At 24.1% G+C, this 72089-nt stretch overlaps 3 protein-coding genes across 3 annotated transcripts; all 3 read left to right on the top strand.

Moving 5' to 3' along the window:
- Positions 1-29543: 29543 nt before the first annotated feature.
- Positions 29544-32526, top strand: LOC145845258 (uncharacterized). Its single transcript, XM_082952686.1, has 6 exons — positions 29544-29608; positions 30271-30350; positions 30679-30777; positions 30962-31198; positions 31560-31676; positions 32002-32526. Exons 1-6 carry the CDS (start codon positions 29563-29565, stop codon positions 32098-32100), a joined length of 678 nt encoding a protein of 225 aa, XP_082808812.1. The 5' UTR covers positions 29544-29562; the 3' UTR covers positions 32101-32526.
- A 5269-nt stretch (positions 32527-37795) lies between these two features.
- On the top strand, positions 37796-40741 carry LOC145848190 (uncharacterized). Its single transcript, XM_082953839.1, has 6 exons — positions 37796-37860; positions 38528-38607; positions 39013-39111; positions 39413-39601; positions 40054-40167; positions 40501-40741. The coding sequence occupies exons 1-6, from the start codon at positions 37815-37817 to the stop codon at positions 40597-40599; spliced, it is 627 nt and encodes a 208-aa protein (XP_082809965.1). The 5' UTR covers positions 37796-37814; the 3' UTR covers positions 40600-40741.
- A 7936-nt stretch (positions 40742-48677) lies between these two features.
- Positions 48678-51879, top strand: LOC145845494 (uncharacterized). Its single transcript, XM_082952730.1, has 6 exons — positions 48678-48742; positions 49424-49503; positions 49760-49858; positions 50153-50377; positions 50824-50937; positions 51278-51879. The coding sequence occupies exons 1-6, from the start codon at positions 48697-48699 to the stop codon at positions 51374-51376; spliced, it is 663 nt and encodes a 220-aa protein (XP_082808856.1). The 5' UTR covers positions 48678-48696; the 3' UTR covers positions 51377-51879.
- The last annotated feature ends 20210 nt before the right edge of the window (positions 51880-72089 follow it).

Consider the following 72089-nt stretch of genomic DNA (forward strand, 5'->3'; position numbering starts at 1 on the left):
TACTAACATGTTTTTAAGTACTCGCTAATAACCATTTAAAATACTTTTTCTTTATAATTAAAAAAGTTAAGTTTTTATAAAAGTCTTGGAAATTTTTCTTGATAAAACTTCTTGTTATTTGTAAGTTTTCCATTCATGCTTCATAAAAGAAGTTGCTGAACTCTTTTGAACTACTTTAAACTTGTTGTTTTTCGTAGATTATATTGGTTCTTACGTATACTTAAATGTACAACATGAAAACTTTTCTAAAGATTTTATTTACAATTAATAAAATTTAGTATTTTAAAACGGTCTGTTGAAAGAAGTTAAAATTCAAGTCTATTAAGTTATTGATTTAATATTTCATCTAAAATAGTTTATAACTTCTATAAAATAATTTCAGGTTTGTAAGTAAACAAGATAAACAGTATGAAACTAGTAATAAAATTGGCTCTTGTAGCTTTGTTTTTTGCCAGTTGTAGTGCTATTAAAGATAATGCCAAACTCTGGGAAATACGACCTGGTGAATTTTACATAATTCAACCAGACTCACCAATCTATGATAAAATTGATGATCCATCTGCGAAAGTGTTGAAAAAAGCAACGGATGTTGCTTCTGACGAACACGAAAGTTCTCAACAAGTAGCAGCTGACTTCGTCAATGAAGTCAAGGATGTTGCTTCAGGAACCGTGAAACAAGAATCAAAGTTCGCCGGTGAAGTCCGTGGTCGTGGTGGAAAAATTACACAAATGGGAAGATTGTAAATGCGGAGACAAAAAAAAAACAATTTGTAAAAACCGTTTCGTGTTGTTTTGTTTACTTTCACTATTTGTCGATTTTTTATTAAAATGCACGGGGCTGTAAACTTAGTTGTGAGGTTTTTTGAAATAGCTTCTAAAAAACAAGTAAACGTTTTTAACAATTAACCATGAAATAAATAGTAATAAACTAAATTGTTAATCTTCTCTTAGTTTTAAATCTACGTGAAAATAAGATGAAGAACGAGCACTGGGCAGATATCTTTCTTTTGTTCAAATGCAGCTACAACTCTCGTAATTTTAAGATTTTTTTTTATCAAAACAACGTTTCATTCAAAAAAAAGATTTTCAGTTTATGTAAAAATCTGAAAAAAGGTATGGTAAACAATAAACATGTATGAAGACATTATACTTGAATTAAAACTGTCAATAGGTATGAGAAAAGAAAACGAAAATACCTAGTAACTTTGCGAAAATTTTTAAACTCAACTTAAATAATAAAATGAATTTATGTTAAGTTTAGGAAACTGCAGTCTACAATTTTGTGCGAAGATTTATTAAACCTTAAGCAAAAATATATAGAAAGATAAAAAATAGTTTACTTTTTTACCTTTTTTTATAATTACTTACAAGTATAAAGTTCCAAAGGTAATTGAAAATTTTAAAAGCTTAATTGAATTTTTTTCAATTATCAAACAACAGTACACTGGTCAAAGATTATAATACAATAGATTAAATTAAAGACTAACAAAAGTGCACTAGTAGAACTTAATTTTTAAACTAACTCTTCCTGTTTAAGTAATTTAAAAAATTCATAAAATACATGTTTTTAAGTATTTATTTTATTTACAAGTTACCAACAAAATTATATATCAGCTTTAACAAAAAAAAAACAAATTATACGTTTTTTTTGTAAATTAAATTAGTAGTCAGCTTGTTAAGTTTAAGATTGTTAAGTTAGGTTTTTTTTAAAAAAGTAAACGAGTAAAGTTACATTTAAAGTAATAAGAACTATGTTTAAAAAAATTAGCATCTACAATTCTGAAGTATCCAATATGTAACTGTATGATAACAGATAAACAAAATAATTGATTTTTTCTAAATTAATTCACTTCTTTTCTTGAGGCTGACTAGTTGTTTTATATCTTCTTAGATACCTTCTGATAGCCCGTCGTTCGTTCTCAAACTTTTTTTTAAAATTTAGCATTATTAACAAAATTTTCATGTTGTACTTTTTTATTTAACTTGATTACGTTTTGTTACATTTTGTTTTCAGTTAGTCGAATTCTGTTGGCTTGCAAGCTTGTAATACATGCCAAGTAAGAGCTACTTATAATCAATGTAAAAAAAAACAAAACATGCTTTTGAGCATTTTTTAGGTTATGCAGTTAATAAGAGTATTGGCTTAAGTTACAACCAGTGCAGATGAGTGGTATTTTTTCTGTTTTTTGCGAAAATTTACAAATATTAAAGAAACCCTTGGCTTAGTACTTTTTAAAACTAATTGAGTGAGATAGAAGTATCGCATTTATCGTTTGTAAACAAAAGTTTATCTTAAAATAATAATTTAATCAGTTTTATGATACTGAAATATTTTTTTTGACTGTGTAAGTGGATCATCTACTCAAGTACAAGCAGTGTTTGGCTCATTTGGTAACTTTAAAATATCTGCTTAACCTTGATGAAAGGAATTTCCAACAAAAACGACTCACTTTTATGAAGCGTTTACTGAGCCTCGTCTTAAGCACCAGTTCGCCCAGGGTTGATGGAGTTAAGTATTGGTTCTTCTGGAATGCTTCTTCGATGATGGCCTTTTGCCTCCACGAAAGTGTTCTCCGAAGTCTTTTCGTTGTTGTCAGATTCTCCGCTGAAACTTCAGATTAAAAATGTCAAGTTAAGTAGCTTGTGTTAATTGAACTAAGATGTTTTTTTTTGTTTCAATTTTGATCAAAGTGGTCACATACCAACAAAAGTCTTTTGGATTATTGAAGTTTTTTTGGCTTTTCTTTCATTAGCTGACTTACTGTTCTTCTTTCATTAGCTGTTTATTTTGTATTATAATTTTGATAATAAGGTAAACATCAAAAAACATTTCAGTACTGCTAACTTGAGGTTGTTTGTTTAAAATTATTTAAACAAGTAAAATTTTCTCAAAGTTCCTGATCACAGCTTCGTAAGACAAAAACAAGATTTCAAAATTTTTTTAATCAAGTGGTGTCATAATACTTTTAAATAAATTTCAAACTAAAATTTTTTTAACTTTTGACTAATTAAAAGTTACTTTTTTTAAGAAAATAATTTTTTTTTATTAAGCTTTTTAAATGCTTAAAAACATCACTTCAGTATTTAAAGATAAACTTACGTTGAAAAGTTTTCTTACAAAAACTTGAATGATTCTCTCCCAATTTTCAATAATATTTTCAAATTCGAGTGTTTTTAGCTGGTGTGTTAATTTCACTCTCTTATTAATTTCAGCTGTTATTTTTAAAGCTAGATTTGTTTTCGTCAGTAAGGTTTTTTAAAACTTAAGTACTTTTTCATTTTAATTTTAATGAAAGTATAGTTTGTAAAACATGTTTTTAGAAACCAGCCACGACAGAACTCTTGTTTTAGACAAACAAGTTTTTATGATAATACTTATAACTTTGATGAGATTTTAAACTACAGAAATCATAAAATCTTTACTTGATGCAGTAGTAATTTGATTGTTGAGCTTTAGAATTTGAAAAGCTTTATTAAGCTTGTTTTAAAAACTCAATATTAACTTTCATACAAATTTTATTTTAAACCTTAAAGAAGCAAACTGAAATTTTGTGCTTTATTTTATATATAAGGTAATGTTAGTTTACTTAACATTGTTTTTTTTTGTTTAATTTTTTTTTTTTTTTCAAACCTACTAAAAATACAAATCAAATAATGTAGTAACTTATTTTTTTTCTTTATCATGTGTTTTGAATGTTGAAGTTTTAAACTTTAAATCAAAATTAAATTTTTCTAGCTCGTGAAAGAATGTGGTGTACGACTCAATTACCAAAATGCTCTTTTGTACAGCAAGCCTTTAGACCAAAATTTTCTTATGTCGTTCAACAAAAAACTTACACACATAAATATTATAAATAAAATAATAAACAAATGTCCATTAAAAAAACATGCTTGCATTTTCTAAAAAGTCCATATTTTTACTATCCTAATGCAGTTTTTTTTTTAAATCAAGTTTGTTTTATTCTTTTACAAATTCTAACAAGCATGACTTAATTACTTTTACTAATACTGTTTAAGTTAATTCAGATAAATATGATTAGACATAAATACTTTATACCTTAATAGTTTCCGACCAGTTGAAATTTCTGTCTCGCCTCTTCAAAATTTGCTGGCATTTTGTTTAACAAGTTTGGCGAATCAATCCTATTCGGAATCGGCATTTGAGCTGCTTATAAAAATAAAATCAACTGAAATACATAAATTACAAAAGTTTTATATGATATTAAATTCAAAACAGTATGATAGTTATTATATTATGTTTAAATTGCTTTTGTAAAATTGGATATAATAAAAAACTTAAAAATATTTTTTTGAAGTACTAAAGAATATTTTCCTTAATGGTAGTTGAAAATTCGTGTTGGTTTTTTTAGAATGAAATTAAGAATTAATGTTGGATTTTTTCATTTCGTTTAGCTGAATCACGTAAATAAAATAAAAAAAAGTGCATATTTACATGCCTTTTTTTAAAAAGTAACAAAACTTCAAAAAAAAAACTTGTTCAGCTTATTCTAGAATCTAGCGTAACTTTTGCTAAAATTTGTGATAACTTTAATTTAAAAAGCATTTCAAAACTTATAACTTTTAGTTAGTAGTATTTTTAAATCATATAAATTACTAAAATACTTTGAATTTTTATTAAATAAAACGTGCTTCATGGTACAATTTGTAAGCAAAGTAAACATATTTTTTACAGTAGAACGGTAGAAAATTAAAAATGTTTTGTTCTAAAGGTTCTAAAATTTGTATGTTTTACATTTAAATTGTTAAAGCTAAGCCTACGACGATATAAAAGTAAGCAACCACAATGTTTTTAAGCACTACAACTATAAAAACTCAAACTATAGCAACTACGCTTCAGATTTTTCAATACTATTAGTTCCTAGTATATTAATTAAATGTAATTATACCTGTGAAATGTTGACTTGATGCAACATTTGTTTGAGTTGAATCTAATTTTTATTTTTCCATCAAAGATCCAATTCCTTAAGCTGAGTTTTTAAACATAAAGTATAGTAAAAACAGTTTCATGTTAGTTCTATTACGTATTAATAGTTGTACTTATTCTGTTTACAAATACTAATATTTTGGTGGGGTTCAGCACATAACATCAAAAAATAAAGTTTAAACTAAGTAGTGTGCTTCTAAACTTTAAAAAATCGATAATTTTAATATACGCTGATAGTTGGTAATGTAGTTTTTTACATTGGAATTCTATTGATGGGTAAATATTTTTTTTATCTTTATACAAAGAGTTATATTTATTATTTTATTTTATCAAAGTAGAAAAGTTTAAAATATAAAACTTTTAGAAGGCTGTAAGAATTCGAACGGTAGTAGTAAAAATCAATCGGAAAAATATAAAATGTTTTTTTTTCTTGAGTTATAAAATAAATTTAAAAGCTTGTTAGCGGTTTAAAAAAAATTTAAATCAATCAAGAATTGTCTTAATATATTTTAAAACATTAATAACTAAAAATCCGTCCAGATGAATTTCAAAACAAAATTTAAGAGACTTTGTATTAATTTTAACTTTTACATCTATATAATGTTCAAAAATTCAATAAAGAAAGATCAAATATAAATTATTTCCATGCTACAAACATTTTTAAATTTTATAAAGAGATAAATTACTACGAACACTACAGTAGTGTTTAAGTTAAGTTTTTTTTTTATTGTGATAAACATCAAGTATTTTAACATAACAATTTTTGAAAGCTGGTTGTTATGAAGCTTATCAAATCTAAATTCTTTGTAATTATTTTAACTCGCACTTGTTTGGAGGTATTATTCTGTAGCTGTTACAAATTAAGTAAGAACCAGCTGGTATAACTAAATTGATGTCAAACAATTGTTTTATCTGAAGCACGGTAGAATGCAGCTTTTCATTAAAATTATGCACATACCCTTGCAAACTAATTCACACTTGCATCTTCATAAATTTTTTGATGCTGTAATGGATAACTTTTATTGGCACATATGTAAACTTTGGAGAATGGTTTGGTTTCGATTTATTTAAAAAAAGCCTTTGTACTGTTTACTATAGTTTTAACACTTATTTGTCTGAGTCTTGCCAAATTTAAGGTAGACTAACTATTAGATAAATTACCTTTTATCAAGCAGATAATTGAATTAATTTTTTATTTTGTACCTTCACTTAAAGCCTACCTCATATTTTTTTTTATTATCAAAATTGTTTATATAATATTTCAATATGGTGTTATCGTAACATTCATTTAGCAACTAAAGTTTTCATTTACAAACTTATAAATTAAAAACAGTTACAATGTTTTTTAATTTTTATGCATAGACTATTACTTTGAAGAGTACCTTTACTTTAATCCAAAGTTGTTTAACGTGTTAAATTTTTTATAAATAACTTGTTATTTAGTTCAAAATATATTTGAAAACAATTTGTTTTTTACGAGACTAAACTTTTTCTTATATGCAAGAAAACTATTGTGATATACCTGTATAATGAAATCTACTTCGTTACAAAAGCAATTAACAACTGTGTAAGAATTAGGTATAAAACATGAAATTTTTAAGTGCTGTTGTTGACTACTTTAATGATATTCATTAAATAAATAAAGGTATAAAAAATGGTTGCATTTAAAAATTTTTTGAACTAGTATATACTAATGCAAAGCATGTTATTTTTTAACAATGTATTTTCAACGATATGTTCTTAAATAATAATATTTTTTCGTTTAATAGAAAGTACTTATTGTCCTACATTAACAACAATATGCTTTTTTATAACTATAACTTTTAACATTTTTATATTATAAAAAAACAAAAAAATTATTTGATTAATATAGATATTAGTAGTTATAATTTGAATCAAACAAAATACAAACAAAAATATACGAAAAAAGCATTAATTAAAAAAAGCAACATTGTAATCATATTCTTAATACCTACAAACAAGCCTAAAAACTTAAGACTCTATCACAAAAAAACTTACAATAATTTTTAGTATAGAAACAAAAAAGTTTTGTAAAAAGCAGATTCTTATTTATTAAAAACAAGAGTTTTTGTCTTAGATAGAAAGTCATTCATTGTAATTTAAAAATTTTTTTAAAGTATTTTGACAAAATTAAAGTAATTTTAAAAAATAATAATATGTTCATGATAGTTAAAATGTTTTGATTATTTTAAATTTTCCAATTATTGAATGAAACTTTTAGTTGCAGGTTGTAGGAACACCATAATAAATTATCAAGAAACTATTTTAGAATTAAAAAAAACAGATTTTAAGTGTAGGTATACAGTTAAAAATAAGTTCAAGTTGTTACTTTGTAAATTTCAGTGTCTAAAATCATCTAGTATTTAGTGCATTTTAAATTTGACAACACTCGAAAAACTGAAAAAGAAGTTTTAAAACCACTTTTTAATGTACGATGAAATATGATAATTTCTTACCAAACAAAAACCAAACGAATTTCCTAAGTTTACATTTATATAAATAATTAGTTTTTATTTTACAGCACTAAAAAGTTAATAAAAATGCGAGTTTACATAAGTTTTCAAGAACATGAGCATGATTTTGTTGTCGTGCTGCCTGCTACAGTGCTCAAGATACAACAATTGATTAATAAAAAGTTTGGCATACCTGTTGAAGACCAGAACCTGTTTCATTATCCTTTTAAAGCTAATGATAGAGTTCAATTAGGGGCGTTTGCAGATGATTACATTTTTCAAAAGGATACAATCAAACACAATATGCTCAATTGTGTGCTCACTTTTGGGCAGATGGAACCTTTGATGAACCCTTGGGCACACTTTTACTTCAAACTCATCCTATTAAATACTTAAGATGTTATCATCGGCACGCCTCTCACAAGTTTCGAACAGTGGCTGATCTCAAAAAAGACCTGAAAGATATTATAGGGCTGTCATTCGACAAATTGCAATTGAAAAATGGGAACACTTAATTGGAAGACGATATGTAGCTCTACCAGTGTGAAATTCAAAACGGATCAGTTGTGAATTGCAAAAACCAACCTAAGGATGAGGGTTTTGCTGAAAAGGATCTTTCCAATAATGACCTTTCCGATTAAATGTTTCCCGATTGGCTTGACAAATATTAATTGTTTTGTTGAACTGATTATTGTTGAAAGGCTTGTAAAGTGAACAATTAAAATATCTAAAATGAATGTAAGTTTGTTTACGTGTTTAGATAACTTTTTTAAAATAAATAAGTCATTTATGTTATTTGTTTAATGACTAAAATACTTATCTGATTTTTTTGTAGTCCGAATTCGTTTTATATGGTTTGCTTGATTTTTTTTATCTAATGCTTCACGCAAACTTAATGTATTTCTATGCTGGAATTAAAATGAACATTCTCCATTTGTATAAACAAAACATTTTAGCATTTTATTCTAATGAAAGCTAGCATTATTGTCTGTAATATCAAAACGATTAAAATGCTGAAGAAATAAAGAGTTGTTTTCATATAAAACCAAAATTAAAAATTAAATTGTAAAGTTATTTTGCTACTAGAAACTTTATATAAATGAAACATTCTACATAAGACGAAAAATTTAGAAGAATATTTGTATAAATGGTTTCTTTAGATAAAATTTTTAAACAACGTACAACAAATCCATAATCTTCCACAAAGATAGATTTGTTTGTTCTTTGTGCTCTTTTCACATTTCGAAAGCGAAGTTGCATGATATACTGCATTCTCTTAAAACTTTTATCTTAAATCCAAGCTAAAAAACTTTTAAAGTAACAACAAATTAGTATTTTTTAAACATAGTTAAAAACCTTTATTTTAAAAACTTATAGGCAAGGCTTAACAAAATTTATAAAAATAAAAACTCACGCAATCTTTTTAAAGAAATTTTATAAAATAAAATTTATTGCAATAAAAAGCTTCTACAAGATTTTACTCGTATAACAATAGATTTTATCTTGAAAAAAAAAAAATAAATTTTCACTGTTGATGCCCAAATATCTAAGTTAAATTAATACTCAAATAATATTTTATGTATTTACCTATAGATATTTTATTTGAATAAAAATTTCCACCATTTAGCCCGTCGACTATAGAGGTTACTAAATGCCTACTCTTAGACTAATAAATTTTATATCAAATACTTATTTGAGTTAAAATGACAAATTTAACTAATGAAAGCTTATGATTTTTAAAAAGTTGTAAAATTTTATACTCTGTGTATAATTTTTTAGATTAAAACTAAATAATTCTAATAATGGACTATCTAAACTTGAAAACTTTTAAATCACCGGAATTTCATAACTAAATAAAGTTAAATTGAATACTTAAATTACTAGTATGCGTTTATTGTTGTTAAACGATAAAAAAAGCGCTCAATATTTTGTCATTGGACCTGGTGCACGAAAAACCTTTCAGTTATCGAGTCGCAAATATTTTGTATACAGTTTGACGTCATTGTCCAGGGAGTTTTAATTATAATTTTTTGTATTTAAAATATAAACTTTTATTTTGATACTTATATTAAAGTAAGAAAATAAAAAGTTTTAAATTTAAAGACTTTTGTAGTAGTTTTTGTGAGAGAAAATTTTAATGATTATACAAGTTTAAGTAGCTCGTTTGATATCAGTTTAGTTGTACCAATTGGTTCCCATCTAATTTAAAACAACTTCAAAACAATACCACAAAACAGGTATAAATTGATTTAGCTACAAAAATATTGATTTGATAATCTTCAAGGCAAACAGCTTTCAAAAATTATAACTTTAAATTTTTCCCAAAATAAAAAATTGGACTAAATTTTAACCCTACTACTGTTTTTGTAATAAATCTCTTTCTATGTTATTAAAAAGACTTTTGTAGTATAGAAATATTTTAAAATCGATCTCTTTGTATTTCATTTTATAATTTCATATAGCTGTAAAACTTTAAAACTAATTAATATTAAATTATCAATTAATTAAATTAAAAACAAGTCTGTTAAGTTTGGTAGTAAAATCCATCTGAATGGATTTTTTGATATAAATCTTTTCAGAAAAGTTGTTAATTCAGTTTCATTTTTCTAGACCGCTGATAGAGTTTTTATCTTTATAACCGCTTCAGTAGCTTTCTACTGCCGTTTAAGTTACTACTGCTTTCTAAAAATTTTCTTTTAAATTTTTTTTTATTTCAGTAAAAAATATATTTAAAATATGCAAACAAAATTAATTAATAAAAATTTTACTATTAACACTTACATCACAAAGTATCAACGCATTGATTTTTTAAATACATAAAATTCTACGTGATAAAATAGACTACTACTATGTTGTGAAACAATAATAAAAAGCTTAAAATAATGAAAATTATATTTTCGTAAAAACAACAAAAAATGTTTGAACTTTGATTAATTATTTTGCGTTTCTACATTGTAATGGCATATAAAATCGTTTTACTTTATATTGGATAAGTATTTAAATTGATTTACACCTGCAGTCGATTTTGCATCACAAAACATCATAGTTATTGCATACTACGAATAAAGATCTGCCAAACAGTTTAAATCTCTAAACAACACCGTTATAGTTAAACTTCATAATTTTAGCGGTCTAACATTTTGGTTTTTATTATTTGTTTTTATTAATTGTTTGTCTCAGTAAATGTTAGAAAGCATTTAATTAATATCACTAGTTTTTAGATGTAAGATTAGAAGTTATTGTAAACTATATAAATAATAAATAAAAACCAATTCTTTATTTTTTCAGCGTTTCAACTGTTTTATTTATTACAGAAGAGAAAATTAAGTTTTTAGAAGAATAGAGTGCTAAAATTATTGTTTATATAAATAAAGACTGTGCGTTTTAAATAGAGTATAGAAATTTCATTAAGTTTACGTAACGCATTAGATGAAGATAAATTAAACAAAATTTACAAAACGCCTACAGACTTATAGAAATTTATGATAAGTAACTTATTCATTAAACATATAACGTAAAACACATATTTAGATTATTAAAAAGAAAATTATTTAAACTTAATTCATTATAGATAATTTTACGCATTTACATTACAAGTATTTCAACAATAATCAGTACAACAAAACACTAATTAATTATTACAATGTCAATTGGAAAACATTCAATAGAAAAGATCCTTATCAAACAGTTCCTATTTAGTAAGATCGTCATTCAAAGATTTATCATTGTCAGAAATAAGATTGCAATCCAAAATCGATCCATTTTGAATTTCACACTGTAGAGATTCATATCGTCTGCCAAGATGGTATGCCCGTTTTTCAGTTGAACTTTATCCAATGATAGCTCTAATACATCCTTAATGTCATTTTTAAGATCAGCCACTGTTCGAAACTCGTGAGAGGTGTGCCGATAACAACAATCTAAATGTTTAATGTTATCGGTTTTGAAGTAAAAGTTTGCCCAAGGATTCAACATTGGTTCCATTTGCCCAACTATGAGTACACAATCAATAATGTTGTGTTTAACCCTGTCCGCTTTAAAAGTGAAACCATCTGCAAACGAACTTAAACAACTTCTATTATTAGGAAGAGGAGGATAATGAAACAGGTTCTGGATATCAACAGAAATGCCGAACTTGTCATTAATCAATTGTTTTATCTTGAGCACTGTAGCAGGCAGCTCGACATCAAATTCGTGCTCATGACCTTGAAAACTTATAAACGCTCGCATTTTCACAAACTTTTTAATGCTGTAAACAAAGACTGACTACTAATACAAATTTTAACTTAAGAAATTGGTTTGGTTTCTGTTTAATTTTAAATATTTCCACTTCATAGTACTACGAAATGTGATTTTAACCTATTTATGAACTATTTATCTAATAGTTTACCAAACTTATGATAAACTAACTTTTTTATGATTTAAGACACTTTGTTATATGAAGTATATAATATTTTTTTGTTTATATATGCTTAAAGCTTATTTGAATTTTTTTTATTCTAAACTTGTTTTTCTGAAAGTTTGTTATGGTCTTCTTAAAACCTACATAAATCACAACTTAAAGTTTCATATAATAGTTTAAATGTTTGAATTGTCATGCATTTAATTTAATTTTGAAGGATACACTTGTTTTTGTCAAATTTATTGTTATAGGTTATCAAAAGTGCTAAAATGTTTTGAATAACTTGTTATACAAGATAAAAATTTCCATTCATATTTAATAAAAACCTTAATTACAAAAATAAATATTTTTTTTTATTCAAGAAAATTGCTGTAATATTTGTTGTAACATCAATTTTTATTTTTGTATGATATTTATTTTATATTTAATAAGTATGCACTGTAGTACTATGTTAGAAAATTTACAAAAATAGTTAGAATTCTATAAGATTGATTTAAAAGATAAGAAATCTTCAAGAAATGTAGTTGACTATTTTGATGTTGGTTTAACTAGATAAAAAGTATTTTTTTTTCCAATAAGTGTTTTAGTACATTATTTATTGCTAAAGCTTAGCAAATACTGATTAAATATTTAAAGTTAACTTGTCAACTCATTGATGGTACTATTTTCTAATTCATTAGAAAAAAGTTATACTGACCCCTGTTTAAAAACAAAAGGCTTGGTTACTAATTACTGCTTTTAATCTTTTTGTATTATAAATGCTCTGTTATTGCATTTGTGTTATTTTCAAAAGAAAATGAAAGTTATTTATGGTTTATAAAAATTTATTTTAAAGACTGTTTGTGTTTTAATGACAATGTGTAGGTCAGGGTTTTTTTAAAGTGAAACAGTTGATTAAAAAAAGCTTCAATTATAACTGCACTGCTTTTAAAACAAACTTGATTGATAAACATCATATATATATAAATAACATGAGTTTTGAAAGTTTGAGAAACAAGACCTAATTCAAATGCATTCTATATATAAAATATAAAAAAACATGTTTTCACAATGCAGAAATGATAAGCCTAAATTATGAAAGTTTAACCAGCTTTTGTTGATTTTGCAAATCTTATGTGCATTAGACTGTACAATTAAAACTGATATTGACATGAAATTTTTATTACAAAAGTATATTAGTAAACTCCAGAGTATTGAATTACTATATTAAACATAAAAGCAACTAAATAAAAAATTAAATACCATTATCTTTATTGCAACAACTAAGTGAAAAGTATTCTTTAATTGAATTACCAAATATTAAATATAAAACTTACACAAAATTTTTTTCTTGACAAGTTGAAATCCATTTAAGCTGTAAACAACTTTAAAAAAAATTCAGATACACTACATCAGATATAGACGCTACTTCAGATACATGAACATCATTCAAACGTCATAACAAAAGTTTCGAAACACAGTTTTCATTTATATAAACAAAACTTTTTGTGCTTTATTCTTATGAAAAGTTGTACTATTGGCTGTAATAAACAAAGCAAATAAAATACTGAACAAATAGAGAGTTGTTTTCATTTTATAATTAAGTAGTTTACTATAATTAATTCAAATAATAGGTATAGTAGTTGAAGGTTTTCTAACATTTATATCGTCATATAATTAACATTTATAAATAATAAAAACCGAAGTTTTAATCCGCTAGGTTCAGAGAAATTTTAAGTATACTTAGAGTGGTAGTTTGTTTGGCAATCCTTTATTCGTAAGTATACAACAACTAAGATGTTTTGTGATACTAAAATGACTGAAGGTGTTATTTGTACTTAAAATATTTATTTACTTTTGTTATAATTTATATTCATTTGCAATGCAAGAACGATGGAAATAAACCATTTTTTGTTGCTTTTTTTTCTGCATTGTCTTAATGCCCGAGTTTGTACTATAAAAGGTCTCTAGACGCACAAACTCTATAAAATAAGTGTTGAATAATCTCAGAAGATTTAACAAAGTTTAAACATGCATACTAACAACTTTAGTATAAATACTATCTCATCACTAATTATAATTTTATTGCTTTGTTGAAACAAGTTAAAGCTTTGTCGAAACAAGTTGAAATTATTAATTTAGTATTGAAGTAACTATTTAAAAAGCACTAGAAATAATTTTGAAATCACGTTCCAAACTATTTCTATTAAATAATATTTTTTTAATTAAAACCAGATACTAATAAGCTTAAATTACGTCTTAAGACGAATAATGCCGGCAAGATGTAAGTTACTAACTTTTAGTTTAAAAAAATCTAATTTAGTTGTTGTCTATTTAAAACGAACAACAATTAAATTGGTTGCTAACTTATAAATAAATTATCAACAGGACTTTAATTTTAAAAACTCAATACTTAAAAGCAAGCTTTCGAGAAGTTTTAGTAAGTAATTTGTTTTGTTTTGTTTTTTTTTGTGTCCAAACCTATGTTATCTGTTTTCAAAAAATTTATTATTTTGTCTTTTAATATACAGTTTAATTTCGGTTATCGAGTCACAAACCACGGACACCTTTTAGCGTATTTTCGAAGACAGCGTCTTATAAGTTTACGTTAGATATTTAAAAACATTTTTATTTTACGTGATAAAAATTAATGATGTTAAGCTTACTACTTTTAAAAATTATATCTTTTTAAATGCTCCATCCCCGATACAAATAAGTTTTAAAGCTTCTGAAAGATATTTAATACTTTTTAAACATAAACTATATAAAGTTAATAAACATTTATATACTAAAAAAATATTTAATTTTTTTTAAACAAATACACAACTAAAGGAAAAACAATGACTAATGAAAAACTATTGTTGTAAACTTTTAGTCTTTTGAAATAGTAAATTTCCCATTTTAAAAGCTGGTTACTGATATACTTTTCGAATCATGTTGAAATCATATTGTGATAATATTATTAAGCAATTATTTTGAGGTACTGAAGTTAGTTATTACTTTGTAATATTTCAAAACTGAATCGAACTAGTTATGACAACTAAACTGATGTCAAAAAATATATTTGAATTCATTTTTTAATTTTATTTAAATTAAAGGCTGACATTGCTTTCAGTCGGCTTGCCAAAGATTGAAAAATGTATTTCAATTTTGTTTAATTCACAAAAATAACTCAATTATCAAATTCATTTTAGCAAAGTACTAATTCTATATGACTTGTTTACTATATCTTGTGTAAGGTGGAAATACTCCGTAAACTTGTACCTAAAATCTTGTGTTATTTTCAAATTTTTGTTTAGTTTGCCAGACTTACTTGCTTGCAGGCCGCAATTTTACTTTTCGATTTCAATTGACTAGTTTTCATTTTCCTTTGCGACGAAAAAAGGTTGAAAAAGGAAGTTAAAGTTATTCAAAAAATAGAATAAATATTTTTAAGCAAATATATTTACTTACTTTTATTAGGTTGACTTGTGCTTTCTGTACAGAAATTAAATTAAAAAAAAAAGACTGTTAAAATTCAATATTTAATAACCAAATGCTACTAAAACGTGCAAACTTTTCATTTAACCTTTTTTTTTTGTGCTTTTCGCTACTTAAAAACATGCGTTATTATTCGCATTTTGAAACATAAAATTTTCATAGTTAAGAAAAAATTTATGAATAAAATATCTTAGAGAAAGGCACAGAAAAATATTATATTAAATAAATTGTAATCGTTTGTAGTAAAAACTTTCGAAAATTTCAACCTATTTTGAGTATTGGAGGTACTTTTAGAACTTCAATGAAGTCAATTTCTAAAATCTCATAATTGTTGTGTTTTACTTTTTTTTGAGAAGGTATTAATGTTATAAAAATAAAAACTGGTTGTTAAGCTTAATATAAAACAAATCCATCAAACGATTTCAATTAGTTATTTAAAAGCGGATTCAGTTGCTATACTTTGTTTAAGCTTTTCAAAACTCTTTTTTATCTAATTTTGTTATGTAATTTTTCACATTGAAATTTTATTGATGTATTTTTATTATCATATTTTATTTATTTTTATATTAACTATTGTTCTTTGGTCGAAAAAAAAAATTAATTAGGAAGTTTTTAGAAAGTTGTAGTATACCAAACGGTAGTAGAATACGATAAATAATAAAATTCAATTGGAAAAATTTAAATGGTTTTTGTTTGGAGTTTTTACTTAAATCGAAAAATTTATCAGTGGTTTAAATATATTTAAATTCAATTAAGAACTGCCTTAACTTGTCTAATAGTATTAGTAGTTAAAAAACGTTAAAAATAAATTTACAACCAAATTTTAACAGACTTATTAATAACTTAAAGTTTAACAGCTAAAAAAAATAAATTTCAATAAAGAAAAGCATAGTTGAATATTCAATATGAAATATACAATATTATTAATTATTTAATACAATAAAGATAAAATTGTATAGAAAAAAATGCTTAGAACTTAATTATTGTAGAACAATTTACTATTATAATTAAAAATTTATTTAAAAATAGTCACATATATAAAATTATTCTTAAAACTTAGAACCTACTTGTAAAGAAAAACTATGTTTCGAAAAATATAACCTAAACAGAAACAAAATTAAAAAAGATTTACATTAAGGCTTCAATTTTTCAGTATACTTTTAAACTTTTAAATAAAGATCAACAATTTATATTTTAAGCGGCTAAAAAAGTATATTCATTTTCAAATCGATCATTTTAATCTCATAGTTTATTAGAACTTCAAAATATATTAAAATCTATGGTATGTTTCTCAAGCTAGTATTTTTTTATTATCCGTTGAAGCTTAAAATACCCTTATTTATCTCGAGTTTTTGTTGAAGCATTTTAAATAAGTACTTTTACTAAAAATAAGTAGTAGAAGATATATTATTTAAAGCAGGCTAGTATAAACATTTTTACTTAAAATTAGGTTCAAACCTAGTATTAAAAGAAAAACAAAACTAATAAAAGTCACTGATGTTAAACATATTAAAAGATTTTACCAATAAAATCTCAAGTTACTACGATTGCTTAAGCTACATGTTTGTTAAAAATATAAGCGTTTATACTTTAATATAAGAATTGATGTAGAATCTTTATAGTATGCAATGGAGTTTTCTAAAAAAAAATTCAAAACTCTGTTTATACAATAAAATTCATGTTTCATTAAGGCTTGTAAAAATTTATACAAGTACTGATTTTATTTAATAAAAATTACAATATTTAAAAAAAAACATTTTATTAATTCTATTAATATCTTAATTATTTTATACAACGTAAGTATATATACCTATGTAACTAAAAAAATTATCTTAAATTTATAACAGAATAATAAAGCTAAAAATTACATTACAATGTTTTTCATAAGGTGCAAACACGTATACATATTGCACAAAGTTTGTTTGGGGTGAAGGAGACATTTGATACTCGTGAAACTCAAACAAGGGCGAACAAAATTCACTTTCAAATTTATATTAGATATTGCAGACTTTATGATGAAGAGCAAAACTAAACTCTTAGGCATATTTGACGGATGTTCGAATCTTACAATAGACTTTTCGGAAAGTTTTAAAATTACACTAGATGTTACGGAGTTTACGATGAAGAGCATAAGACTTGAGCATACGTAAGGAGTGGTTCAAAACTTATACAACACATTCTTGAATTAAATAGAATATTACTAGATGTTACGAAGTTTATGATTAAGAGCATAAGAGGTTACAAGCACATTTCAGAGCAGTTTTATAACTTACATTACTTATCAAAGGAAATTTGAGCTTGGATGCAAAGAAACGTTCTTTTCTTTTAGCCAAGTGAACACAGATGTCAATTACCGTGAAGAACACTTATTTAAATAACTAAAAGAAGGGTTTCAATAAATCATCAGGATTATAAAAATTGAAAACTTAATATCAATAAAACTTGAATGATTTTATATTTTGAAAGCTACAAAACTAATATAAACTCTTTGAATGTCCTCACTGCTATAGTTTAAAGTTACAAAAACAGTTTTAGTTTAAGTGATCATTTTATTTTACCACAACTTTTCAACAAACGATACTCAACGTAAATAATGCATTGCAAACTAAAAAAACGATAAAAAAACTTAAATAAAGTAATAAAATGAAATTAATATTTAAAAAAAATATGTACGGCAACAAAGGACTTTGTAAAAATAACATTTGAAAAATGAACCTTTGATATAAAAAAATCTATGAAACTAACAGGTTTCTATAACTCATCTTTTCCAACTTTCTCGCTCGCACCATAGTTACATTTTTTTACGTCGAAACCATCTTTGAAAGGACAGTTATCTACTTCAGGTGAGACGTTCTTTAGCCAAGCGTGGCCTTTCATACAATTTATCAAAAGTCTGTTTTGCGGATTTTTTTCCAGACTTTGCTTGATGAAGTCCTTACCTATACTTGAAAGTTTTGAGTCTCTTTTGAAGGTAACCGCCAATTCTTCAATATCTTCAACTTTTTCAAATGCTTTTCGTCCTTCTATGGCAAAATAAATTATTTGTCCGACGCCCCATGAGTCTACATCTTTCACATACGCACTTTGCTTTTTGCTTTGCTGGGGTGTCTGGAATATTGGTGTGCCGCATTGTAAGTCTTTAATATCATAATCTGGTTGTTTCTCAGATACAGAATGAGTAAAGTCTAATAACATAATGTCCAATTTTTTATTCACGAGTAAATTCGCTGGTTTCAGATCCAAATGGTAAAACTTATTTTTATTCAGATGATGCATTAAACATATCAAATTGATCGATAGCACTTTTGCTTCGCTTTCAGATATTGTAATTTTTTTTTTGTTTATGAACTTCTCTAGACTAAAGAAATTTTTATCAAAACTGGTGACAATTACATCCGAACTTTCTGTGCAGAAGTGGTCAATTGTTTCCACAACTCTGGCTTTATCATTATTTAACTTACGAGCTAAACTCATAGCTATATCATGGTGATCAACTTCTCCTGATGTTAAAAATTGAGAACAAGGTACACCTTGTATGAAATTTAAGTCAGAATTTTTAAGTACTAGTTTGATTGCAACTGACCTCATGTCTTTTCCTCGTACTGCCTCTGTCACGAACCTTTTGTGAAGCATGTTAACATAGATAAACTGTTCGAAAAAGTAACCCATTCTTTGATAATATTCCTCCAAAATATTTCCAAATTTTTTAAAGTTTTGACGTAGTTTTTTAGTAATCTCTGAAGAATCGGGTACAACAATAACATTCCAGCTGCTAGGTTCCACATCAAGGCTCAAATGGAACTCTTGAAGATTTTGTGTTGTTGAATGAACCGAGAATTCATCTTTACCGACGGTCTGTATGTAAGCCACCAAGACGAAAAAAACTCCAACTAAATACATATCCTGACTAAGATAAAATAAATAAATTTAATTAGTACTGTTTTTATAAATATAACAATTTTTTAAAATTTGGATCATTAGAAATTTTTGCTTGCTTATTTAATAATTGCATTTACTTGGTTAGTTTCTTGGCTGTGAAAAAAGTTATAGTATTGTTTGCAAAGTTTGCTTATCCCACTTACACCAGATAATAAAATTAAGTGTCGATTTGTGTTATTTAGTTTAATGATTTAAAACTCAGTTATGAGTGACTACCTGTTTTTAATGCTTAGTATTCTATTTTACCTTTTATTAATATTTAAAAAGTTGTTGAATATTTTACCTAGCATTTATATTAGAATATTAAGGTGGATAGCTGCTTGAATTTTCAAATATAATTCACTTGATATTTTAAAATTTACTTTTAGAATCATATCAGAAAAGTTTTAGAAAAAGTTTATGATATAAAATTAAAATATCAGATAATAACGGTCTGTCTACAATACAACTATAGTTTTCATTAAAAAATCCATGTTTCTGTGAATACTAACAAAATTTTTTTAAAGTTTTAGCCTATACTTTTAATTTAACCTATTTTATTCATCAAAGTTACTATAAGTTTTGTCTACATCACTGATTTATTAAACCACATGTCTTAAAGGTGTTGTTTTAATCAGTAGTGATTATATTGATAAAAACAAATTGTAGTATTGTGAAACATGATTTTTAATTGATATTATGTTTTTTTCAACTTGAAATAGCTAATTACGACACATACTAAAAGTTCTAAACTTGGTGAATTAAATCATAAGAAAAATAGTATTTTTCAATAAAACATTATATTTTTTATAATGCGATGTGCCTATAATTTGTTTATACTTTTCTACTGTGCACAACTTTTAAGATCACTGTATCATGTAACTAGCCATATATCATACATAAGAATCATGTAAGAAAATATCTAAAAAATGTCAATACTTAGGGATCTATAAAATAAGATTTTTAAGTCTTGGCATCTAATTGAAGTTATTTATTCACTACCTGTTATTTGTATAAACTCTACACTAAATATTATTAATACTATTCTTATTTTGTTAATTAAACTGTTTAAATTAGTTTCTACAGCTTTACTACTTTTATTTTTAATTATAAAGATGTATACTTGATTTCATCTCACCATTATTATTATTGCAACTATTTTATTAAATTTTAACTATGCTGTATTTAAATTTTTATATTTCGATATGACACTCGCAAACCGAACAAAGTTCACATTTTCTAAAAAACAGTATTTACTTGTTGCAAGTAGTTTTTAAACAATAAAATTACAACTAGCGAAAACAATCGAGCTAAAACTATGCTAGTTACTATAACATATTACTTGTGTTATGATATTATTAATCAATTTCATTGCAATTGAAATGCAACAATATTGCAAGGACATAAGCTTTTTTTTATCCGGATCTTCCTGCTACAGTGCTCAAGATAAAACAATTGATTAATGCCAAGCTCGGTATACCTGTAGATATCCAGAACCTGTATGATTTTCCTCGTGTACTTAATGATGTTGGTTTTTGCCGTTTGCAGATGATTTCATTTTTAAAGCGGAAACGGTTGCACACATCAGACTTTGTTGTGTGCTCACAGTTGGACTTGTGGAACCTTTGGTGAACCCTTGAGCATATTTATACTTCAAAATCTCGGTCACTAATGATAGAAGTTATTTTAGAACCGCCCCTCACAAGTTCCGAACACTGGCTGATATCAAAGAAGACCTCAGCGGTATTTTGCGTGTTGGGGAGAAGCTCAGCGTTATTAAGGGATTTCCAGCAGATAGGTTGAAATACAGGGGTCGTATCTTAGTAGACAACTCAAACCTCCATCTGTTTAAATTCGAAGTAGATCGATTGTGGATTACATTTATAAACATTAAAAAGAGTGTCTTATCAACTAATTCAGTAAATAATAATAAATAGTTGGTGCTTGTTGAATTAAAGTTATTATTGCTGTAATAATATGTAATGTAAATGTGTAAAATTATTTACAGTGAATATAATATTTTGAGTTTTGTATTTTTTTATAAATAAATTTCTAATTAATTTTTGAATTAAATAATTTACATTCTATTTTTAATGAGTGTTGCTATAAGTTTGTTGCAAAGTCGGAGAATATTTTATAAGTTTTAGTTGAGTTATGTTTATTAATAGTATACTCAAACTTAAACGATTTTTTTTAGTTTACACTAAAAGTTCTAAATAAAAAAAATTTCAGCATTCTGATACTTGTGGAAGATTTATACTATTGTCTGTATTAAACAAAGCTGTTGAACTGTTAAGAGTTGTTTTTAATTTGTTTGTTTTAATGTTATTAAGTTTTATTAAAATAAATTGGGTTATCAAAGAACTTAAATTGTCATAAGTTTAAATGAAACTAAAAAAAAAAGAATAAGATTGAGAACTATCAGATTCAGAAAACCACCAACTAAGACAGCGCTGCTTAGAAAATTATTTTGTTTGGGAACCCAAAGATAACAAAAACTTTGATGTATTGAGATACATTCCTACTGCAGGTGTTATTTTTAACGTAAATTCTGTTTGCAGAAACGGTGAAAGAAAAACATTTCTTTTTGTTTTTCATAAAATTACATTATCTTTAAAGAGCTGCCTCAGTGAGCAAACTAAATAAAATAATTGTAACACATATAAAAAGTCTCGGAAGTCAAACTTTTTAAAGCTCGTTAGTTAAAGACAAACTGTTTGGGCAAATTAAATTTTAAACATTGTTAGTTAGTTTATTTGAATGCATAACAGGAATATAAAACGAAATTTGCTAGTTTTGTTTTGAGTTCATAAAAGTTTGTTGATTTTTACTTTACTGGTATTTTTTTGAATGTTTCAACGAGAAGACTAGAATAACGAAGAAAATTCAGTTTCACAGTTCTAAATTTTTATTTAGTAGTATGATTTTTAAACTGATTTCTGTGCATAAGTTATACACTAGTTGTTTCATTACTGTCTCTGGAATATAGCAGTCTTTTAGAAATCAATACGCTGATAATTGGTAATGTAATTTTTAATTTGAATTATATAGTTGAACTAGGTTAAATATTTTCATTATCTTTATACAAACATTTTATCTATTATCATTTTCTTTAACATAAAAGATAAGTTTTAAATAGAAAATCTATAAAAAGCTGTAGTAATTCAAACGCTAGAAAAAAATCTATTAAAAAGTATAAAATGTCTTTTTATGTTATTACATAAGTTCAAAATCTTGTTAGCGGTACAAACAGAATTAAACTTAGTTAAGAACTGCCTAACTATCTTTAAAAATGTTAACGACTAAAAAGTCCTCCAGATGAATTTTAAAACAAAATTTTAACAGACTTACAACTACTTTTAAGAACTTCTACAGCTATATAACGAGATAAAACTCAATTGTTATATACGTAAGATCTTGAAGCAACTTTATTTAATCTTATAAGATTTCTTCAAAAAAAAGTTTGCTTGAATTTTTAGTTTTTTTAATTTAGTTAAATTTTTCTCAGTAGTTTTCAAATAAAGTTTTTTGGCTTTGTTTAATATATAATACTATGTTGTTACTTTTAAAGTTGTGAAACCTTCAGGATTTTATTTTTACAATTTTATCGAAGCAAAAAATGAAAATTAAAGATAAAAGAATAAAAAAATAAAAATATTTTTTAATTATAAAGCAAAAAAATCCTTATTTTTGTTAAATAATAATTTCTAATCCTTTTCTATACAAAAAGCCTAAGTTTTAAACACATTTGTTTAATACATTTTCGTATATTATAAACTTTAATAGAATAGTTTTTTTTCACTTTTTTTTAAAAACAATGTTTTCAATTGTTATGTATTATATTGATTATTACCCCTCTATTCAAGCTAAAGTTAATTTTGAAAAGTTTAACTACTAAAACAAAATGAACTTTTTTTTAAGCAGTTTACAAAACATTAAATATCAGTTTTGAAAATCCCTATTTCATTACAACCATTGCAGCTAGATATTGATATATTAAAAACTTTCAGTATGCTTTTATAATCAATAGAAATTTAGTCTTGTAGGTAAACTTGATTTCAAAATTGTAGTAAAATTCAAACAGGCATTAAATAGATTTTATGTTTTTAGGATTAGAAACCTAAAAATTAAATATACAATCAAAATTATTTTTGTTAATTAATACTGAAAAGTATGTATTTAGTGAAATTCTTTTTTTAGTTCTTATTGTTTTACTTCAATATCGAAAATAAACTAATAGCAGTTCAAAAATTTTTAAGTAATCATTTTCTGAGATAAAATATTAAACTATTTCTTTAAGTAACTTGTTATACAATTAAATTGATTTATATCATTTTTTCAGGTCTGTAAGTTGTTTTAGCATGGATGTATTTGAAACCATTAGGTTTATAGAACTTTTAAAAACTGCAAGAGGCTTGCAGCATATGATGCTATTTCACTTTCGAAAATTAAAGAGAGCACAAAGAACACACAAATCTCTCTTTGTAGAAGATTATGAATTTCTTGTACGTTGCTTTTAGCTAAAGTAACCATTTTTCCAAATATTGTTTTAAGTTTTTTTCTTAATGTATTATGTAGTATTTATATAAAGTTTCGTTTAACAAAATGACTTTACTATTTTTATTTTTGGTTTTACATGAAAAAATTTCCGATATTAAGGTTAGAAAATTTGGAAATATCTATGCACACTTGGATGAATATCAATTCCAATATATCAGATGTCCGATTTCTAACTTAAGTGAAAACAGTCGAGATTTGTTTAAAGAAGAACTGGACTTAAAATTACATAGTTTGTCCAACTATATAAGTGATATACTTGGTAAGATAAAGTTTATAATTTTAAATTACTATCAATTAATTTTTTCACACAACATTGTTTTTTTTAACTAGTTGTTTAAACTAAATAATTTAATTAAAACTAACAGCTTTTTTTCAAATTCAAACTTATATTTATATTAAAAATTAAAGAAGAAGTCTAATTTTTAAATGGTAGCCTAAAAAAGTATATGTCTTAGTAGTTTAATAGAAAACGTATATTATTTTTGGTTGAAGCTTAATAAGCTTAAAAAAGCAATCAAAATCTTAAGCCATATTCTAGAACAAAAGCAACATTTTATATATTTACTAACAGAAAACTCACAGAATCTTTACATTCAGTATTTTTTACTACTTTCGATGTATCTCAAAAGCTTTTTGTAATAAGTGTCCAACTACTACTTGTATTTGTTTAATTTGTCTTTGAGTAACTTTTTTTCTGAAAAAATGTAGTCAGGTTTGAACACAATGAAAATGAAGACGAAGAAGTCGCTATTTTACTGTTGAAACAATGGATTGAAGACGTCTCAAAATTTATCAAATCTTTTAAAAGTTTTAGACGGATACTTTTTACTTCAATAAAATCGTAAGTTAGACTACTTTAAAAATAACTTAAAAAAATTTTAATAATTTTTCTTGTTTTATAAAGTAAAATAAACTTTGACAGCAAATAGCAGCCCTTTTTGGTTGTATAAGAACATTTTTTTATGTAAATTTTGTTAAGTTGACCTTTGTTAGCTATTAATTGGTTTTTAATAAACAAATTAAATAATAATGTTATTTCATATTTAACTAATTAGCTTGTTCTCTAAAGTTACTTTTTATTTGTGAGTATTTTATCTTATAAACGTTTTAAAACAACTTTGTCTTTTGAAAAAAATAAGTAATTTATGTGGGTTATTGTTTCTTGAAGTTAAACTTAATAAAGATTAAGCATAATAAATTTTTAATAACTTTCAGTGAAATAACTGAGGATAGTGATACTGATGAAGATGTGTATTTCTCTTGTGAAGAAAATAAGGTAAACATTTAAAAACATAAATTTTATATGTGTGAAATAATCCAGTAAAAGTTTAATATGAGTTTAATGTAGTTTTTATTATTTAAACTGAAAACTAGATTTAGATAAATTTTATAAACTTTACTGTCTTATAATTTAAGAAAAATACTAAACCAGACGCTGACTAGTAGTTAGTGATAAACACACAGTTTATTAAAAAACATTTAAATTAAATTTACAGCTTTTTTAAACAAAAAATTGGTATTTATTTTTTACTTTAGTCAAGGTAAAATACTTTTCTAAAATAAATTATGTATACCATGCCCCATATAGTTTTTAAAACATTAATAACAAAAAATGAGCATATGAAAGTTTTACCTACAAATCATTTACCAGTTTAAACTAGAAGATGAGGAAATTGTAGTTGGAGAAACAATGTCAGATGAAATAGCAAGAGTAAAACAAAAACTCGCTGATATTAAATGTAAACAAGCATTTATAAGCGAACGTGTGAGTTTATTGTATAAAGTGTATTAGCTTTTATTACAACATAGGTTATATAAAATAAAGTTTAAATATAAGTTAGTTTGAGTTGTAAAACTATAAAAGAACATTTAACTTCACACGTTATATAAAATAACACTTTTATAGAGTTTTAAATGAGTATTTATTACAAAGTTAACAGAGTATCACTACGAATTAACTAACTTTATATAACAAAACTGTATTTGTGTTAGCTATGAACTTTTATTTTTAATTTAAAATTTTTGAAGATTTATCGACAAAGTTCAGAAGTTCGTTATGTTCTTGATAAAATAGTTGAAACTACAAACAACACAAAGGTTAGAAATGAAAAATTAAGAGAGGTTTGTACAAATTTCTAAACTAATATTTACAAGCTTATTACAAAACTTAAATCAAAATAGAAATATCAAACTATACAAAAATACATTAAGATTTTTAAAGTAGTTTATACGCTTAAAAATTTTTTCTATACGTAGTTATATATAATTTTTTCAACAAATTTATTCTTAAGATTTATTCTCGTCCAAATCCTACATTTAAATTTCTAATTTTTAAATTAATACAAAATTGTAACAACTATAATTTCAATTAGTCGCTTACGCTACCTTGTCAAAACTTTTTTATAATTTTAACAGACCAATCGTGTTAAAAGAATATAATTTTATTATTTTTTTTTTATTTGCAGGAAATGAGGATAGGTGCGAATAATTTAGTATTTAAAACTATCAGTTTGCTGATGTGTAGTGGTTCCTTGTTGTTTTTACATTGGCTATTTTGAGTGAAAATTGTAGAAACGAGTAGATATGTTTATAAGTAGATAGTTTAGAACTTAATAGTGTTAAAATTACTAAATTTAAATTTTCGATTGGAAATTTTTAGAAAAAATTTTGCATGATTTGTGTAGTTTATAAATTTGTTAGCCCCGTTTTTTTGTATATGATTAGATATAAAATCAATTAATACTTATTTAAATCACTGAATAAATTAAATAATGATGTTAATATTCCTTGCATCCATTTTAGTATACGTCTAAATTGTAAAGTCCTATTATTGTGGCTTTTTTATTACTTAAAAAGCTTTTTTGTACGTCACTATTATCATTAAATTTGAAAGTTGTTATAAATAAACACAATAACTTTTGAAATTGTGATTTATGACTAAAAGATAGTTTTATTTCTGAATTTAGTTAATTAACAAATGTGTATGTCTACTTAAGTGCATACTAGAATGAAAAAGCTTAAACAACATAACATTGAAGGAAATATTCTGTTTTCACTAGGTTTATACATTTAAATTACATCGAATATAAAAAAAAATATTTTTCAACAAAACTCAATAAATTAGTTAAAATATTCTCTATTAACTTTGTCTTTGTTTTTAATTTTAAACTTTAAATAAAACACTGCGGCTGTTCTGTATTTCTTTTATAAAAGAACTCTAGCAAGAGTTTTCCAGTTTAGTAAGCGCTTAGCCTAATCAAAAATTTTCAACTGAAATATTTTTGTTTTTTTCTCCAGCAAAAATATTTCGTTATTTTTTATGAAATTTCTGGATCAATAACTTATTTTTGTCCAACAGATTAAAACGCACTTTATCAAGTCGACCTAACCAAAATTGTGTGAGTTTAAATAATGCATTTTGTTACAATATTTACAAATGAATATCGAGTATTTTCCAAAAGAATTTCGTTTGGTTTATATGTACACAGTTACAAATAAAACTCAGAAATTAAAAGAATTAGTTAAAGAGTAGTAACTAATGACTTTTTTACTACAAACACTATGAATTAATTAATTTAACGTGTTCTAGTAGTTTAAGAAAAAATTAAAAACATTTTTTTTATCTAGCAGTTATAAATTTAATCTTCATAAGAAACACTTATACCAGTTTTTGTACCAAGCAAATTGCGTTTTCTTTTTTGTACAGAAAAAATTTGAATTGTCAATGCGTATGTTAAAAACGTAAATATATATAAGAAAAGCATTTCTAGTATTTTGAATATTTTGCTTGGTTTTTGTTGTTCCATTTTATCAGTTTTAATCTTTGTATTAAAAAAATAGTAGAAAGTAAATCAGTGTTCTTTCAATTTATTATTAAAGTTAATGGTCGTTTAAGGTTAACTTTTTACCATTATATGTTTGGTTATAAAATAATTATAAAATTAAAAACAAAAATATTTTTGCGCCTTAGTACTGAAGTAAAACAATGTATAATAAAGATTAAAAAAACTAGAATTGTTTTTTATAAATACAACTAATGTATACTTGTGACAATAAAAGTACTTTTAAAAGACTTTTCAAATTAGATTATTCAACTATAAACTTGTCATCAGTTTGTAATAAACCATGATGCCTTTTTTTTAGAATTTTATAGATAATCTGTTAAATTTAATTATCACGCTTATTTTGCGGCAATCAGTAATCGCATTAAAGCTGTTACAAAATTTATGCTACCGCAAATGTAGTTGTATAAACTTTTGTGGTACTTTAAACAATTTTAAGACAAATATTGCATATCAATTAAACATCTAAATTAGTATTCAGTATCAATTTAATTTATAATTAATTTAATAAATAATTTACTTATGTATTATAAAGAAAACGTCTGCAAAAGACATTAAAAACGTACGTAAAACAGCTTAACTTACACATAAAGTTTTTACTTTAAAAAATACCAAATAATAGTGTATCAAAACTATAAAATTCTTGTCAATTCTAAATTTTTGTAGTTTTTTATTTAAGTTTACGAACGAGAAATTGTAAAGGTTGCATAAAAATTTAAATAACTTTAAAACATGATTTTCAATCAGCTATTTTGTTGTAGACAATTCTTTTTATAATTTATAGAAACACTTTGTATATATTTAAATAAGTTTTTTGAATCAAAATGCAGATAACTTCATAAAAAAAAGTAATTGGTGTTAATTAGTCTTATTTTTTAAGTATTTGGTTTTTGTAATACATTGTGTTTGTTTTCAGTATTATTTTTATAATTTAGTTTTACCATGAAATTTTAATTTGCCATTTTACGTAAACTTTTTTCAAATCACTTCAAAACTTAAATTAACTAAACTAAAATAAATATATATAAAATTAGCCTTAAAAGATAAATATTTCTTTGTTTTTTATACTTTTTTTAGAAGACAAATCATAGAAAAAAAACTTAAACATTGAATTAAGCAAACTATAAGTACTCTTAAAATTTTTTAACATAGTATATAAAAGTAAGTGCAAAAAAATAGTTCAATGTAAAGGCATCAAAAAATGAACTTAAGTTTAAATATAAAATAAAACCATTTGATTTTTGTATGAATACGAAAACTATAAGTTTATTATAAGAGTAAATTTTTCTAGAAAGCATTAAGATTTTTTTTAGATAACACAGTTTATTGTTATAACTCAGAAACTAGAGTTCGTTTGCAAAGTTTTTTAGTTTAAAATATAATTTTAATTTTCAACTGTATCGTAAGACTACATTGCGTAAGACTTGAATAATGTAATGAACAACAAACTTTTGTTTGTTTTCCAAACTGCCGTAATCCTGTTAGCAAAGTTATCATACACGTTTTATCATACCAATTCGATCATCAGACTACAAGCCTTCGGATCACAGACCTTTCAAGACTAAAGTTATTTGTTAGTCTACCGAAGGCTTGTGGTCTGATGATCGATTTGCAATGATCAAACTTATGTAAAGTTGTTTACCTATAAATTTGAATACAACTGCCTTCTTTTCAATACAACGTTCTGCCCTTAGGTTTTTTTTATTATGTTATATATATTGCAGGTGTTTTTATTTTTATACAATACGAAAAAAAAATAGACTTTAATAGTTTGGTAGACTTTGAGAAATATTTTTTTTTATTATTTTAAAATTATTTTATTTCTTTTATTCTTTACACTTTGTTGTTGTGAAACAAATTAAAAATAAAGTATTAAAAGCTTAAAAGCGTCAAAAATGTGAAAAATATACTTGGTTAGAAATTTAAAAGCTTTGTATTATTGCAGCTGTTTAATAAAACAACATGAAAATTTGTTTGATGTTTTGCAGTTTTGCACTGCTTCTGAAAGGTTAGTTTATTTATCAACTTTATAGTTTTAAAGTAAAAATTCACAAAATTTATTGAATTATTTCTTACAATAAATTACATAAATCCGTTACTAATTTTAAATTATACTTAGTCAATAATAGTTAAAATTATTTTTATTTGTGCATTTTTTGATTTTTAAGTTAGTAATGCTTGTAAAATAAATGACGATGTTAAACATGTAAAGTATGTTTAAAGTTGCTTAAATAATGTTGTCGAATTTTAACTTTAAGCTTATATAACGACCGCTTAACTACGATTGCAAGTTTTATAAAAGTTGATGAAATTTATTGACAGATAATGTTTTTATTTTCAAGCAGGAAATTTAAATATGTATTTATTGTTTGAATACTTACTTTCAGAAAAACAATATTGTTGTAATGACTAATTTTTATAGATAAAAAATGGCTAAGACTAAGGAATTTAAAAATAAATAAATCTAATCGGTGTAAGTAGTTAACTGTACGATCTGAAAATAATAATATAAACATAAATATAATATTACGTTGAGTATACGTTTTAACAACTTATTATTGGTATGGGCACTTTTCATTGTCCGTAAAATAACTACTTAAGCTACTTTAAAAAGTGAATTCATCGTGAACTGAATATATTTTAAAATAAGCCTACATTTCTGTTTTTAAGCTTCTGAATGTCTGAGTATCACTGGTGGTTTTAGTGCAGTGCAAGTAGCAGACGATTATATTCAAAAAATCGCTGATGAGGTGAAAAATAAATTATATTTTGCTAATTGAACTTTTAAACTTACTTATTGTCAAAAATATTTATTTTATTCTAATTTATAGTTTTGAGGTAGCTATATCCAAAGTATTATAAAGATCACAACATGTTTCCATTGAAAAATTCAATAGTTACGTATTTAACTTTTTCAAATATGTCTTTTAAAACAAAAAAAAATGAACATGCTGATAACTACATAAAAGTTTATTGATATTTATTCTATAAGGATAAAAAAAAATAAAATCATTTTTTGCAGTTTATTAGACACGTAACGGCTTATATTGTATGATTAATTTTAAACTTTTACTCAAGGTCAAGTGCAGAGTGCAAAAGAGGTACAAAGACAGGAAAATGTACAAAGCAATTGAATTTGAAGAACAAGTTGTTGCCGGTACTAACTACAGAATTAAAGTGATTTTTTCTTCTAGTTTAAATAAATTTTATAGATTATAACATTTTCGGTTTAAACTTTTAACTTACAACTTAAAAAACTTTTTACAGTTCTATAAGTATGTTTTGTATTATAGAGTAACTCTATGTCAAGCATGAATAAAATCTTAACGAAAATATCGATAAAAATTGTTCAAAATTTTAGTTGCAAGTAGACGATGATGAGTTTGTGACGATCAAAGTTTTCAAGCCGCTGATGGAAGGGCAAGCGAGGTTCATGGGTTTCATGGGGAGCAGAAATAATCCGCACAATCCGAAGAAAATGACCATTTGGATACCGAAACCACCGAAAATGGAGAAACTGTATAATATGTTTAACCCGTACGACAACTTTAGCGAGAATAAGAAGGCTAACAAGAAAGTCCAAATGATGTTAGAAGAGGTCAGAGTTTTTAAGTTTGTGTTAAAACTGCACATGCTATTAGTTTGATTAGTTAACTTAGTCGAAAGTAGATAAAGAGTTGCCACGTATAAGAGGTATAACAGATCTAAGTATTAGCGCTATAAATTTTAAATATCTTAGCATAAAAAAACATATCTTTTTTTATTATTTCATCATAAAGTTTTATAAAAAAATAATGCTTTATTAATTTTAGCATTAGATATAGAATAAATTTTTAATTATAAATAACTATCAACAAACATAAGTAAGAAAATCGTAATCTTTGGAATAATAAGTTGTTTTTATAAGTTAAATTTTGTACTAAAAGACTATTTTAAACTAGATAATAATTTAAATACAGTTCAAAGATGAAATTTTCAAAGATTTAGATTTGCATGAAAGTTATAAAGGTCATGTATTTGAAGCAGATGAATATCGAACACAGAAAGCCGAAAACGGAATTTTTTATGAAATAAGCGTTAGTGAGATTAGTTTTGAACAAAAAGATTAATTCCTTTATACGTAATATAAAAACAAGTAAAGAAAAATAAACAATATAATGAAAATAAAAAAAAACTTAATTTGTATATAACAAAAAAAGCAATTCAGATATATGCATGTATTTGTTCAATGGAGTAATTTTCTTAATATTTTCCAGCTTGAAACTACAATTTTTACTGAACCGATAATATTAACTTAAATAACTAATGCTAAGGTAAAACTTTTTTAAACTACGAAATTTATTAGATAGAAAAATTAAAAACTTATAAAGTTCTAAAACAAATAACAAATAAATAAAACAGTTTTGGGAAAACAGCTACGATTACAGCAAAGCTCTTATATTCAAAGGCAAGGGCGGAAAGTTAGAATTCAGAAGTGCTTACGGCTATGTCTCAATTTAACGTCAACATATTAAGAATGTTTTTCAATGCGCTTAAACTTTAATCGTTTTGATCTGCAGTACACTATTTTGATTAAAATTCCCATGAACTTAAAATAAAGTGTTAGTTTTTTAAACAAAATATTACAAATTAAGTGAACTGCACTTGCTAATTAATGTACACGTTTAAATTTATCAATATAATTTGCAATCCAAAAATAACTCGTTTTATAACGTTTATTTTATTGTTTTAATATAATTTTTTGTTAGTACTATTATTCTTCTTTCGCATTAAAACCTAGTTATAACACTTAAAAGGTTAATATTGTGAAATATATTAAAAATTAGGTATCTTTGTGCTTAAAATATAACCTTCATTTAGCAGTTTTACATATTTCAAATTTTTAAAAGCTTTTAAAATATGTTTTTACTAAAAAAAAAAAATTAAAATGAAAAATAATAAAACCCAAAAAACGATTTACTTTTTTTTGTAATCGTGTACAGTATGTTAATTTTTTGAGCTATATTTTAGCTACGTTCTTATAAAAGTATTTAAATGTTAGAAAATTTAAACTTTTTATATAAATATTTAAGAACATTTGTATTTAAGAATAAAAATAATTTTATAACATAAATTAAAACAAGTTTTTGCTTGAGTTTCAGATTATAATAAAACAAGTCAAACAAATTTTAAACTTTTTGATGTACAATAGTATAATTTAAAAACTTAAATTTTAAAATTATTGAGGAGCTATCTAAAAATTACATTATAACTTAAGTACATCAAAAAATAAAGTGTCAAACTTTTTGTTTTAAATTGCAAAGTTTACAATTAGGATTTTTGTAGAAAATACAAATTATCAATCAAGTTTAGATTTTAATGAACCATTGTAATGAGTGATTGCAAAAAATGTCTCTGTAAAATATTATTAGTATTTAATAAATCAAACTAATATCAAAATGTTTTTTACAAATTGAGGCAGTTACTAAATCACACTACTGAACGGATTATCAAAATTAAATTTTAATATATTTTTTTGATAAATAAACAAACTACGCAAAAATTAATAAAAAATATTGTTATATTTAGAACTGTCTGATTTTAAAATAAATATTTTTTAGTAATGGATCTTTAGCTTGAATTTATTCTTTATTAAATCTGTTTTAACCATGTTAAAAACCAAACTTATTTACTTTGACTATAGAGTTGTTTTGCAGAAAACTGTTTGTAATAAATGTGTATGATTTTTATATATTTTTGAAAAGTTGTAAGTGTATTTAAAACAGTTTTTAAATTTTTTTAACTAGTCAAAACTAAGCAATTTAATTAAAAAATATACAAAACTATAATCAAACATCTTAAAACTAAAATATTCAACTATGAAATTTTTAAATTAAAAAAGTAAATGTAATTACATAGTTTGATAAACTCTCATTAATTTAAATAAACAACTTTAAGTAAGCCTAAAAATGACTACCATTTGAGTTATTGTAAGTTTGCCGATTTTGTTCAATAAACCTCCACCGTATAACTGTATATAATTTTTTCAAAAAATATACATTCAAGTTATCTACACAATTATTATAGCAAAAAATCGTCGAGTTTATGAAGAAACGTAATAAGTTACAAACTCTTTGAATAAGTTCCAATGCGTAATCAAGATATTTCATTAAGAAAATGATGTTTTGTGTTATTTTTATTAATAAAATATCTTTTGTGTGATATTTCTGAATTGTTGTGTAGAAAGAAATTGTTATTCCTTAATAAAACATAAATTTTGTGCAAATTGTGTGAACTTTTAACTACTGCAGTTGATTTTAATATATTAAAAAGTAAACAAATAAATTAATATGTTTAGTACTCTTTTTAATATAAAAACCGAGTTTGGTGCGATAACAGCTGGCTTTTATATGATAAAAAACTTAGCATTGTTTAAAAGATGCAATTAGCAAGTATGAATTCAAAATATTTAAAAAAAATATATAGCTGCATTTAAAACTTTAAAATTAGTTTGACGGATTTTTCAAAGTTTGAACTTTTATTTAATTTCAATAAACCATAAAACCAAATCTTTAAATTATTACTGTAATTTATAACTTGTTTATATGTTATGTAAAAAACTGTAAACTTATTAACTCGTTCAAATGTTGCGTTACAGCGTTTATATGCATATATTACATTTTAAAATTGATAGTGAAGATGTTTACCATAAGGGTTTAATTATGTTGAGCATTAAACTATTTTAAACTTATTTATTGACTAAAACTAAATATGTACTGTTTTATAAATTAAAATTGTCATTAAAATTGAAAAATTATAAAAATTAACATAGTAATTTATGATATTATGGTATATAGTTTTATAAAATTATTTTATTTTTAAACATAGATAACTATAAAATACAAAATTCTTCTTCAGTGCATTCTAAACTTAAAAACCCTTGAACAGTAAATAAAGTATTCTGTTCACAAATTAACAAGTATATTTTACAATGAGTATAAAAGACTTCTAAAAGTTTTTAACCAAAATCTTCTGTCTAATTGCAAAGAATCTCTACTAACATTGTTTTATTCTTTTTTAAACTGTAAAATGAGCTAAAAGCTCTTTGTTGATATATAAACAACCTGGTTTACTAGTTAAACATTGGGGTTTTAAATAAAACATTGCAACTTAACATTGGGGGCCGCGATCAAATTTTTCTAGAAACATTGGCCCGTTACATATAAAATGCAGTAAAAATGCTTTAATTATCTAAAAATCAACTATTTTATATAGTAACTTTCAACACTAAAAAGTTTATTTTTTAAATGTTTTCTTTGTTATTATAAAAATAGTTAAGTTTAGCATCCAATAGACTAGCAGGGCTTAAACATGAAAAAAAATCTTTATAATAATTTATTATTTAAAGTAAACTGTTTAAATAATTGTATATACTTTATTTTATATATTAAGAAAATCTAATTTAATATTTTTTATAACATCAACAGATCTTTTTCGCAATACAGTTAAAAAATTCATGTGAGGAAATTGTAAAACTTAAAAAGGTTTTTTTTTTTTATATCTTTATTGTACAATATAGTAATACTTTAGTTAAAGTGTTTAATGATTTTGTAAATATTATAATTTGAATTATAAATTCGTTACATACCAGGTTTTAACCTTATACTTAGAAAGAGTAATGACCAAATAATTGTACTAGAACTTAAGTTTATCACAAATTATGTTCATTTCACTTACAATACTATACAAATATTTCTGTGTAGATTTTGCATACATAGCATATCACTCTTTATTGTAGTAGCAACATATCAATTATTTCAAAAACCTTCAATTGTTTTACTATATATTTATGAGGTAATTTGAGTTCTAAAAAAAAAACTTAAATCAAATAATATTTTGAAAACTCTGATTATATAAAATAATAAAAATATTAAAATTTTATTACTAATTGTATAGTGCTTACGACTTAACAAAAGCAAACTAACTAAACGCTTAATTCTTATATCTTACTTTGTTTAGTGATATATCAAAACTTATAATAACTTTAAGAAGTTCGTACGCTTAAATCAAAAGAAAAAAACTTCATCGATTCCAGTAAAATTAAGCAAAAGCTAATAAAAATCTAAGTATTTAAAAAACGATAATCAAAACAGTCTCAGAAGGTACAAAAATAGTTTATTAACTTTTTTTGATAAAAAACATAAATAAGACAATTCTTTATCAGTTTTATAGTTTATCAGTAATTTAAGCTTATCATTTAAATTTAAAACACAGTGTTAATGCTTATGTTACTGATGTAAATGTACGGAAATAAAACATATCAAACAAACTGTCTATTTTAAACAGTTGTCGTTATTACATCTAAAGAGTTTAATTCCTTAGGGTAATTTCAAACAAAAACATATTCATGATATAAATTAGTTTTCTCATCTTAGTTAATGTTTTATAATAACTTTTGAGTAAATATATACCCGCTAAAAAATAAATAAAAACTAATTACTAAAAAGTAAAAAAAAGTAAACAGTTTTTGATAAAACAAAAGTAAAATAATAGCTTATATATATAAAACTATTTAATAAGAAAAAAAATTTAAATTTGTTTTTATAAAGTATGATTACTGTATAGTTTTAGCATAAAACGATATCAAATAAACATTTTAATAATATTATTCATCTTTAAAACTTTTCATTAGATTTGCTAAAAACCACAAACCAATTTTTACTAGAACATTGTAAAATATTTGTTGAATTTAACTGTTTCGCTTGTTTCACAGAAACCCGTAACCTTATTAAAAAGATTATAAAGTATGAGCTGCCGCTAAAGTAAATATATAAACTTTTGTGATACTTTTACACAATTTTAAGACAATGATTGCATAGTGATGTGACATATTAATTTGTATTATTTAATAGTTTCGTTTATAATAGTTCACTTATGTAATATAAAGAGAATTTTTTGCGAAAGACATTATAAACATATTTTAAAAAAGCTTAATTTACGGATAGAGTTTTGTACTTAAAAAATAGTAAATATTATTAATTTCAAAACTTGAAAAACTCTTGTTATTTTTAAATTTTTTCAAATTGTTTATTTGATTTTTTTAAAGAGATGGTAAAAAATATATCGAAAATCCGCTTTTCTTAAAACATACTTTTTATTTTTATAGTTAATTAGTAATTATCAAATCTTATGTTTGTTTCAAGTCATGTTTACTCAAATTTTTTTTTAATTTTTTACTTTAGTAAACTTTATTTAAACCATTTTAAGTTAAACATAATCAAATTAAAATAACTATATTTAAAAAAAGGCATTATACCATAAGCATTAAATGTTGTTTCTCAGTATTTTTATCAAAAAAAATAAGTTACAGAAGGACATTTTAAATATTAAACTATAAAAATTGTATGTATAATATACACATATAATAAAAGCTTATTAACCTAGTAATATAAAAGTAGTAACAAAAATATTTTTAACGTAAAGACATAAAGAATTTAACTTTAAAACGTTTATACTTTTAAACGCTAATGTAAAATAATTTTTTTTTTTTATCATAACAAAAAATATTTTTTTTAAGAAATAGAATTTTTATAAAAAAAATATTAGTTTGTTTTTTAAACTTCAACAAAATAGCTTTAAAAATAAAGCCTTGCTTAACTTAAAAGATTAAATTAACTTAGATTAACCGTAAAACTTTATTGCGTAAAATTCATTATGCTGAATACACGAGTTTGTTTGTTTTGCTAACCGCCGTTATTCTATCAGGTATAACCTTTAAAACCCTTACATAAAGGTTTGATCATACCATTTCGATTATCAGACCACAAGCCTTTGGTAGACTAAATAATGAAGTCAATAATTTGTCTACTGAAGACTTGTGGTCTGATAAAATGTTTTGTAATCCTTATGTAAAATCAGTTACCTACAAATTTACATACAATTGCTTTTTTTCTCATTACAACGATCTGCCCTTAGGATTTTTATTAAAAAAATATATATTGCAGCTGTTTTAATTTCTATACAATACAAACAAAAAATAGACTTTAATTGTATGGAAAACTTTTATTTTTCTTCGTTGTTTAAAAAAAGCTTTTCTCTTTAATTCTTTACAATTATAAGTTGTAAAACAAATTTAAATAAATTATTAAAAACTAAAAGATTTAAAAATGCAGATAAAAATTTTCGAGCAAGAAATTTTAAAACTTTATTTTATTGCAGCTGTTTAAAAAAACAACATGAAAATTTGTTTAATGTTTTGCAGTTTTGCACTGCTTCTAAAAGGTTAGTTAACTTATTAACTTATTAGCTCTTAAGTAATAATTCAGAGAATCTATTTAATCTTTTCTTAAAAATTTGTACAAACAAGTAACAAAATTCAATTTATATTTTTTTAATAACATTTTAAACTTTATATAAAAAAGCACTTTTTCACTTTTAGACTACTACTTGTAAAACAAATTATGCTGTTTAATATATATAAAAAATTTAAACTTCTGCTTATTTGATGTGGGCGAAATAAATTCAATAAACGATTAGCTACGAATGCAAGTTTTATAACAGTTAATGAAATTCGTCTAAAATCAAGTTTTTAACTTTTAATTAAGTAAGTAAAACATGTTTAGTTTGTCTGATTATTTTCTTTTAGAGAAAAGATATTATCGTAATTTATCTTACTTTTTTTATAAATAAACGACCAAATAAAAATAAGATTTAAAAAAAGCTAGTCAAAACTGACGTAAGTAGTTAAATGTATATTACTTACGTTTAAGCATTCTTAAGAATAAACAAAAGTAAGAATATAAAGTTACGTTGAGTATACTTTTTAACAAAATGTTATTTGTACGCATTTAGTTATTGCCTTTAAAATAACCACTTAAGCTATCTAAAAAATTAAACTCACACAAGAACTGAATGTATTTAAAATTAAACCTGCATTTATGTTTTTAAGCTTCTGAGTGTCTGAGTATCACTGGCGGCTTTAGTGAAGTGAAAGCAGCAAACGAATATATTCAAACAATTGCTGATGAGGTTGTAAAAATATATAATAAATTGCTAATAAAACTTATAAACTTACTTATTGTGAATCTGAGAATACATCGGAGCTATTTGTTTTTTCCTAATTTAAATTTTCGAGGTAGCTAGAAACTATAAAACGAGAAAATATTTTTAAAAATTTTCACAATTAGTAAAAGGTTGCATCGAAAAGTTTAGGCATAGTAATTTTTAAACTTGATAAAAAGTTTCCTCTATAACACAGAAACTAGTGAACATACAAAGTACACAAAAAAGTTATTGATTTTAAGTTTACTTTCTATAAAGATGTAAAAAATTTTAATTACCTACGGTTTTTTTACTTTTTTTTAGAAATTTAACACCTTAGATTCTTTAAACTAGTTTTGAAAAACAGTTATTTTTATCTAATTTTTACTCAAGGTCAAATCCAGAGTGCAAAAGAGGTATAAAGGCAGGACAATGTACAAAGCAATTGAATTTGAAGAACAAGTTGTTGCCGGTACTAACTACAGAATTAAAGTGATTTTTTTTCTAATTAAAATCAGTTTTATGGTTTATTACAATTTTGAATTAAACTATAACTTACAACTTGAAAAAAACTTCTCCTGTTTTAATTCACTTCGTAATTCAAAGCAACTTTTTTTTCGTGTTTTTTTGTCGAGTTTGACGGTTTAGAATTTAAGTAATACTTTCACTAAACAAAAACCACTTTCAACAGCTCATAAAACGTTTTACTGTTTTTAAGCTACGTTATTTAGAAACTTATTTTATTTAAAAATGTTCATTAAAAAGCTAATAACAAAAAAAAAATTAATTTTAGCTGCAAGTTGACGACGATGAGTTTGTGACGATCAAAGTTTTCAAGCCACTGATGGAAGAGCAAGCAAAGTTCACTGGTTTCATGAGGAGTAGAAATTTGCCATTTTTCAAAGAAAGCATGTTTTTCAATCCAAACAATTTCGGTGTAGTTAAGACGCCCAATAAGAAAGTCCAAAACATGTTGGACCAGGTGATGGTTTTTAAATTTGTAACTAAACTTACAAATACTCTATATTTAACAGTTTTATTTCTGCAAAATAGGTAAATACTTGTCACATTAGAATTATAAACAGTTTTATTTGACAAGTGTAAGTTTTTGTGCTATAAAAATTCAAAAAAAACTTTAGTATTAAAAACATAATCCTTTTTATTCCATCTTAAAACTTAAACACTTTGATTTGGAGAAATAGTTTTAGTAGTTTTTGCAAAAAACCTTGATAACATTGCATTTTTGTTTTAAGAAAGGAAAATAATAGACTTAATACTTTTTATTATCTTAGAGTTATCAGAAAATATTAAACTACATGTAAATGTCCACGAACATAAAAATAAGTTGGTAACCTTTTAAAAGATAAACTATTTTTATACGTTAAGGCTTGTACTGCTAAATTATATTATAATAAAATGATAATCTCAATACAGTTCAAAGATAAAATTAAGCAACATTTGGGATATGAAATTTATGAAAGAATTGCATTTGAAGCACATGAATATCGAACACAGAAAGCCGAAAAAGGAATGTTCTTTGAAATAGGAGTTAGTACGATAAACATTTAAATATACAAAAAATATTTTTTGCTAAATTTATTTAATATTTAATACAACATATAAAAGGGGTAAAAAGTATCAAAAATCTAAATAAAAATAACTTTTAATCGTTTCAAATCAAATGCAGTTTAATTTTAAGTATTTAAGTATAAAATATAGATTTTTTTTTAAGTTTACAAGTATTAAATTTAGATATTTACCCAACTTATAATACTAACTTTAACAAATATAGCTAAAGTAAAAACTTGTTACACTACAACAATTTAATTTAAATATTTAAACTTATAAATTTCTTATACACAAAATTAAACAAAAAAACAGTTTGCGGAAGGTGAATATGATTACAGCCACGCCCTCATGTTCAGAGGCAGGGACGGAAAGTTAGAACTCAGAGATGTTTATGGCTATTTGTCAATTTAACTTCATAATATTATAGTTTAATTCAATTGCACTAAAACTTTAAACGTTTAAACATGCTATAAAATTGTTTTCAATCAACTTATTATAAACTTTAATTAAAGTGTCTGTTTTGTTTATAAAATAATCGCATACAAACTTTAATAAAACGGAAGGATTACTTATAGTTTTTTAACATTGAGACTTTAGTATTTTAGAAATACAAACTCACGTTGTAACAAGCTTTGAATAATTTTTTTAAAAGGATAAATAAACAAACAGCGGTTCAACAATAGTTTTGTGAACTCTGTTTAATAAAAGTACCTTATTTTATAACTTTACAGATAAACTAATTAACTTAACTTTAACTATTTAAAAGTTAAATAATTTAATCACCACAACGTCTTGATCATTTAATTTATTTGAGAAAATAGGTTATTTAGAACCAACAAGCTTATTTTTTTGCTCTTAAACATCATTATTCTTCAGAAAGCTTGTATACTCTTAGATTCTTTATTTTCATAAAAAAAAAACTTTAACTGTATTACATAAACAGTTTTTATTTTACATATCTTAATATACTTCTAAAATCAAAAAAAGTGTTTTAAGATGTTTGGTTTGTTGTTGTAAAACAACTTAACTAAAAAACGTGTAAATATAACCACATTTTAGTAAATAAAACATTTAACTGCTCTAAGTAGTAAAGTATGTTTTGAATTTATTATCTTTGTAGTAAAAATTTTTTCTACTTTTTTAACTTTTACCTTTGTAAACTTTGAATTTTTTAGTTACTTTCTAATTAGAAATTTAGTTTGTATGAAAAAATAATAATTTGAAAAATATATTTAAACCAAAATTTTTTTGTTTTTTAATTTTTTTATGTTTTTGCGTTTGCTATATGTAAGACTTTGGACATAGGCTTTAGTTTGACAACTAAGTTTTAAAAATACGGAAATGTCACAATCTAAAACCTCTCCTTGGAATTGTTAAACAAATTTAGCTTTTAAAGGGAATAAATTTTTAATCAGTTATCTTATATGATGTAGAATTTTATTTTAAGGTTCTGTTAGTAGGTTGTAATGAAACAAAGCTATATAAAGTCTTCAAGTATCACGTTATATAAAAAAATACCGATGAAACTTTAAATTGTAATTAATTTTTTAAATAAATCCGTAACTGTCTTAGAGCATTTTTTAATATTTTCTACGGTATTTTTTTTGTAAGTTTCTTTAAAATGGTAGCATTATTTTTTAATTAAAAAAATAGTTTATTGCTTTAATATGTTGTTTTGATTTATAATATATTAATTTTAAATTAACTTCAGGATTTATTTTTTATTTAACATATTTAAAAAATACACGTAACTAATGTTAAAGTTTTAAAAATTTTAACAATCTTAAAGATTCTTTGTCAGAACGATTTTTTTACTATACTACTTTAAACAAAAATTTCACTTATCTAAGATTAAAAGCAATTACGCTTGTAATACATTTAAGTTGTGATTTACATGTTTAAAAAATATATTGTTGAATTTTAATTACATATGGTTCTAGATAATGTTTTTTTTCATATTGGGATTAGAATAAATGTATTAAAACTTTATTATCTGAAAAATTTTATTCAAAATCTTAGGCTTAAAAAAAAAGTTTAAGTAATAGCTGTCATTTGAAACTCTGAAAGTTGTTTAACGAATCTTTTAATCTTAAAATTTTTCTTTATATCAAATAAGTCGTAAAACCAAACCTTTAAATGAATACTGTATTTTATAATTTGTTTTTTATTTGTTATGCAAAAAACCGTAAAAGTTGTGCTACCGCTTATATGAACACATTAAAAATAATATTCACTTTATAAGATGTACAAGGATTTATATCTATTAAAGCGTCAAGTTTTTTTTTATTTTACTTGATTAATTACTCTCATACTTTAGAAATTTAAAATTTTATTGTATTATATTTGCTTAACAGTTTAATAAATAAAATTAATTTCAACTCATTTTGAAAGTTGTTTTTTAGTCCTTTTTTGTCACTCTTCTACTTAAACTTAAAATATTTTTGACATAATAAAACTGTTTTTGTTTAGATAGGTTGTTGTTGTATTAGTAATTTCATCTAAGTGTTCTTTACTCAAATCTAAAACGTTATTATCACACTCTAGTATTTTTTGTTCCATTATATATAATATAAAAATAACTATTGAGAAACTAACATTTGATCAGTAAATCTTTTAAATTATAGATTTAATAGATTACATTAGTAAAATTTAGAATAAAATTTATAACTTGATCAAATAATCAATATAATCCGTGAATGTAATTTATTTTTCTTTAAACTATTGTACTTTTACCATTATAATTTTTTTAAGATGAATTTGGTATTACTATTAATAATATAATAATAGTAAGGTATGTTACCAATAAAAATAAACTTATTTTATTTTCGATTAAGAAAGAATTCAATAGTTTTGTATAAAAAGTCATAATTGTCTTATAATGTGTTTGTTTACTTGAATTACTTTAAATAGTGCTTATACTTAAGTTAAAAGAAAAATTCTTTAAAAATGGTTATCCAAAGAAATTTGTTGATGACATAATTAAAAGGTCTCTTAATATTAATAAAGACTGCACTAAACAAAACTAAGTAACTCAGACTTCAAAAATGTTGTAAAGGTACCTTATATTGGAAAACCTAGTATCGAGTATAAAAAGAAACTAGAAAAGCTTCTAAACAATCACATCGAAGAATTCAAAGTAATTTTTACCACAACAAAAGAAAGCAATTACTTCAGTAATAAAGATAAGACACCCCATGAATTAAAATCAAACGTGGTCTATGAGTATAAATGCTCTTATGATAAGAGTATACAATATATTGGATTCACTTCACGACCATTAGTAGAAAGAATTAAAGAACATTTAAAAGGCAAAACATCGGTATCGGACCATATTAGCAATTGTAATGTTTGTAAAAATGAAAAAATAACTGTTAACAATTTTGGAATTTTGAAAGAATGTAGAAATAAATTTGAGACCCTGATAAGTGAAGCTCTACTAATTAAACGCTATAATCCAATTTTAAATAAACAATTAATTAAACCGGGTATTACCCATACATTAAGAATTTTTGATTATACTTAAGTATTCAAGAATATAAATTATTAAATAAACGGTTTGAGAAAAAATAAACAAATTTTAAAAATTGTTTGATACTTTGTGTTTTGTTTTTAACGAAGTTAAGATTAATAATTCTACATATAAGCAGCTTAATTTTATAGTTATTAGACCTTTTTTAAGCTATTAGATTAATAGTAACCAATTTACTTTAATCTAGACTTTATAAAAGTAACCACTTAGCTTTTTATGATAATTTTTATATGCAAAAAAAAATTATGTATAAACATTTTAAATGCATTAGTGTAAAAACTTGCCATATATATTTTAAAATATTTTTAAAGTTGTAAAAGTTAATGTACCAGTGATTGGTTTTTATTAAAATCATCTTTTTTTTTTCAAAATTGTTCAGATTCGTTTCTTTTTAAAACTTATAGTAATAATCAAATCTATAATTTTACAAGTATAATTATATTTTAATTGGATTAATTTATCTTAAAGTTTATCAAAAGTTTTGCATAAACCATAAAACCATATTTAGTAGGTTTTGTAAATTATGAATCATTTTTTTTGTTTTGTAAAACGCAGTATTCGTATTAAAAAAGTCTTTTAAATATCATACTACCGGGAATAATAATTAGCTTCTGCTAATTTATTTTTGGTGTGTGTTTCGATAATTAAAAATCGTTTACACTTAAACCGTGAAACAATGTTACGTACGGTTTTTATTAAAGTTGTGTAATATTTTTTTGTTTATAACAAACTAAATCGTATTAAAACCATTGCTGAAGTTACTACTGATAATTTAAACTTATTAGCTTCAAAAAAAAAACAAAGTTCTACCCTAAGCACTTTTTATAAACATAAGATTTTTTAGATTTAGTTGAACAGAAAACATAAGTTATTATAAAAAGATATTGTTAAGTTAAAGTTTTAAAATAGCTAAAATTTTAAAAATCCTTTGTATACAAATTTTCAATTAAGATTTGAAATTGTTTAACAAACTAAAGTATTTTTTAAACTATATGATATACAATAAAACATCTTAAAAACTTAAATATAGAACTAATTGAAGAGCTATTACAAAAATTACCATTTAATTAAGTACATCAACAAATGAAGTCTAAAACTTTATTAATTAAAATCGAAAATTTTACAATTAGGAATTTTATAGATAAAACAAATTACCAATAAAGTTTTAATTTTCATAAACCATTGTAATAAATGAATCCAAGATTTTCTTTTGTAAGATATTATTTATTTTTTAAAGATCAAGCTATTTTTTTGATTTGACAGTTACTAAGTTTCGACGCTAAACGGATTATCGAACTGCTATAATAATTATTTTGTAAATTTTTTTTATTTCATAAAAACATAAACTACACAAAACTTAAAAAACATACACTAATGAACTTTTTAACTTGTAATAGATACTTTTCAGTATATGAATCTTTAGTTTGAATTTATTTCTTCATTAAATCTGTTTTAACCATGTTAATAATTACACTAATTTACTTTAAATGTAGAATCGTATTGTATAGAACTGTTTGTTATAAATGTATGTAATTTCACTTCGCTTAAAAATGTTGTAATTGTATTTATAACAGTTTCCTAGATTCTTTTTAAACGAGTCAAAACTAAGCAATCTGCTGTACAAAATAAAAAAAAATATAACTAAACATCTTAAAACTAAAAATTTCAATATTGAAACTCTTATATTTTAAAATCAATTTAGAAACATAATTTGATAAATTCTCGTAAAAGAAAATACAAAATTTAAACAAACCTAAAATTAATTATTGTTAATTATCATTTTAAATTATTGAAGGTTTAAAGAGTTCACTCAGTAAGACCAACGTATTGCTCAATAAAATATTTCAAAAATAAAATATTTAAGTCACCCAACTTAAACATAACTAAATGTAAGCACATTAAAATACTTATTTAAATATAATTCATTATGTTTATAACAAACAAATCGTAGTCGTTATGCTGAAAACATACAAATTCAAAAAGTATTTAAATAAGTTTCAATGCGTAGTCAATATATTTAGTAAGAAAATATTGTTTTATGTTATTTTCAAGAGGAAAATACTTTTTCTGTGATAGGTCTGAGTTTTTGTGTACGAAAAGTTTATTATTTCTTACTATAACATACAATTTGTGCAAATTGTGTAAACTTTTAAGTTTAACTACTGTGCAGTTGTAAAGTTGACTTTGAAATATTAATAAGTAAGCAATTATATTGATAAGTTAGTAGTTTTTCTCAAAATAAAAACTTAGTTTAGCACGATAAAAGCTATTTAATATGTGATAAAAAAATAATTGTCGTTTAAAAGAACAATTAGCAAAAATTTTATCCAAGTTATTTACAATTACAATAAAGTTTACAAAACAGCTGCAGTTAAAACTCTAAGAACAATTTAATGGTTTTTTCAGTGTTTTTGACTTTTATGTAATTTCAATAAACCGTAAAACCAAATCTTTAAATGAGTACTGTATTTATATTTAGTTTATATGTTATGCAAGAAATCGTAATAGTATTAACTAATTGTATTTAATTTATCAAAAATTATCTTCACTTCACTTACGGTACTATACAAATTATTAAGTGAAACGTTTGCATACATAGCTTGTCATTCTTTATTATAGTAGCAATACATCAATTGTTTCAAAAACCTTTAATTTTTTACTATATATTGATGAGGTAATTTGAGTTCTAAATAAAAAAAATAAATTAAATAATATTATGAAAATACTGATTACATAAACTATTGAAAATATAAAACATTTATTTAGTGCTTACTTCTTTACAAAAACAAACTAACTAAATCTGTTAACTCTTATATTTTACTTATATTAATACTTATAATAACTAAAACAAGTTTTTATGCTTAAATCAACTAAAAACTTCAACAAATCGATTCCAGTAAAATTAAGCAAAAGCTGATAAAAATTTAAGTATTTAAAAAACGATAATCAAAACAGGCACAGAAAGTTATAAAATAGTTTGTTAACTTTCTTCGGTAATAAAACATATATGAGACAATTCTTTATCAGTTTTATAGTTTATCAGTAATTTAAGCTTATCTTTTAAATAGTAAAACACAGTGTTAATGCTTATGTTAGTAATGTAAATATACAAAAGTAAAACATATTAAAGAAACTGTATATATTAAATGGTTGTCGTTATTACATCTAACGAGTTTAATTTTTTAAGGTAATTTTAAACAAAAACATATTAATGATTTAAATAAGTTTTTTCATTTTAATTAATGTTTTTTATTAACTTTTGAGCAAATATATACGCGCTAAATAATAAATAAAAACTAATTACTAAAAAGTAAATAGTTTTTAATAAAACAAAAGTAAAACAATAGTTTATACATATAAAACTACATAATAAGAAACAAAATTTAAAATTTGTTCTTATAAACTATGATTACTGCATAGTTTTAGCATAAAACATTTTAATTATATTATTCATCTTTTATATTTTTATTAGATTTGCTAAAACCACAAACCCATTTTTACTAGAACTTTGTAAAATACTTGTTGAATTTAATTGTCTTGCTTGTTTTACAGAAACCAGTAATCTTATTAAAAAGATTATAAAGTTTGTGCTGCCGCTAAAGTAAATATATAAACTTTTGTTATACTTTTATACAATTTTAAGACAATGCTTGTATAGTGAATTAAAGTATTGATTTGTACTCTTTATTTGTGTTTTTATAATAGTCTACTTATGTGATATAAAGAGCATTTTTTGCAAATAACATTAGAAATATATGTTAAAAAACCTTAAATTACGGATAGAGTTTTGTACTCAAAAAAACAATAATGTTTTTAATGGAAATTCAAAAAACACTTGTTTATTTTAAAATGTTGTTAAGTTCTTTGTTTGATTTTTTGAAAAAGAAATGGTAAAACTAATGTCAAAAGATCACTTTTCTTAAAAAAATATTTTTTAATTAACTCCATCGACTAGAGATTTCTGAAAATAAAATTTTAAAGCAAATAGCATATAATTTCGTAAATAAAAAGTTAACGAAGTTGATTAGTCTTATTTTTAAGAATTTGTTTTTTGTCAAATGTTATGAATGTTTTTAGTCATTTTGGTATAAAATTTTAAAAAGTCATCTTACGTAGACTTTCTTAAAACCACTTAACATTTAAACATATTCAAATTAAAATAATTATATTGAAAAATAGCCTTATACCATAAATGTTAAATATTCTTTATTGTTCTTTTTTTTAAGCTACAGAAAGACATTTTAAATACTAAACTATTAAAGTTTTATATATAATATATACATGTGTTAAAAGTTTAGAAACCTGTTAGTATAAAAGTATTTAAAAAAGCATTTTTAGCGTGTAGACTGAAAAGATAAACTTTAATACTTTTATACTTTAAACACTCATGTGAAATCGTTTGACTTTTTTATGAGTACAAAAATGTTATATTTTTATAAAAACTTAAATTCTAGTAGAGATTTTTTGGTATATTTCTTTTAACTTTAACGTAACAACTTTAAAAATGAAGTCTGTCTTAACTCAAAACATTATATCAACTTCGATTAACTGTAAGACTCTATTGCGTAATATTTGTTATAATAAATACACGAATTTGTTTGTTTTGCAAATTTCCGTAATCCTATCGGGTTTAACCTTAAAAACCATCCACCTATAAATTTGGATACAATTACCTTCTTCTTTATGTAACGTTCTGCCCTTAGGATTTTTATTTTAAATATATATCACTGATGCTTTTATTCTTTTAAAACTAAAACAACAACTAAACAAAACATAAATTAGACTTGAATGGTTTGAAAACTTTGAATTTTTTTCGTTGTTTTAAAAAATGTTTTTCACATTTTTTCTTTACGCTTCGTAGTTGTGAGAATAACTTTAAATGAAACATTAAAATCCTAAAAGCGTTTGAAATGTTGATAAACATTTTCGAGCAAGAAAATTAAAAACTTTTTTTTATTGCAGCTGTTTCATAAAACGACATGAAAATTTGTTTGATGTTATGCAGTTTTGGACTGCTTCTGAAAGGTAAGTTAATTTGTAAACTTTATAGATTAAAGGTAACAACTTAAAGAAAATATTGAATTATTTCTTACAAATAAATACATAAATAATTTACAAAGTTTGAATTATATTTAGTCAATAATAATTAAAATTATTAAAAAATTTGCATTTTTTTGTTTTTAAATTTGTACTTCTTGTTAAACAAATGAATTGGTGCATCTTTTAAAATGTGTTTAAAACTTATCATTCGATGTAGTCGAATTAAAAATTCAAGCTTTTATAACGATTGGTTAACTACGATTGCAAGTTTTATAAAAATTGAAAAAATTTATTGGTAGATAATATTTTTAATCTTAATTTAGGAATTAAATATGTCTTTTTTGCCTGAATACTTTCTTTCATGGAAAGTATATTAACGTAATGTATCTTACTTTTTTTTATAAAAAAAATTAAACTACACTTTAGAATTTAAAAAAAGCTAGCCAAAAGCGATGTAAGTAGTTAAACGTATATCACTTACGTTTAAAAATTCTAAAGAATAAACAAAAAGTATAAACATAAAGTTACGCTAAGTATACTTTTAATAACCTAATATTGGTAAGCGTATTATTTATTGTCTTAAAATAACCACTTAAGCTACTTTAAAAATTGATATTACATACACTGTAAATATTTAAAAATTAAACCTACATTTATGTTTTCAAGCTTCTGAATGTCTGAGTATCACTGGCGGATTTAGTGAGGTGAAAGTTGCGGACGGTTATATTCAAAAAATCGCTGATGAGGTAAAAAATAAATCATATTTTGTTTAATCTTATTATGTTACTTATTGTGATTTTAATACGTCGAAACTAGTTAAATTATTTTAGCTTATAGTTTTGAGGTAGCAAAAAACTTTAATAAACAACAGTAATAGAATAATCTATTGATTTAAATAAAGTTGTAAAAACGTTTAATCAATAACAGTTTTTTTTATGAAATTTAACAGCATAGACTCAATTATTAATTAAAACATTGATTAATTTCAAACGTGTACACAAGGTCAAGTGCAGAGTGCAAAAGAGGTACGGAGGTAGGACAATGTACAAAGCTATTGAATTTGAAGAACAAGTTGTTGCCGGGACTAACTACAGAATTAAAGTGATTTTGCTTTTTCTTATTTAAATCAATTTCAAAAATTATTACAATTTTGAATAAAACTATAACTTACAACTTGAAAAAAAAATTCTCCTGTTTCATTCACTTCGTAATTCAAAGCAACTTCTTTTTTGTGTTTTTTTGTCAAGATTGGCGATTTAGAATTAAAGTAATATTTTTACTAAACAAAAACCGCATTTAACAGCTCAAAAAAACGTTCGATTGATTTTTTTAGCTGCTTTATTTAGAGCAACTTTTTTTTTCATGAAAATACCAAAAAAATGTTTAAAATTTTAGCTGCAAGTTGACGACGATGAGTTTGTGACGATCAAAGTTTTCAAGCCGCTGATGGAAGGGCAAGCGAGGTTCATGGGCTTCATGGGGAGCAGAAATGATCTAGTTGTACTGAAACCACCTAAGGTAAAGAGGTTGCCGGTTTTTAAAGAAAGCATGTTTTTCAATCCAAACAATTTCGGTGTGTATAAGAAGCCCAACAAGAAAGTCCAAAACATGTTGGACCAGGTGATGGTTTTTAATAAAAATTGCACATACTTTATATTTAGAGATTAGTTTTTATAAAAATAGAAAAAGACCTGTCACATTAGTATAATAACCAATTTAATTTGACATATGTAAGTTTTTGCGCTACAAAACTTGAAAAAAGTTTAGCATTCAAAAAATAATCCTTTTTAATTTTTATTCTATCTTAAAATTTTATCACTTTGATTTAAAAAAGTTGTTTTAGTTAATATAGAACAAAACTTTGATATCATTGCATTTTTGTTTTAATAAAACGAAAATGTTAAACTTAAAACTTTTTATTATCTTAAAATTATCCAAAATATTAAATTACATGTAAACGTCTACGAAAATAAAAATAAATTGGAAACCTTTCTAAGAATAAATTAAGTTATACGTTAAAGCTTGTAATGCAAAATTATCAAAATAAAATGATAATTTAAATACAGTTCAAAGATGAAATAAACAAAGATTTAGGATATGAAAGTTATGAAAGTTATGCATTTAAAGCAAATGAATATCGAACACAGAAAGCCGAAAAAGGAATGTTCTTTGAAATAGGAGTTAGTAAGATTAACATTTAAATATAGAATGTAGTATTTTATTGCTCATTTTTTATTGAATATTTAATACAACATACAAAAGGGGCTAAAAATATCAAAAATATGAAAAAAAAACAACTTTTAATCGTTTCAAATCAAATGCAGTTTAATTTTAAGTATGTAAGTAAACATTAAATACTTTTTTTCTTAAATTTTACAAGTTTTAAGCTTAGATACTTATCCGATTAACAATATTAACTTTAATAAATATAGCTAAGTAAAAACTTGTTACACTAAACCAATTTAATTTAAATATTTAAACTTATAAAGTTCTAATACACAAAATAAAACAACAAAACAGTTTGCGGAAGGTAAATATGATTACAGCCACGCCCTCATATTCAGAGGCAGGGACGGAAAATTAGAATTCAAAGGTGCTTATAGCTATATGTCAATTTAACCTTAAGACATTTCAGTTGTTATAAAAGCTTAAATTCTAAACGTTTCAATGTGCTGTACAATTGTTTTGATTAAACTTCCTACAAACTTCAACTAAAGTGTCTGTTTTTATTTTGAAATAATAGCATACAAACTTAAATAAAACGAAAGGATGGTTTTTTTTTAATATTGAGACTTTAATGTTTTATAAATGTAAACTCACGTTGTAACGAGCTTTGAATATTAAAAAAAAAATAGCGGTTAACCAGTAGTTTTGTGAAATCTAATAAAAAAAAGAACCAACTTACAGACAAACTTCTTAACTTTAGTTAAATTAATCAAAAGTGAAATCATTTAAACACGTCAACGTCTTGATTATTTAATCCATGTAAACAAACAAGTTTTTATAAACAAAAAAAATATTTTTATATTCTTTAACATCATTATTCCGAAAAAAGTTTGTTTAATCTTAGATTCTTTATTTTCACAAAGAAGTTGAACTGTACTAGATAAATAGTTTATTGTTTTATATGTCGTACTATACTTCTAAATTTTTAAATCGTGTAGTTCGTTGTTGCAAAATAAATTAAAAATACGTATAAGTATAATCACACTTTATTAAGTAAAACACTAAAGTGATTTAGATATAAGAAAATGTTATAAACTTACTATTTTTGTTCAGAGAATTTATTCTATTTTATTCAAATTTAACTTTTGTATATTTTAATATTTTAAGTAACTTACTGATTAGATTTTTTATTTTGTATAAAAACTCTTTAATTTGAAAAATTATTTAAACCAATTTATTTTGTTTTTTTTTAATTCTAATTTAAGTTATGTTTTGGCGTCTGCTACATGTAAAACTTTGGACATCGGTTTTAGTTTGACATCTAAGTTTAAAAAACATTGAAATGTCGCAACCTAAAAACTTTCCTTAGAATTATTGACCAAAGTAAGATTTAAAGTTAAAACGTTTTTAATAAGTTTCTATCATAAATGATGAAGAATCTTATTTTAAGTTTTTTCTTATCAGATTATAATAAAACAAAGTCATACAAAGTTTTTAAGTACATATTACGTTATATACAAAAATACTAATGAAATTTAAAGTTGAAAAATACTGACGAGCAAATATAAAGTTTACCATTTAGTATTAGCACATAGACATATGAGGTCTAACTAAAATCTAGTTTCTTTAAAAATTCCAAAATCTAATTACAGTTTGTATAGAAAGGACAAGCTTAAAGATAGTTCTAGTTTTTTTTATATTTATTATAAAAACAATTTTTTAAATGTTAATTAATTCATTTTAAACTCTTTGTAATGCTATTTGAATACGAAACATCAAGCTATTTTTACTAACTGTAAAATTGTATCGCATAAAACGTTTTGCTATAAATTTTCTTTATTTTTGTTATTTTTTATAAGTCCGTAACCGTTTTAAAACATTTTTTTAGACTTCCACGCTAATTTTAATTTACTTTTTTTTAATGGTAGCGTTCCATTCTTAAAAATTTTGAATAAAAGAAGTTCTTTTTTAATAAAAATATTGTTATAAAACAGTATTGTTTTGAATTTATAACATTATTAACTTTCAGTAAACTTTAGGATATTTTTATATACAGCGTATTGAAAGTTACACGTAATTAATGTTAAAGTAATAAAAATCCAAACAAGCCTAAAGATTCTTTGTCAGAACGTTTTTCATCTGTATTACTTAAAACATTCATTTCACTTGTTCAAGTTTAATACCATTTACGCTTGTTCTACATTTTAATTATGACTTACATGTGTAATTAAAAATATTGTTGAATTTTAATTACATATAACTCTAAATACTTTTAATATTGCGACTAGACTACATGTATCAAAACTTTACTAGTTGATAAACTTTATTCAAAATACTTAGGTATTTGTTCAGCCATGTTGAAAAAAGCTGTCATTAATATATTTTAAAATTGTTTTAAATTAAGCAACCTACTAACAATTAGACAAAACTCTAGTTAAGCATCTGTAAACAAGTATCTTACAAATATAAACCTCAACTATGACTATTCTTTGTCAAAAAAATTAAATTGTAACAAAGTAGTTTGATAAACTTACGTTTAAGCAGCAGTATAAAATTCAAGTCAGCCTAAAAGTGAATTTCTTTCTAAATTATTGGTTCTGGACACGACGTTAAAAGGTATCCAAGTAGTGTGCAACTTGATATCCGAAAGGTTTTTTTGAGCACCAGGTACTATGACCAAATTTTCAGCGCTTTTCATGTCGTTTAATAAACTATAATAATAATAATCATGAAACTTGTTTTATAATTCTCATTTGTCACTGTGCTACTAAAATTTTAAATACTTTTGACATACTAAAACTGCTTCAAATCGCAGAGATTTTTGTTGTATTACAGATTTTATCTAAGTGTTCTTTACTTAAAATTAAAACTTTATTATCGCACTTCAGTATTTTTTGTTGTATTATGTATAATAAATAAGTAACTATGTGGTAAACTAACCTTAAATTAGTAAATGTTTTTGGCTATAGATTTATACTGTTATATTATGCATATTATGGAATAATAGAACAAAATTTATAACTAGATCTAATAATCAAATTAGTTTGTAAATGTTATTTAATAGGATTGTTTATATTTTTTTTCAAACTTTTGTACTTCAATAATCATTAGTTTTAAATTTACCAAAAAGTCATAATTACCATTTGTAATATAAGTAAACACCACTTTTTAAAATATCCATTTTGTTTTGCTTAAACAATTAATAAAATACTTTTTTATAAAAATTAATATTTCCCATGAATTTTACTTATTTATTTAAATTATTTTATATAGTGGTTATACACAAACATTCTACAATATAAATTAATGTATAAACAGTCTGAAAAAAAAGATTATTAGATTGTTTTTTTTTTTGATAAAGTTCAGCTTTAAAGTTTTTAGTCATAGCAGCATAATTTTATAAATATTAGGTTTTGTTTTGAGTTTTAACATTAATAGTAAGCATTTTGACTTTAGTTCAAGATTTTATTAAACTAACCATTAAACACTTCGTAAGCAATAATATATGCAAAATAAGTATATGCTAACATTTTGATTGCAAAAGTGTAAAAAAAATATTGTTACTTAAAATTAAATATAACACTATTAAAGTTAAACTTTCAGTGTTTTGTATTTTTACTTGAATCAAAACAAAAATATCTAAACTATATTTTAATTGTTCGCTCATCGTTTATTTTTTAAAACTATAATTTAATTTAAAGTCAATAAATTTGTAATTACAATTCTTTCAACTTTTTTTTTTATAAAACAAGTTACTAGTTTTTCATAAACAATAAAACAACTTCAGTGGGCTTTGTAAATTATAAATCATTATGTTTGTTTTGCAAAACAACGTAATCGTATTTAAACTACAATTAATTTCATGTTGCCTGGAATAATAAATAGCTACCGCTAATAAACTTATGGTAGTTGTATCGATGATCAAAGGTGTTTTTACAATTAAACAATAAAGTATTATTGTGTAAGGATCTTTTTTAAAATGTAACATTTTATTTCTCTATAACAGACCAAATTCTATTTAAATCATTGCTTAAATCACTACTGATAATTCAAAATTGTTAGCTTTAATAAAATAATGTTCTGACCATAAGACTTTTTGAACATAAGACTTATTAGTTTTAACTAAACAGAAAAAAAACCATCATAAACTAGTGTTGTTAAGTGAAAGTTAAAAAAAAACTAAAGTTTTAAATATTTTCTGTATACTAGTTTTCAATTAATATTTTGAACTATTTAATAAGCCAAAATATTTTTTTAATTTTTTGTTATACCTAATATATCTAAAAAAACTTTGGTTTAAATTATTGAAAATCTATTTAAAATACTATTATTTAACTTAAGTACCTCAACAGATGATCTATAAAACTTAATTATTTAAAACTGCAAAGTTTACAGTTAAAATCTTATAGATAAGACAAATTATTCTTCTAGGAATATTTGCCCCTTAATTATTAAAGGCTGCTTAAACTGCTTCCATTATCTGAAAGTCAATGACTTTAAATAGAAATTTTGAACGATAATTATTTTTTTATATAATAAATTCTTTTTTATTATAAAAAAAAGTTAAATTTAATATTCGATAGATTAGCAGGGTTTAAATAAAAAACACTGATCTCTGTAAAACTTTACTATTTTAAGTATACTGCATACAATATAGTGCACAAAATAATGTACAATTTTATTTTTATATAAATTTTTATTTAGACCTACAGACCTTGCAGTATAGTTCAAAAAAATCATGAGGTGAAGTTGTAAGTTTTACCAGATTTTTTTGCAAGATATCTTAACTATAGATTGTAGCAATACTTTAGTTGAAGTTTTTTACTGATTTTGTAAATATTATTTGTTGAAGTATAAATTCTTTTTATACCACATACTAACCTATAATCATGAAGTGTAAGACAAAAAATAAGCAATAGAACTTAAGTTTATCAAAAATGATGTTATTTTCACTTATGATAAATAAAAATTACTACAAAAATTATTCAGTTTAGCTTTTGAATAGCTTTTTGGTTTACATAGCTTATATTTCTTTATAAGTCGCAAAATGTCAATTATTTTGTAGACGTTGAATTGTTTTACTACATAATTATTAGTTGTTTTTAATTCTAAAAAATTACTTAAAATAATATAATCCTTTGAAAATCATAATTATGTAAATTACTTAAAATATTAAAAACTTCTTAATTTTTACTAAATGGTTACGTCTTTACAAAAGCATACTAACTAAATGTCTTTATTCTTATGTCTATCTTTATCGGTGAAATAATTAAACTTATGATAACTAAAAAAAAAGTTTTTGTGCTTAAATTAAAAAAAAAGAAGTCAACTTTGATTCCAGTAAAATTATTCAAAAGCTGATAAGAGTTCAAGTATTCACTAAATAATAAGCACACAAACTATATAAAATAAGTTATTAACTTTCTTTGATAAAAAATATAATTAAGACTATTTTTATCAGCTTTAGAGTGTACCAATAATTTAAGCTTATCATTTAAATAATAATAATAGTAAACAGTGTTAATGCTAATGTCAGTAATTTGAATGTACAAAAAAAGTATCAAAAAAAACAACTATTTTATTTGGTTGTCGTTATTACATTAAATGAGTTTAATAAATTTGGGTAATTTCAAAATATGAACATTTTATGATTTATATAAGTTTTTTAGTTTTGATTTATGGTTAATGTTTATATATTAACTTTTGAGCAAATATATGTATAGGCTAAAAAAATAATTATAATTACATGAAATTTTTAAGACTTAAGATAGTACAAAAGTGAAATAATAATTTATACATATATACTATTTAATAATTAAATAAATTCAAAGTATTTTTAATTAAATATATTTACCGTATATTTCTAATATTAAAATATATTAAATAAACATTTTATCACATTATTCAACTTTAAAACTTTTTATAAGATTTGCGAAAACCATAAACCCCTTTATATAAGAACATTGAATTTAACTGATTTGCTTATTTTACAGAAACCCGTAATCTTATTAAAAAGATTATAAAGTTTGTGCTGCCGCTAAAAAGAAATTTATAAACTTTTGTGATATTTTTATACAAATTTAAACAATGATTGCATAGTGATCTGAACTATTATTTTGTAATTTCTATAATAGTCTACTTATGTGATTTAAAGAGCATTTTTTGCAAAAGATATTAGAAATATATGTTAAAAAAGCTTAACTTAGGATAGAGTTTTGTATTTTAAAAAATAGTAAATACTACTATATCGAAATTCAAAAAACTCATGTTTATTTCAAAATATTGTAAAATTGTTTGTTTGATTCTTTGAAAAAGAAATGGTAAAACTTGTATCAAAAGTTCACTCTTCTTAAAACATATTTTTTAATTAACTCCTTTAACTACAGATTTCTTAAAATGAAATTTTAAAGTAAGTAGTATATAATCTCCTAAATAAAACGTTAAATGAAGTTGATTAGTATTATTTTTAAGTATTTGGTTTTTTTTATCAAATGCTATGTTTGTTTTAGTCATGTTTACTATAACACTTTCTATAGTCATATTACGTAAACTTTCTTTAAACCACTTATAAATTAAACATGATTAAATTAAAATAACTATATGGAAAGTAGTATTATACAATACATGTTGAAAAGTTTTCCTTTATTTATTTTTTTCATATAAATTAACTTGTAAAAAAAAGCATTTTAAACCAGATTATATGTATCCAATGATAAATCTTTAAAATTTTATTACAATACAATGTTTCACTCGTTTAAAAAAACGAGATCTTCAGTTGTTTAAAATCTGTAAAAATTTATGTGATAACAAGTAGGAAGACATTAGGCTAAACTTGAAATAAAAGAAGTTAAAAAGAAAAAATGTATAACAAAAAACTGAGTAAAATCTAATTAAAACCTATAGTTTAAAGTTACTAGCGTATGATGATTTTAATGTTGCTAGGCTAAATTTAGGAAAATGCACGTTACTTAATAATTATACAATCTTAAAACTTAAACAAAAAAAATATACAATAAAAAATAATTCTACTAACATTTAGTGGCCTTGTGAAATCTTTAGATAACTAACAAAGAAAAACATCTCTTTAACTAAACCTTTAAGTTAAGTTTACTCGTTTAAAAAAAGTTTGGCTATTGTATTATGACGTAATTGTATATTGGTTTAAGTACTTGTACAAATTAAAATAGATATTTTTTTTATCAAAACGCTCTTAAGTTTTGAAATAAAGCTTCTTAAAGTGTATACAAGAGCATATTAACTCGTTCCTTTTATTTAATGATGTTTCCCCGTCAGCGTTCGCTATTTCCATTTTTTCATAGGAGCAGGTCCTGCAGATTCTCTGCGGTTTCCTTATGTGTCCGATGTGGTGTAAAATTTCCCATTTGATGTTGTAGTTAGTGTTGTTGCGTTTTAGCTTCCAAATATATTTGGATAGTTCGGTTCCGTTCTCCTTGTAAATTTTTATATCTCTTATGTGGCTATACCACCTTTTCTTGAAAGTTCCTCCTGTGCTTCCTACGTATTGCTTTAATTCTTTTTTCGTCGTGACCGTAGCTTTATAAATAACATTCTTAGTTAGGCATTTGTTTTTTAGCGGGCATAAGTTTTTGTTTCTACAATTACATAGTGACTCTTCTTTGTCGGTATTTTCAGTTTTTTCTGCATTATTTAAAGTTTTTTTGTTGTGTCCTGGATTAGCATTTTTATGTTACTCATGCAACTATACGCTAACTTACAGTTGCTTTTATTTATTAACTTGTTTAGACTGTTGTTCTGATTAAAATGCTTGTTGATTAATTCAAAAAACATTTTTCCTATGTTTGTTTTTACTGATTCGCAAAATGGTGGGTTGAAATAAATTATTTTTCTTGTCTGTTTCTTTTCTTTTTCTGTTTGTTAAAATTAAAGCAACTGTAAGTTAGCGTATAGTTGCATGAGTAACATAAAAATGCAAATCCAAGGACACAACAAAAAAACTTTAAATAATGCAGAAAAAACTGAAAATACCGACAAAGAAGAGTCACTATGTAATTGTAGAAACAAAAACTTATGCCCGCTAAAAAACAAATGCCTAACTAAGAATGTTGTTTATAAAGCTACGGTCACGACGAAAAAAGAATTAAAGCAATACGTAGGAAGCACAGGAGGAACTTACAAGAAAAGGTGGTATAGCCACATAAGAGATATAAAAATTTACAAGGAGAACGGAACCGAACTATCCAAATATATTTGGAAGCTAAAACGCAACAACACTAACTACAACATCAAATGGGAAATTTTACACCACATCGGACACATAAGGAAACCGCAGAGAATCTGCAGGACCTGCTCCTATGAAAAAATGGAAATAGCGAACGCTGACGGGGAAACATCATTAAATAAAAGGAACGAGTTAATATGCTCTTGTATACACTTTAAGAAGCTTTATTTCAAAACTTAAGAACGTTTTGATAAAAAAATATCTATTTTAATTTGTACAAGTACTTAAACCAATATACAATTACGTCATAATACAATAGCCAAACTTTTTTTAAACGAGTAAACTTAACTTAAAGGTTTAGTTAAAGAGATGTTTTTCTTTGTTAGTTATCTAAAGATTTCACAAGGCCACTAAATGTTAGTAGAATTATTTTTTATTGTATATTTTTTTTGTTAAGTTTTAAGATTGTATAATTATTAAGTAACGTGCATTTTCCTAAATTTAGCCTAGCAACATTAAAATCATCATACGCTAGTAACTTTAAACTATAGGTTTTAATTAGATTTTACTCAGTTTTTTGTTATACATTTTTTCTTTTTAACTTCTTTTATTTCAAGTTTAGCCTAATGTCTTCCTACTTGTTATCACATAAATTTTTACAGATTTTAAACAACTGAAGATCTCGTTTTTTTAAACGAGTGAAACATTGTATTGTAATAAAATTTTAAAGATTTATCATTGAATCATTCTCCTTTTTAAGTCGAGAACTTTGATTGCAACCTTTAAAGCAAAAAGTACGCAATATTGCTCTTCTTATCTTGAATTGAGCACTTTACTAAAGAAAGCAATACTAACATGGAAGACATTAAGAAAATTGAATTTAAATACAGCTTAAAAGACATCCCGTTAGCAAGCAAGAAGCAATACCTAACCAGAATGTACGACGCAACTACAAAATTCATAAACAGGCTTAGATGGAAGATTTTCTTCTACAACAGCGATAACAACGACCAGTATGAACACAAAGAAGAGGACATTTACAAAAGTTCCAGATCAGCACCAGCCTGTGATGAACTTAAAGCGTTCGAAAGCGACCTTTTTAATGTTATAAAAAATATCAAGTTTACCGCATATAAGTCCAAATTTCAAGAAGCTTTGCAAAAAGATTTAAAACAGATACTAACTAAAAATAAAATCATCCTTTTCGCAGATAAAACAAGAAACCTATACCAAACAAGCCCAAGCAACTACAAGAAACTCTTAACTAACAACATAACTAAAACTTACAAAACTTCAAACGAAAACCTAATCGAACAAATAAATACCGAGTCACAAGAATTAATCACCGACAGAAAATATAAAAACAAAAAAATACCTAAGTTCTCAACCTCGGACGCCATTATAACAGTAAAGGATCACAAGAAACAATTCCCCCTCAATGTTGAGTGCAGACTATTAAACCCAGACAAAAACGAGCTTGGGAGGATAAGCAAAAACATCTTAGAAAGAGCTGTGACGAAAATAAGATACGCGTCAAGATTGGTCCAGTGGAAAAACTCATTTGAAGTAATCGAATGGTTCAATAATGTACAAAATAAATCAAAAAAATGCTTTATAAACTTCGATATTGTGAATTTCTACCCCAGTATCACTGAAAATCATTTAACTAACGCTATAAACTTTGCAAAAAAATACACCATAATAGAAGACAGGGACATAAAATTAATTAAGCACACCTGCAAAACAATTTTGACTTTTAACAAAAAAACCTGGATCAAAAAAGATAACAACAACCTATTCGACGTTCCCATGGGCTCCTTCTTCGGCGCCGAGTTATGCGATTTAATCGGGCTATATGCATTGAGCAAGCTTGAATCTCTTTATGATACTAAAGAGATCGGTTTGTATAGAGACGACGGCCTTGCAATTATCCAACCAAAAAACAACCAAGATTTAGAAAATAAAAAGAAAAAAACAATAAAAATATTCAGAGATATTGGTTTTAAAATAACGATAGACACCGGTGCAACTATATGCAACTTTTTAGATATAACATTAGACCTTTCAAATAACTTATTTAAACCGTACAAAAAAGAAAACACAGAAATTAGATACATTAATAGAAACTCTAACCATCCTAAAATTATTAAAAAGAACTTACCGGCAATGATACAAAATAGACTGATTAAATTATCTAAAAACAAAAATATTTTTGATCAAAATACATACACATACCAAAACGCTTTAGACAAATCAAATTTTAAACATAAACTGACTTATAAGGAAGATTTTAACAAACAGAAAAAGAAAAGAAACAGAACAAGAAAAATAATTTATTTCAACCCACCATTTTGCGAATCAGTAAAAACAAACATAGGAAAAATGTTTTTTGAATTAATCAACAAGCATTTTAATCAGAACAGCAGTCTAAACAAGTTAATAAATAAAAGCAACTGTAAGTTAGCGTATAGTTGCATGAGTAACATAAAAATGCTAATCCAAGGACACAACAAAAAAACTTTAAATAATGCAGAAAAAACTGAAAATACCGACAAAGAAGAGTCACTATGTAATTGTAGAAACAAAAACTTATGCCCGCTAAAAACAAATGCCTAACTAAGAATGTTATTTATAAAGCTACGGTCACGACGAAAAAAGAATTAAAGCAATACGTAGGAAGCACAGGAGGAACTTTCAAGAAAAGGTGGTATAGCCACATAACAGATATAAAAATTTACAAGGAGAACGGAACCGAACTATCCAAATATATTTGAAAGCTAAAACGCAACAACACTAACTACAACATCAAATGGGAAATTTTACACCACATCGGACACATAAGGAAACCGCAGAGAATCTGCAGGACCTGCTTCTATGAAAAAATGGAAATAGCGAACGCTGACGGGGAAACATCATTAAATAAAAGGAACGAGTTAATATGCTCTTGTATACACTTTAAGAAGCTTTATTTCAAAACTTAAGAGCGTTTTAATAAAAAAAATATCTATTTTAATTTGTACAAGTACTTAAACCAATATATAATTACGTCATAATACAATAGCCAAAATTTTTTTAAACGAGTAAACTTAACTTAAAGGTTTAGTTAAAGAGATGTTTTTCTTTGTTAGTTATCTAAAGATTTCACAAGGCCACTAAATGTTAGTAGAATTATTTTTTATTGTATATTTTTTTTGTTTAAGTTTTAAGATTGTATAATTATTAAGTAACGTGCATTTTCCTAAATTTAGCCTAGCAACATTAAAATCATCATACGCTAGTAACTTTAAACTATAGGTTTTAATTAGATTTTACTCAGTTTTTTGTTATACATTTTTTCTTTTTAACTTCTTTTATTTCAAGTTTAGCCTAATGTCTTCCTACTTGTTATCACATAAATTTTTACAGATTTTAAACAACTGAAGATCTCGTTTTTTTAAACGAGTGAAACATTGTATTGTAATAAAATTTTAAAGATTTATCATTGAACCATTCTCCTTTTTAAGTCGAGAACTTTGATTGCAACCTTTAAAGCAAAAAGTACGCAAATTATATGTATTGCAAATATATACCAAAAGTTTTATAACCTAGTAGTATTAAATTATTTGCAAAAGTATTTTTTAGCACAAAGACATAAAAGACAAACTTTAAAACTATTATACCTAAAAAAACAGCTAAGTCTTTTGACTTTTTTCATAAACACGAAACTTATAATTTTTTAGAAATAAACTAAATTTCTGGTAAAGAATTGACAGTATAATTCGTTTCACTTTAATATGATAATTTAAAAATTAAGTCTGTCTGTAAAGTGGTTTATGTTAAATCGTTAAGTTTTTTTTAATTGACTGTAAAACCACATTGCGTAAGATTTATCAGAAAGCATGATAACATTTTGTTTGTTTTGCAAACTGCCGTAATCCTGTTTGCGAAAACATAGGCGAAAGTCTACAGAGCCTGAACCTAGACTTTAGTACGCCGCGGGCCAAGCTCAAGTTAGCATAAGGGTTTGATCAAACCAATTCAATCATTAGACCACAAGTTTTTGGTAAACTGAATAATGAAGTTCTTAATTAGTCTACTGCCGTAATCCTATCAGGTAAAACTTTTAAAGTCTATAAACTCCACTTATAAAATTAATTAAAATTGTCTTCTTTTAAACACAACGTTCTGCCCTTAGGGTTTTGTTGTAAAATAGTAAATATATATATATAAGTTATGTGCATATATAGAAGCGTTTTTATTGTTGTACAAGACAAGCACAAGTTAAACTTTTACAGTTTAGTAGGATTTTAAAAAAACATATACTTTTTCAATTTTTTGAAGAGTCTATAAACTTAGTTGTTTGAAAATTATATTTAAAAAAAAAACTTTGTTTAAAACTTATAAAATCTAAACGATTGAAATTAAAAGTTATGAATTGTTTTATTGCAGCTGTATAATAAAATAACATGAAAATTTGTTTGATGTTTTGCCTTTTTGCAGTGCTTCTGAAAGGTAAACTTTATAGCTTTAAAGTAATAATCCACATAAAGTATTGATTTAATTCTTTAAAAAATTGTTTATGTAAGTTGCAAAATTGAAAACATATTTAGTTTTTAATCGTTTAATTTGTTTTAAAAATTGAATATTTTGATTTTTAAACTAGCACATCTTGTTAAACAAAAAACTTTTTGCAACACGTAGAATATGTTCAAACTTACTTATGTAATATGGTCGAATTAAAAAAAAAGTTAGTTTAAATAAGAGAATAAAACATTTCTTTTATGTCTGAAAACATACTTTAAGAGAAAACATGTTGTCGTAATAAATAGTTTTTATAAATAAAGAATGTTTTAGGCTAACAACTTTAAAATAAAATAAATAAATCTAAACCGGCGTAAGTAGTTAAAGTATATCATTATATTTAGTTATTCTAAAGACTAAATTAAAAATACAAGTATGATGTTATGTTAAAATTACTTTTTTATAACCACATTAACAACGTAAAGTATACAGTTATTGATACTGTTTTCATTGTCTTTAAATAGCAACTTTAAATACTTTAAAAATTTAAATTACACGTAATGAACATATTTAAAAACTAAATCTACATTTTGTTTCTTAAGCTTCCGACTGCATTTTTATCGGTGGCTATAGTGATGTACAAGCAGCAGACGAATATATTCAAAAAATCGCTGACGAGGTTCGTAAAAAACAAACGATATTTTGCCAGTAAAACTTTTAAAATTATTTACTGGGAGCTTAAACACATGTCAGAACAAGATCTTTAATTTTTTTTATAGCTTTATATTTTAATACAATTTCAGTTTTTAGGTAGCTAGAAACTTGAACAAAAGATCAGGATCCATCAAAAAACTCAGTAATTGCGTTTTCTTACTTTTCTGAATATGTCTTTACGTACTCGTGACGTTACGCACTCTCGTTTAGTTACGCATTTTAGAATTCTAAAAAGTTCAAAATATATTTTTATTTTTGTTTTTAAATTGTATAAATTAGGTTTATTTATGTTTTTTATTTAAAATATGTTTTTAGATGCTTACTCACCTCTATATATCTTTAGACTTTGTAAACTTATGTTCCTTGACTAATTGATAAACATTTAGTTATACCTCACTCAGTATATCAGAAATTTTGTTAACAATAAGAGATAACAATGTGCGTAAATAAGCAAGAGCTTACTGTATATACATAACAGTTTATCGATTCTAGTCTTACTAATCTATAAAGATTTAAAAAATAACAATGAAACTGATTTTTTTGGTAGTTTTTTAAACACATAACGGCTTATATTGTTTTATTGTTTGACTAAATTTAAATTTAACACTCAAGGTCAAGTGCAGAGTACAAAAGAGGTACAAAGGCAGGAAAATGTACAAAGCAATTGAATTTGAAGAACAAGTTGTTGCCGGGACCATCTACAGAATTAAAGTAAAACTATTTACTAAATTAAAAGCTTTCAATCGCATTTAAAAATTTCGGATAAAGCTTTTAACGTGTTATCCCTTATTTCATATAGCACTTCGTTATGAGCTTTATACAGTTTTTTACATTTACTTTGAAATTTAGACCAACGTTTTGTCTTCATAAAACTTAAATGTGAACTACGACAAGAAAAAATATGAAATTTCAGCTGCAATTAGACGACCATGAGTTTGTGACGATCAAGATTTTCAAGCCGCTGATGGTTTACGGGGGGCAAGCAAAATTCATGGGCTTCATGAAGAGCAGAAATGACCCAGCACGCGATGAAAGGCTTTTTGACCCAAACAATTTCGGTGTAGTTAAAACGCCCAACAAGAAAGTCCAAAACATGATGGATCAGGTGATGGTTTTTAAATTTGTAATTAAACTTGTACATAATTATATTTAAGAGCTTTGTTAACGGATTAAAAAAAAAAAAGACTTGCACATTAATTTTTTTTTTTTTTTGATTTGACAATTATTATTTTTCGCTACATGAGTAAAAAAAAACTTCGGCAATAAAAATATTATCCTTTTTATTTTATCTTAAAGTTTTATCATTATGATTATAAAATGGTTTTAATATTTTTAGCAGAAAACAGTCAACTACTGCATTTTTGCTTAAGAAAAAAAAAGAGATTTCAATATTTGATTATTTTATAATGATAAAAAAACACTAAACTACATGTAATTTTCCACAAACATAAAAACAAAATTTATAAGCTTTTAAAAGATATATTTATTTTATACGTTAAAACTTGTACTGTAAAACTGTATTAAACTAAAATGATAATTTAAATACAGTTCAAAGATGAAATTATCGAAGATTTAGATCTACATGAAAGTTTTGAAGGTAAGGTATTTAAAGCAGATCAATATCAAAAACAGAAAGCTGAAAATGGAATGTTTTTCAAAATAGGGGTTATTAGGATAATTGTTTTAACATACAAAATAATAAAATACTTCTTAAACTTTTAATTCATGACTAAAAAGTACTAATAAAATTTGTGAAAAATATTGAATTAAACAACTTTCAATCATTTATATTAAAAATAAATGCAATTTAATTTAAAGCATGCAAGTTTACAACAACAAAAAGTTATTCTTTAAGTTTTTCCGTTTTAAATATACTGATTCAATAATATTAGTTTTAATATTTATGGCTATAGTGAAACTTATTTTACAATGCAGCAGTTTAATTTAAGAAATTAAAACTTATAAAGTTCTAAAACACAAAATAAACCAACAAAACAGTTTGTGGAGAGTGAAAACGAATACAGCGAAGTTGTTGTATTCAGAGGTAAGGACGGAAAATTAGAGTTCAGAGGTGCTGAACGCTACGATTTGATCTCAATATAACTCCAACAACTTATTACAGCTGTTTTTAACGCTTAAACTTTAAACGTGTTAATGTGCTTTACAACTGTTTTAAATGAACTTCTTGCAAACTTTAAATTTAGTGTCTATTTTTTATATATCACAAATCAAAGTTAAACTAGATGATTTAACAGTATTTAATTTTAATTGTAAAAAACTTTGAAGATAAAATCTTCAAAATATAGATAAAAGAATAAACAGCGGTTCATTGATAATTTTGTAAATTTTCTTGTTTATTTTGTTTTATAAGTTTACGAATAAACTTCTTAAATTGACTTTAACTAATCAAAAGTGAAAAAATTCAAACACATCAACGTCTTGATTGTCTAAACCATGTTAGAAAAAAGGTAAGCTAGAAACGACAAGTTTATTGTTATATTCTTGAACATCATTATTTTTAAGAAATTTTGTATACTCTTACTTTCTTCATTTTCACAAAACAATAAGGAAAGTTAAAATAAAAAAGTTGTAAAAAACTTTCTGCAAAAATGATAATTTAATTATTCAAAGCTTTTTATATTGTTATTTGTATTTAAAGGTCTAGTCATCAAAGTTAATTTGTTTTAACTCTATAATTATATCTCATAAAATATTTTGTTATAAGTGTATACAATTTTTAAATTTCATGATAAATCCTTAACCGTAGTAAAATAATATTCTGACCTGCCACGCTAATTTTAATTTGTTAGTTTTTAGAATAGAGCAATTTTTATATTTAAGAAAAATGGCACAATTTTACGTTGTTTTCATTTAATAATATGATTAATTTTACGCAAATCTCTCAACTTTTTGATATAGCGCATTAGAAAACTATATACATCGTTAATTTTAATTTCGTACAATCCGAAAAATGTTAAAGGTTTTTCTATTATACAACTTCAAACATTTATTTCAGCTTTAAACCATCCAAACTTGCCATTAATTCAAGTTAAAATTTAAAAAATAGTTTAACTTGAAAGAATATATGATTCTAGATAGTGTTAAACTTGTTTATTATGCGACTAGCCTGAATGTATTAAAAGTTAATTAGTTAAAAAGTTTTTTAAAGATACTTAGGTATTTATTTAATCTTATTTATAAAACTTTAAAACTTTAATATGCTTTGAAAGTAGTATAAATTAAGCAACCTACTGTTAAAATAAACGAAACTCTAATTAAACATCTTAGAAGCAAACAAGCAAAAAAAAATCAACAATTAAATTATAAATTTAAAAAAAAATTGTAACAAAATATTTTGACAAACTCTTCTTCAAGCAGATAAAAAACTTTAAGTAAACCTAAAATTAACTATCATTTTTAATTACTGTGAGTTTACCGCTTTCACTTATTAAACCCCATCGTATATCTCTAAAAAAATATATAAAATATATTTAAGTCAGCTAATGTTTCTTAGAAAAGAACTGTAAATGCTATGGTGAAACTTCAAAAAAAAAAAGTTTCTATTCGAGTTCAAGATATTTCGATTATGTTTTGAGCTATTTTTATAACACAAGGCTTTTTATATGAAAGCACTGAGTTTTTGATACAAAGAACTTACTATTCCTAAATATATAAAAAAATAAATGTTAATTCAAAATTTCGTAAATATTTTTTCTGCACTTATAAGCTGACTATAAAGTATAAATAAATTAAAAAAACAATGATTTTAAAACTACTTATTAAAATTGAATTATGAATTAAGTACGACAAAAATTGGATTTTATATGATAAAAGAACTTGACATTGGTTTTAAAATTCATTTAGAAAGTAATTATTCAAGCTTTATAAATATATAAAAAAAATTGTATAATAGTAGTATTTAAAATATCTGAAAGTTGTCAAGCTGGGTTTTAAATGCTTTAATTTGGTTTAATTTTAATAGACCGTACACCAAATATTCAAATAAATATTGAATTAAAAATTTCTATTTTTGTTATGCAAAAAGCCGTAATCGTATAAACTTGTTCGAAAGTTGCGCTACAGGTTATATATATATATTACCTTTTAAAGTTAATTTATAAGATGTTTACCACAGGATTTTAAATGTATTAAAGCGTTGTGATTTTTATTTTTACTTAATGTTTTTTTTAATACTTCAGCTAAACTAATATTACAAAAAAAAATGTGTTATATTAGCTTAATAATTTAACTAATTCTGCTTAGTAATTGTTTGAGTTTACGTTTCTCTCTATGATTTTAAAGTACTTTTGATATACTAAAACTACTTTAACAACATATATTGTTGTTGTAATACAAATTTAAATTAAGTATAAATTATTAAGTATCAAAATTCGTTTTGTAAAATATATACATAATAAATAATTTGTTGTAAGTTAGCTTTTAACTATTAACAGTTTTGGACAAATTTATTAACAGATTTGATAATTAAAATCTTAGTTAAAATGAAATGATTTAATTGATTAGCTAATCAATTTAGTCAATTTAGTTAGTAATTAGGACAGTTTTTAGTTATTGTTTGTATTTATTTTATTCTAATCAATATTGTTATTAAGTTTTGAGTCATAGTTGTTATTACCATTACTAATATATTGATAGTAAGTTGTTAGCATTTAAAGTAATATTCATTATATTTAGTTTAAGAAAAGTTTTAATAAATTTTTACGTCATAGCTATCTTAAACTCTGTGTATTTATTTGAATTATTTGAATAGTGGCATTAAGCAATTATACAAGAGTATAGATTACTGTATTAACGATTTAAAAAAAGTTGGGTTTATAATTTTAATGAACTTGAGATTAAAAATTGAAGGTTTTAGCTGATTACTTTTATAAATAGTAGGTCTTGCGTAAAGTTATAACATTAATATTAAGCAGTTTTACTCATAATCTATGATTCCATAAAATTAGTCATAGTGTATGTTAGTACTTTAGTTATAATAGAGTAAAGAAAGTTCATATTTTTGTATATATATATAATTAAAATACACAAAATAAACTTTTGCTTAGGACAGCTGTTTCTGCGTTTAATACGCGTCTTCAGCCAAGTTTTATTCAATGAAAAGCAAACTTGTAAGTACAGCAATAAAATTATACAAAATTAGGTATTACGTAATAATAGATATTTGATTTTAGACAAAATTATTAACATAGTTTCTAGATAAATTGTTTACGATAATGTATGCAGCCAGTTTGTAATTCGTTTCTTTTGTTTAGAGATTCTGATTTATTAACTTTTAAAATTTCGATTTTTTCCGCATTTGACAATTTACATTCGTTTTATAAACTATATTTATTTTTCGTTCTTGTAAATTTTTCCCACTGAATTTTAAAATTAACTTCGTTATTTTTTAGTTTCCAAATGTACTGCGATAAAGTTGTCGTATTTTTATATTCTTCGTGTTTGAAGCTGTAATTATATATATTTTTTAAGCTGCGATTATATATATATATATATAGAACAAAGTTATTCAACTTGATAAATCAAATCTTTCACACTGAGCCCCAGCTTTAAAACAAGTTTATAATAAAGCACAAAACAAAACACACAAACGAAAGTTAAAAAATTTAGCATAAATAGATTATGACGTGATTTTAAAACTATCAAAAATCATGCAAAACGGCTTGTGCAAAAATTAATTTACCAATCGACAATAAACTGGCAAAAACTCCTAAAACTTCAGTGAGTAACTATATATTAGGACAAATAGTTGAAAGTGATAAAGATAAAATTAAGATAAAAAATTGAATTTAAATTATTTTAAGATGAAATTAAATTTTGTTAAACTGTAAAAGCGATTTTTTATATGTCTACAAGACGATACAAACTCGCTTCTTTTATTTAGACATCTCTTGTCTTTCAGTGCATATACAACGGCTGTTGCTTCTTTGAGGCACAACTTACATACTGGGCTATTGTCGTCAGCTATTGTCGTGCTCTTTTTATAACTTCCAAGGATATTTCAAAATCAATGCCGCTGCGCTTTAAGCCACAAACATACTTCGAAAGCTCAGTGTCATTTTTATATATGCCGTCTTTAAAAGATTTTTTATGATTGGCATACCTGAATCTAAACTGAGTCGAGCACAAGCCGACATAGAACCTTGTCTCAACGCTAGAGTTAACTGTGGCCTTGTAAACGATGTTCTCTGTGAACGATGTTCTTTAATCGTTAATCTGTAAATAATTTTGCATAAACCATAAAACCATTTTTGGTGTGCCTTGTAAATTATAAATTATTCTGTTTGTTTTGAAAATGCCTATATTGTATTAAAATCATTGTAAATTTTATTCTTCTGCGAATAATAATTAGCTACACGCTAAAACAAGTAAAGTAAACTAAAATACACAACAAAACAACAAATCATAATATAAACAAAGCACTCACGTTAAATGGAAAGATTACTAAATTAAATAAGAATACTAAAGAAAACTAAATTGATAAACTTTGCTACTACAACTTAAACAGTTGAAATAATCTTATTTATATTGTGACGTAATTATTAGATGTAACGAATGTATTTCGTTCATTTATTAACAACAGTAAATTTGTAACAGTTATTCTTTCCATTTAACGTGAGTGCTTTGTTTATATTATTATTTGTTGTTTTGTTGTGTATTTTAGTTTACTTTACTTGTTTTAGACTTAATAACGCAAATATTATATAGTTTTATAACATTCGGATTTTATATTAAGTATTTTACCTAATATTAACTATTATCTGTAATAATTATTTTATTTTAATGAAAACATGTATACACCCACTTTATTCTATGCTTCTATTCTTACATTACAGTGATCATTTTTTACAGAACCCATTTGAAGTGTGTTGATTCGTTAACACACAGAAACATATGTTGGTACAATAAGGAAGATTACTGTACAATTTGTTTTTATAATGTATATATATAAATATATATAACTATCTAGTGCAGGGTTTCCCAAACTCATTTACTAAATCGCCCCCTTTTCAGTAATTTAAAAAAAATCGCCCCCCACGATTTTACAAAGTAGTTTTTCTTTTGAGTACAAACCTTTGGGCTAAAAAAAAGTTGTGTTCGAAATGTAATTTAGTCTGGTACTTCTTATGCACGCACTTTTGTGTTCAAAGTCGTTACAGGGCTTGAGAAAATAATTTACAGTTATTTTCTTAGAAGCTAAGTAAAGTGTATTAAAATACTTAATTATTAAAAAGTCTTGTGTAATCTGTTATCAATCATTTTTAAATATTAACTGTTTTGAAACTAATGAAACTTTTAGGTCAGTGGTGGACAACTTTTGTAGTCAGCAATTCGTATTTACTAAAAAATCTTTTCTAGTTTCAAGTCTTTAAAAAAACTAATTGCGGGCTGCATAATTTAAAAAAATAACAAATAAGAAAATAAAAAACTCGAGCAAAATTGTAATAAAATAATTTAGTATTATTGTGATCTAGGAAATACTATTGTGAACTGAAAACGAAATGAAAGCGAGTTTCAAAATATTGAGTATCAAAAAACTAAATTTTATTTATTTTGCACAAGTAGTTTTCAGTTTACTTAGCGGGTCGAAATTCGACTGGATCTGCGACTTGATCTGAGCTGTACGTTACCCATCTGAAATCTTAACTGAAACCTGACATAATAATAGTATCTCATTTAACAAATTTCGGACATTTAGAAGTTAATACTAAGTAACTTATTTAAGCCAAACAA

The sequence above is a fragment of the Thalia democratica genome, chromosome 1 (genome assembly GCF_965202585.1).
Source record: "Thalia democratica chromosome 1, ktThaDemo2.hap1.1, whole genome shotgun sequence".
Taxonomy (NCBI): Eukaryota; Metazoa; Chordata; class Thaliacea; order Salpida; family Salpidae; genus Thalia; species Thalia democratica.

Coding starts and splice junctions, on each gene's coding strand:
- LOC145845258 (XM_082952686.1), top strand. CDS start 29,563: ATGAAAATTTGTTTGATGTTTTGCAGTTTTGCACTGCTTCTGAAAG. Junction 29,609..30,270: donor TTTTGCACTGCTTCTGAAAG/GTTAGTTTATTT, acceptor TCTGTTTTTAAG/CTTCTGAATGTCTGAGTATC. Junction 30,351..30,678: donor TTCAAAAAATCGCTGATGAG/GTGAAAAATAAA, acceptor CTTTTACTCAAG/GTCAAGTGCAGAGTGCAAAA.
- LOC145848190 (XM_082953839.1), top strand. CDS start 37,815: ATGAAAATTTGTTTAATGTTTTGCAGTTTTGCACTGCTTCTAAAAG. Junction 37,861..38,527: donor TTTTGCACTGCTTCTAAAAG/GTTAGTTAACTT, acceptor TATGTTTTTAAG/CTTCTGAGTGTCTGAGTATC. Junction 38,608..39,012: donor TTCAAACAATTGCTGATGAG/GTTGTAAAAATA, acceptor TTTTTACTCAAG/GTCAAATCCAGAGTGCAAAA.
- LOC145845494 (XM_082952730.1), top strand. CDS start 48,697: ATGAAAATTTGTTTGATGTTATGCAGTTTTGGACTGCTTCTGAAAG. Junction 48,743..49,423: donor TTTTGGACTGCTTCTGAAAG/GTAAGTTAATTT, acceptor TATGTTTTCAAG/CTTCTGAATGTCTGAGTATC. Junction 49,859..50,152: donor GGACTAACTACAGAATTAAA/GTGATTTTGCTT, acceptor TTAAAATTTTAG/CTGCAAGTTGACGACGATGA.